Source organism: Salmo trutta, chromosome 25 (genome assembly GCF_901001165.1).
Source record: "Salmo trutta chromosome 25, fSalTru1.1, whole genome shotgun sequence".
Classification (NCBI taxonomy): domain Eukaryota; kingdom Metazoa; phylum Chordata; class Actinopteri; order Salmoniformes; family Salmonidae; genus Salmo; species Salmo trutta.
Window position 1 is genome coordinate 20676096 of NC_042981.1, and position 72089 is coordinate 20748184.

The window sequence follows — 72089 nt, forward strand, 5'->3', positions numbered from 1 at the left end:
CACTAACATGACCCCATCTGTGGAAAGATGTATGTCAGTTGCTTTGCTCTAGGATGCCCACAGGCTTCCCAAAACTCATCTGAAGGTCCGCCAGTACCAGCTGCAAAAATGTATGGAAGTACAGTGTATTCGGGAAAGTATTCAGACCCCTTGACTTTATCCATATTTTGTTACGTTAGTCTTATTCTAAAATGGATTACATGCATGTTCCTCACAATTTACATACAGTACCCCATAATGACAAAGCTAAAACAGGCTTTAAGAAATTTTTGCAAATGTATTAAAAATAAAAAAACAAACCTTATTTACATAAGTATTCAGACCCTTTGCTATGAGACGTGAAACTGAGCTCAGTTGCATCCTGTTTCCATTGATCATCCTTGATGTTTCTATAACTTGATTGGAGTTCACCTGTGATAAATTAAACTGATTGGACATGATTTGGAAAGGCTCACACCTGTCTATTCAAGGTCCCACAGTTGACAGTGCATGTCAGAGCAAAAACCAAGCCATAAGGTCGACGGAATGGTCCGTAGAGCTCCGAGACAGGATTTTGTCGAGGCACAGATCTGGGGAAGGGTATCAAAAAATGTCTGGAGCATTGAAGGCCCCCAAAAACACAGTGGCCTCCATTCTTAATTGGAAGAAGTTTGGAACCACCAAGACTCTTCCTAAAGCTGGCTGCCCGCCCAAACCGAGCAATCGGGGGAGAAGGGCCTTGGTCAGGGAGTTTTTCCTAGCCACCGTGCTTCTTTCACATGCATTGCTTGCTGTTTGGGGTTTTAGGCTGGGTTTCTGTACAGCACTTTGAGATATCAGCTGATGTACGAAGGGCTATATAAATAAATTTGATTTGAACTGAAGGGTTACTCTGACAGAGCTCTAGAGTTCAACTGTGGAGTTGGGAGAACCTTACAGAAGGACAAACATCTCTGCAGCACTCCACCAGTCATGTCTTTATGGTAGAGTAGCCAGACGGAAGCCACTCCTCAGTAAAAGGCACATGACAGGCCCTTTTGGAGTTTGCCAAAATTACATTAAGACTCTCAGACCATGAGGAAAAAAAAGATGAGCCGGTCTGATGAAAACAAGATTGAACACTTTGGCCTGAAGGCCAAGTGTCACGTCTGGAGGATACCTGGCACATCCTTAAAGTGAAGCATGTTGGGCAGCATCATGCTGTGGGGAAGTTGTTCAGCGGCAGGGACTGGGAGACTAGTCAGGATTGAGGGGAAAAATGAACGGAGTAAAGTACAGAGATCTGGGATGAAATCCTGCTCAAGTCCTCAGACTAGGGCTAAGGTTCACCTTCCAACAGGACAAAGACCCTAAGCCAACAGCTAAGACAATGCAGGAGTGGCTTCGGGACAAGTCTCTGAATGTCCTTGAGTGGCTCAGCCAGAGCCCGGACATGAACCCGATCTAACATCTCTGGAGAGACCTGAAAATGGCTGTGCATCGACGCTTCCCATCCATCCTGACAGGGCTTGAGAGGATCTGCGGAGAAGAATGGGAGAAACTCCCCAAATACAGGTGTGCCAAGCTTGTAGCGTTATACAAGATTTGAGGCTGTAATCGCTGCCAAAAGTGCTTCAAAGTTCTGAGTAAAGGGTCTGAATACTTATGTAAATGTTATATACTTAAAATTTTGCTTTTAATACATTGGCAAAAAATTCTTAACTTGTTTTTGCTTTGTCATTATGGTGTGTATGTTGAGGATTTTATATATTTTTTTATCGGTTTTAGAATAAGGCTGTAACGTAATAAAATGTGTAAAAAGTCAAGGGATCTAAATACTTTCTGTGTGTGTGGCTTTGTAGAAGCAGAACGCTCACCACACATCAGTTAGTATGGTGGAGAGGTGAGGAGTGATGTATGCAAATTAGTAATGAGTAGGATTATTAGGTGGCTATTATGGAAATACGACCAGGTTGGAAATTTTGCCAGAACACCGAGGTTAACAGCCCTACTCGTGCCATGAGATTTTTAATGACCACAGAGAGTTAAGATACACGTTTAACATCCCATCCGAAAGATGAATGTGCAATGTCCCCTTCACTACCCTGGGGCATTGGGATCTTCTTAGGCCAGAGGGGATAGTGCCTCCTACTGGTCCTCCAACACCACTTCCAGCAGCATCTGGTCCCCCATCCAGGGACCGACCCTGCCTACCTTCAGAGGCAGGCCAGCACTGGGATACAGGGTGGTATGCTGCTGGCTAAGCGTACTGTAAGAACTGGTAGATATTTCTTGTACAAGTTCTGATTCTCTAGTTTGTTGTTCCACAGGCATTCCTTTACGCTCCGGGATGGTGGTGAGGAGGTGGACAGAACCCAGTCACAGCTGGTCAGAGTGGTGAGAGATGGGACAGGCAACAACAATGATGACGGCTATGTCCTGTCCAGGGTTACACTTGGGGGGGGGGGGGGCTCAGAAGTCAGTTAGATTGGAGGTAGGGAGATACGGAATGAGTAGAAGGGTTCAAGGGGGGGAAGGGAGGGATGCAATGGATGGAATCCTTTTGTGAGTACTTTGTCTAGAGACCAGTGGTGAGAGATGGGTTATTCTGAACCCAGTATAGCTGTGATGTCATTTGCTGATGATGATATTTGATTGACAGGTGAAGCTAGAGGATGCCCTGGCCGCCAGGGAGAACCCAATGATCAATGACATCAGAAAAGATGAGAGTGGTGGGAAACCCAACTGTTCCACTTTTTTTTCAGGTGTTAAGTAATTACAACGAGCAGAGAGGAGAAATGGTTGTTTTACAGTGTGTGTTCGGTTTTCATCTCCTCCTTGGTTAGATTTCAGTCCCAGACCTGAGGACAGTATCATTGGTGTCCCGGATCAGCCTCCTGCTGAGCAGGATGTCACCTGGTTGAAACCCTGGAGGAGCCACAGGGAGGCACCTGATCAAGGTGCTACCTTCACCAATCTCTGTTTCACTCTCTCGAAGTTTCTCTCCCTCCGTATTTCTTACATGTGTCTGGTTGCATCCCAATCTCTCCTACCTCCCAACATGTTCACTTCCCTTCACCGACTTGAAAGGAAATTACTGGCATAAGAAATATTGATATAAACTCCCTTGCCTCCACCAATCCAATGCTATTAGATTTGTGGGAAGTAGAACAACTGAACATTTTTAGAATAAGCTAGATATTATTGGGACATAGCACAAGTGTAGTGGGTGAGTTTAACAGGTGTCTATTGATGCCCTGCAGGTGATTCTCCAAGTGCCTTGCAGATTGCCAACAGAACCCCCATGGCCATGACGATTATATCTTCTTCGCCTCCAACAACCATCGACATTGGTAGGCTATCTCAAATCACCCATGTGCATTTCCTCAAACTAATGGAGCTCAATCTCTCTTTGGCCAAGCTTCAGGTTAAGTGAAACTTCTCAATTATTTACTACTTCTCTCACCTTGTAGGTGACCTGAGTGATGTCCTGAACTTCACACCTGAGCTCCACTTTATCCCAGCCCCCATTGTCATGGTGGAAGTTGACACCCCCCTTGAATCTTTATCCCCACCTGTCTATTCAGAGGACACCCTAGATGCCACAATCGTGAGCAGTTTTGAACCTGTTGATGTCCCCATTGTGGAGGTCCCCATCATGAGCAGCCTTAAACCTGTTGCTGTCCCCATCCTTGAACCTCTGGTTGTCCCCATCGTGAGCATTCTTGAACCTGTGGAAGCCCCCAACGTGAATGTCCACATCGTGAGTGGTTTTGAACCTGTGGAAGCCCCCATCGTGGATCTCCCCATCATGGATGTCACCATTGTGAACAGCCTTGAACCTCTGCAAGCCCCAATCGTGGATGCACCCATCGTGAGCAGCCTTGAACCTGTGGACATCCCTGTCATCAATGACCTTGACACTCCAGATACCCCCATCATAAATATTCTTGACACCCTGGAGCTGGATGCTCCCATCATAGATGTCCCCATTGTGGACAGCCTTGCACCTGTGGAATTCCCCATCATGAATGACATTGACCTCCTGGAGGACCCTGCGGAGTTCAGCTCCAGCTTTAACCCTCAGCTTGAAGTAGAGGTTCATGTGGAGGGTGAGGACCAGAACCAGGGGCTTTCTCTGTGTGTCCGACCTCAGCGTACCTATGAGATCATTGGGGAGCCCAATCCTGATGAACCCTCTGTGGAAGTGGACCTGGCAACCCCAGGCTCTCAAACCATAGCTGAACTGGTCCATAACTCCACCACACATTCTGACGATGACATAACCACAGTCACCGAGCCAGTGGACCTGGCAAGCCCAGGCTATGAGACTATAGCTGAACTGGTCCAGGATTCGAGTGCAACCACACTGCCTGACGATGACCCTATCACAACCACAGTCACAGAGCCAGGGGATCAGATAACCCCTGGGTATGAAACCATAGCTGAACTGGTCCATAAATTGAGCGCAACCACACTGCCTGACGATGAGCCAATCAGAACCACAGTCACAGAGCCAGGAGAAGGGCTTGACCTTACAAGCCCTCTCTCAGTGGTAGAGGAGGGTTTCTGTGACGGGGTGGAATCCAATGTACGCTAGAGTGAGAAAGAAGCTTAGTAAAAGTACCACCCCACCTGTGCTTCCATCGGAGGACGAGGAACCGGAGGGGTTTTCACCTCCATTACCAGAGAGAAGTGGAGAGATGGAGGGATGATCATCGTAGAATATCTCATAAGACTTCAAATGTGTGTTACGTCATCAATTATATTTATATAGACTCAATTGTGTCATTTCTGGTGGAACATGTCTCAGATGATGAAGATAAGGGTTGTACCCAGTACACATCTTATACGATCTCATATGAGACGGGTATCACACTGTCCTATCCTTCTTATACACTATTTCCAGTCCTTTCATTAGCTTTGCATTAAACTCCGTACAATGCTATGCTACATATTCCATAAGGAAGGACCCTAAGCCCAGAGTAGAACTGGGTCACTTAACATGTTCCAGAGTAGGCTTTATGTTTGTATTTACTAACACATTACAGGGTGAAGTGGCAATTACACAGTAATAAATCATTGAGTTACAGGTTTCTTTGAGATTCATTCAACTTGGTCCACTTAAGATTCTCTCCCTCTCTAGAATTACAAACATTATACTTTAATGACAATAGTGGTGCATTCTTAATAATGTATATCAACAAATTAAATGGACGACATTATGGGCGTGTCCGAATACCCATACTTAAATAGAAGGCTTTTTGTGTATGCAAAAATGTTTTATAGTATGTGTCATTTAGAAAATGTAGTATGCTTTAAGTGCAAGGATGTCATACTAATTTTGGCTTTAAATCAAGTAGAATTTGCACATAGAGAATGACAGAGGACTCCAGTGGCCAAAAACTTGTTTTATCATGGGCATTGAGGACTTTCACCATTTTGAAGTAGTTAACTGGATGGGACTTCCTATGGGTTGAGGAAGGCTAAAATTATTCCATCCAGGTCCAAGGATAGATCAGCCAATGAATTATACTTGTGCACAAACATTACATAACTGTAGGGGCAGTAAATCGCCAACCTTGGCTTTATACCTGTTCAGACAACACACTCCGGATGGCAGTATGCAACCTTTCAGTTTGTTTACCAACTGTACTAAAATGTACTACTTTAAAATGGAGATGGCCTCAATGGCGCTGCCCATGCTCTCACAGACGCAATAATGGGACAGATACATTGTTGTGTCCTCTAACTATCTCTATGAATTTGCTGCACACTATTGAGGAAGATAATTGTCTTTTCACACAAGTATTTGACAACAGCTGATAATCAGAATAGGGGACACGCTCTACAAAAATGTATAAATAGCAGGGAACAAACACGTTTGAGCATTAGATGACACCTTTTCAGTATGGCTGAGTGGTATGTTTATATTTATTGCTTACTGCATACATTTTTATTAAACAGTACCTTGTAAATAGTATGTTGTACTATTAGTACACAGTATATAGTTTTAGTAAATAGTGGGCAAGTTGGCATTTCCATTTATTTATTCAAAGCTTTACAGGTGAGGGGTAAAACCAATCACTTAGAATTTATGTACAATATAAAACAAATATAAATTCAGTGTTGTAAAATGTCTGTCATTAGAACATATAGGCTGAGCAGAATGAAATACAAGAGGACAGATGTAATACACCATTACAATACCACATTGCAAATCTGTAACTCATTCATTCCAACAATTTAATTTGAAATTAAACACATATATCAGAATTCCAATTCAAAATATTGTTTAAGTGCTTCTGTGTGCAGATGCAATTAACTTTTCTCACCACAGTGGGGAAGTACAACTCACTATCTCTTACTGGATTTCTCTCTGTCAGTGGAAAGTGAGATGCCAAAGAATGTGCCACATTCAGCCCCTCTAAATCCTGCTGGATACTGTCCCCACCCTTCCTCAGAAGGGTGGGGACACCGCAAGAACTGTGGTCAGGAAATTAAACTTAAATACACATCCCTAGCACATACCTTTTAAAAGTAGGCATTGAGAGAAAAACATGCCTTTCGCTCAACTATTATAGCATGCCCTTAAGCCTTGTTGAAATAAGTGAAGTCTTTGAGCTGTTTTACTCTAGACAACTGGGAAATCGGAATAAACAAGCTCCGACTGGGAAAATACATTTTGAACGGTCATCCAAATCAGACTTGTAAATCCGGCCTCTTTCTAGAGCTACGACTTGAAGATCAATGACGTCATCATAATTCGGCCTTGTTTGTTTCCGAGTTCCCAGTTGTTTTGAAAACACCATAAATCCAGAGAATGCCAGACTTTGAAATTCGCAACATTAAGATTACAAAACTACAAGGACATTGCTCAATGCCAAATGTTTTGTAAGACTGAATTGTTTCTGCAGCGATTTTGTGGGCTGACACGATGTTGAATCCCACATTGGAATAGACCACTGGATGATTCTGTCTATTACCCATTGACAGACATATCCATGGAGATAATTAATAGTTTATTAGATTGGTTGGTGTCTGTAGCCCTGCATGGTGCTGCAAATGCAGTATTTAATTTATTTATATATACAGTACCAGTCAAAAGTTTGCACACACCTACTCATTCAAGGGTTTTTCTTTATTTTTGGTATTTTCTAAATTGTAGAATAATAGTGAAAACATCAAAACTATGAAATAACACATGGAATCTTGTAGTAACCAAAAAAGTGTTAAAATATATTTTGATTTGTTTATATTTGAGATTCTTCAAAGTAGCCACCCTTTGCCTTGATGACAGTTTTGCACACTCTTGGCATTCTCTCAACCAGCTTCATGAGGTAGTCACCTGGAATGCATTTCAATTAACAGGTGTGCCTTGTTAAAAGTTAATTTGTGGAATTTCTTTCCTTCTTAATGCGTTTGAGCCAATCAGCTGTGTTAGCCCTATTTGATAAAAGACCAAGTACATGTTATGGTAAGAACAGCTCAAATAAGCAAAGAGAAATGACAGTCCATTATTACTTTAAGACATGAAGGTCAGTCAATCTGGGAAATGTCAACAACTTTCTTCAAGTGCAGTCACAAAAACCATCAAGCGCTTTGATGAAACAGGCTTTCATGAGGACCGCCACAGGAAAGGAAGACCCAGTTACCTATTCTGCAGAGGGTAGGTTCATTAGAGTTAACTGCACCTCAGATTTCAGCCCAAATAAAGTAACAGACACATCTCAACATCAACTGTTCAGAGGAAACTGAGTGAATCTGGCCTTCCTGGTCTAATTGCTGCAAAGAAACCACTACTAAAGGACACCAATAATAAGAAGAGACTTGCTTGGGCCAAGAAACATGAGCAATGCATATTAGAATGGTGGAAATCTGTCCTTTGGTCTGATGAGTCCAAATGTGAATTTTTTTGTTTCCAACTGCCGTGTCTTTGTGAGATGTGGAGTAGGTAAACGGATGATCTCCGCATGTGTGGTTCCCATCGTGAAGCATGGAGGAGGAGGTGTGATGGTGTGGATGTGCTTTGCTAGTGACACTGTATGTGATTTATTTAGAACTCAAGGCACACAACCATCATGGCTACCGCAGCATTCTGCAGCAATACGCCATCCCATCTGGTTTGCGCTTAGTGGGATTATCATTTGTTTATCAACAGGACAATGACCCAAAACCCCCCTCCAGGCTGTGTAAGGGCTATTTGACCAAGAAGGAGAGTGATAGAGTGCTGCACATTTTTACCACATGATTCCATATGTGTTATTTCATAGTTTTGATGTCTTCACTATTATTCTACAATGTATAAAATAGTACAATTAAAGAAAAACCTTTGAATGATTAGGTGTGTCCAAACCTTTGACTGGTACAGTGTGTGTATATATGTGTGTATATATATATATATATATATATATATATATATACACTGCTCAAAAAAATAAAGGGAACACTTAAACAACACAATGTAACTCCAAGTCAATCACACTTCTGTGAAATCAAACTGTCCACTTAGGAAGCAACACTGACTGACAATACATTTCACATGCTGTTGTGCAAATGGAATAGACAACAGGTTGAAATTATAGGCAATTAGCAAGACACCCCCAATAAAGGAGTGGTTCTGCAGGTGGTGACCACATACCACTTCTCAGTTCCTATGCTTCCTGGCTGATGTTTTGGTCACTTTTGAATGCTGGCGGTGCTTTCACTCTAGTGGTAGCATGAGACGGAGTCTACAACCCACACAAGTGGCTCAGGTAGTGCAGCTCATCCAGGATGGTACATCAATGCGAGCTGTGGCAAGAAGGTTTGCTGTGTCTGTCAGCGTAGTGTCCAGAACATGGAGGTGCTACCAGGAGACAGGCCAGTACATCAGGAGACGTGGAAGAGGCCGTAGGAGGGCAACAACCCAGCAGCAGGACCGCTACCTCCACCTTTGTGCAAGGAGGAGCAGGAGAAGCACTGCCAGAGCCCTGCAAAATGACCTCCAGCAGGCCACAAATGTGCATGTGTCTGCTCAAACGGTCAGAAACAGACTCCATGAGGGTGGTATGAGGGCCCGACGTCCACAGGTGGGGGTTGTGCTTACAGCCCAACACCGTGCAGGACGTTTGGCATTTGCCAGAGAACACCAAGATTGGCAAATTCGCCACTGGTGCCCTGTGCTCTTCACAGATGAAAGCAGGTTCACACTGAGCACATGACAGACGTGACAGAGTCTGGAGATGCCGTGGAGAACGTTCTGCTGCCTGCAACATTCTCCAGCATGACCGGTTTGGCGGTGGGTCAGTCATGGTGTGGGGTGGCATTTCTTTGGGGGGCCGCACAGCCCTCCATGTGCTCGCCAGAGGTAGCCTGACTGCTATTAGGTACCGAGATGAGATCCTCAGACCCCTTGTGAGACCATATGCTGGTGCGGTTGGCCCTGGGTTCCTCCTAATGCAAGACAATGCTAGATCTCATGTGGCTGGAGTGTGTCAGCAGTTCCTGCAAGAGGAAGGTATTGATGCTATGGACTGGCCCGCCCGTTCCCCAGACCTGAATCCAATTGAGCACATCTTGGACATCATGTCTCGCTCCATCCACCAACGCCACGTTGCACCACAGACTGTCCAGGAGTTGGCGGATGCTTTACTCCAGGTCTGGGAGGAGATCCTTCAGGAGACCATCCGCCACCTCATCAGGAGCATGCCCAGGCATTGTAGGGAGGTCATACAGGCACGTGGAGGCCACACACACTACTGAGCCTCATTTTGACTTGTTTTATGGACATTACATCAAAGTTAGATCAGCCTGTAGTGTGGTTTTCCACTTTAATTTTGAGTGTGACTCCAAATCCAGACCTCCATGGGTTGATAAATTGGATTTCCATTGATTATTTTTGTGTGATTTTGTTGTCAGCACATTCAACTATGTAAAGAAAAAGTATTTAATAAGATTATTTATTTCATTCAGATCTAGGATGTGTTGTTTAAGTGTTCCCTTTATTTTTTTGAGCAGTATATATATATATATATATATATATATATATATATATATATATACATCTGCGTCAATATGGCACTAATCAAGAGCTTAAAGTTCCTCTGTGCCCACATCACTAAAGAATGAATTAACATGGTTCACACACACCAACAGTCGTGGAGAAGGCACGACAATGCCTCTTCGATCTCAGGAGGCTGAAAATATTTGGCATGGGCCCTCAGATCCTCTAAAAGTTCCACAGCTACACCATTGAGAGCATCTTGATTGGCTGCATCACCACTTGGTATGGCAACTGTTTGGCATCTGACCGCAAGGCGCTAAAGAGAGCAATGCGTACGACCCAGTACATCACTGAGGCCGAGCTCCCTGCCATTCAGGACCTCTATACCAGGCGGTGTCAAAGGAAGGCCCTAAAAATTGTCAAAGACTCCAGACACCCATGTCATAGGCTGTTCTCCCTGCTACCGCACGGCAAGCGGTACAGATGCACCAAGTCTGTAACCAACAGTGCCCTGAACAGCTTCTACCTCCAAGCCATAGGACTGATAATTAGTTAACCAAATAGCTACCCGGACTATCTACATTCACCCTTTTTGCTCTTTTGACTCATCACATACGCTGCTGCTACTGTTTATTATTTATCCTTTTGCCTATAGTCACTTTACCCCTACCCAGTGTTGTAGTACTCAAGACCAGATATTGAGTCTCTTGGTCTAATCTCTGTGTCTGATACTTATTTATTCGGTCTTGACTTGGTCTCGGACAATGAGGACTTGTAATTTCTTCCTGAGACCAGACGAGACCAGCAGAGTAAAACCTTCAGAATTTCGGCCCCATTCAGTCAGCGCATAAAGCCGCTTTGCCAGGCCAAATATCCACACCCCTTTTATGACAATATCTTATCACCTATCGAAACCAGGGCTTCCTACTTTACTCGTAACATTACTGTCCTTAACTTTTGTTGAAAAATATCCTCAAACTTTGTCGCGCTCGTCAGAACTTCCTTAATTCGCTGGTAGGGAAGAGTGGGGGGAATGATTTAAAGTTGCGTCCTCACTATTAGTAAGGGGAGACCGGAGGAAGTTGTATTTTTATCTATTATAGATCTGTTTGGGTTAGTGATCATTTGTAGAGTGGCTCCCTATTTGCACTCAGCAGGCATTTTTTCACCATTCTGAATGTCTAAAGCAGCCTTTCTTAAAGTATGGGTTGCAGATGTTTTTTTTATTAGTAACTTAGTCAGGGTCTCAAATTACTGTTGAGAGTTAGAGAATATGCCATTTAGCAGAAGCCTTTATCCAAAATGACTCACAGTCATGGGTGCATACATTTTATCTATGGGTGGTCCTGGGAATTGAACCGCCTACCCTTACAAGCCCCATGCTCTACCAACTGAGCTACAAAGGACCACACATTTCATGTAGAATACACGAGGTGAAATTTTGAAATTTGGTTGTGCATCAGCAGCTTTTCTCTTTTTATGTTTGTCACTCAATTAGCCATCTCAGCTAACAATTTTTAGATTGGTAAGTTAGTCTAGCCAGCTAACTAAACTTGTAGCTTTCATGGACGAATACCGACCGGACAAGCAGGGCATGTGCCCATGGGCCCTGACCTACTGGGGGCCCACATTGATTTTGTTAGTCACTCTCACTCAGATATTATATTAACAAGGAATAAGTCATGGCCCAATGTGTAGAATTGCAGGAAATTAGCTTTAAAAATGCAATTTTCTGATCTCTGCCACATGGCAAAATGAGTAGAATTGCATGAAATGTTTTATAAATTGCTAAATGCTTTCTCCCTCTCATGGCAAAATGTTCAGACGTGCAGAACACGTGCTTTAACACTGCAGCATTTTCTCTCCCAATTGCCGAATGTGTAGAATTGCTGGAAATTAACTTTAAAACTTTTTTCTCTATGCAGTCAAGAGAAGGGCCACTAAAAATGTTTGCCCGTGAGGTGGGGTGCCCGCCCCAAACAAATCTCACTTAGGACCTCAAAGGGGGCATGTTTTCATAAGTTTGGGTCCCAGGAAAACACAGAATTTCTCATTTGGGTCCCAGGCTGAAAAAGTTTACGAATCCCTGTTCTAAAGAATCCATATGTTCTTCTGAAATAGGAACACAGAATTACTGGACATTTTTAACTTGTATTATGGTGCCGATTTTACACAATTACAATCATGGTCTTGAATTGGACTGTCATTTTTCTGGTCTCGGTCTTGACTCAGTCTCGAATAAAACACTGACCCTACCTATATGAACTGTACATATATACCTCAATTACCTCGTACCCCTGCACATCGACTCAGTACTGGTACCCCGTGTATGTAGCCAAGTTATCATCACTCACTGTGTATTTATTCCTTGTGTTAAATATATATATTTTTTTCTATTTTTCTCTCTGCATTGCTGTTTTTACGAAGCATGTGAAAAATAAAATTTGATTAGATCAATAGTGGACATGCATAAAAGAGTTTGCTATATTGTATAATGGTCTCTATTACTCTTTTTTTGTATCTGCTTTAGCACAGTAAACTTGATCCCGATTGTAGCTCCAAGATGGCGGCAATTGGAAAAAAACAAAAAAGTAGATTGTGCTGATTTAGTGGCACATTGAACCATATCACGTATCCTAGTTTAAAGTAACTATCCTGTGGAAATCTCACTTTTAAAAGTGAATATTCTCTTAACTCAAATAATGTTGTTGACTCATTCTATACTCTTATTTTTGGCCAAAGCATAAATTGGAAAAAAACCCACCTCAAACAGACCGTTTACATTTATTTTGTTGCTATTTCCTCATAGAGGAAGATGTCAGCTGGGCAATCAGCAGTCTACTCGCCTTAACATTTTTAATGAATGGTATACGCCCACACCATTCTGTTGTTGGAGTACGCCCACACCATTCCAACACAGAAAAACTGCTTTTTAACATACTTAATTGCCAGTTTTTTTAAGGAAAATCATTAAATTCCTATTGTAGTTAATTATAGGTCCTATTTCATATAAATCTGGAAACACTGGCCAGTTACTTAATCTGTGGGTAGTGCTAAAACAATGGCATCATATCTGAATTCCTCCATCATTATGCACATTCACCATTCATTCATTCAAAAAACAAATATTTGGTTAAAAAGTTATCCTGCTATTTTAGTCTCTCCTGTGAGGTCAACTAAACTCTCTCTCTATGGTCTCCATCAGGTCCACTTCTGATCCATCGTACAGAATGACAGGCATGGAGAGAGAGGGGCCATTGCCATCGTCCAGGACTCTGGGGAGGAACCGATAGATATCTCAATAATTGTAAGAACAATAAAATAACTGGCAGAGAGGGTTTCAGACATAGCCTAAAGAAATAGGTTGAATGAAACTGTGGACCAAATTCTGATGCGCAAATGGGCTCAATCAGTGCGCCATAAAGGCAATATCTATATAGCCACGGTCTATTTCCAAATTATTTACATTTACAATTAGATATGTTATTACGGTCTTTATTTACAGCATATTTCCATGTTGTAAAGAATATAAATAAATGAGCCTCAATAAAACAAGTTGTTTGCAGACGTGGAACTAATCTGATCTGCCCAAAGCACAATGGCTTGGTATTTTGATATGCTCAAGGTGAATTTGATCTTGCCCGATCTTCAGTTACTACAGAAATCGTGTGTGTGCGACACTGAGCTAAAAATGAATAATTTATGAAAGAGCAGGATAGGCTACTTACGAGTCTGTTTCTGCTCGAGGCACTGACTCCACACAAGCTGACCCCGTTGTCAACAAGTCCTGTTAAGAGTTTTGACAACAGAGTTGGCAGAAAACAATATAGACTTTGCAGATAACTTAAAACATGCAACATGTACCCATACCATTGGTTAAGTAATTTTAAAACAGGAAATCGTAGATCAACATGCTGTCAATTTGATTATCCTTGCCCATCACAACTGACCAGAATTAGATAAAATAATATTCTTACATTTTCCTGAGCGCCGCTTGAGAACTGAATTTGTGTATTTTTGCAAAACTGGTTGAAGACTGGGATGCCTTTCTTGTCCTTGACTCCAACAGAACCGTTATCTGGACAACATGCCCCACTCCCCTCCGACAATTCAGAACTCTGCCACTGAGGTGTTGAATTGAAAACGCTTTCATTGTGGACTCGACTGGAATGACATAACCCATATGTATTAGACCTGATGAAAGGTTTCGTTTGATACGTTTTCCTCTTGGAACGCAATGCCCGATTGTCATATTCCTGTAGAACTCGATTCAGTTCCACATCAATGTCATCATCCTCTACGGAAAATTCAGAATCGTGTCCTTCACTGTGGCAGTCGTGTTGCGCTCTATTTCGTGACTGACTTAAATTCGTAGATTTGGTTATTTTCAATGGTTTGAACAAGTGTCTTTCCTCTTTCAGAACGTGGACTGTGTTGTCATCTCTTCTGAATGAGTTTATCTCCTTGACACTGGAAGGAGCAACCTTCTTTCCTCGACTACTACCGCTACCCATGTTGTTGTCCCTTGGCACCAGGCTGTAAAAACTTACAAGGCACAGCAAAGGCACGCTCCCATTTCCAGTTCGCGTTGGCCCCCCACCAATAAATCTAAGAACTCAGGAGTTAAACATTAACTTGTCTCCACGCAGTAGCTCGTACAATAATTCAGTTCATTTATGCACGGAGTGAAAGCGGTCATTCTCTCTGTGGCACAATGGAATCATAAAAAAAAAACGAAATCTGAAAATGTGTGGCAGAATTGCCGCCTAGATTACAAAGTCATCTGAGTACCGAGAGGGCATTTGGTGAAACTTTCCAAATGTTATTGTGTTCCTCTGAGGTCCATGACGTCTCCATCCATTTAAGAACACTGTCTTATAGCGCACTGTTTACAATCCTACAATTGCCCCGCCGAGTGTCGTCACCATCAGAAGTTCTGTAGATAGCCTTCTAGCCCACTGTAAAGCTTTTACGGTGCCTGCCTGAGTCTCATGGGTGTCCGGATGAGAACCGCTGGACTGGACCGAGACGCTCAATAACAACCGCTCACAATCCTATGACGAGGAGACTGAAAACTCCTCCCTCTCCATCACGTTGTATAGAGGACAAGTATGATACCGCACAGTTAGAAAATTCCAGTTGGATAAAACCCCTCCTTTTAAATATTTGTTCCAACTTTTCTAAATAGCCAACACAGACCTACAGCGAAGTAGATAACCTCACCTCTAAATTGGCTTATAAACATGTATAACCAACAATTCTGAAGCAATTCTGAAGCAATTGATTGTTTTATTCCAAAACTTCAAAATAAAAATGTATATCTTGATCAAATGAGTTGCAGTAGAAAACGTGACATGAGAAAAGTCCATGTAACTGAACGGCATGAGCTAAGAGTAAGCTATAGCCAAACAGATGCTACCAACCACTGGTCCGGACTCTTTTCCTAACTCGGAACACAATAAAATGGGGATGATTAGTGACAAAAAGAATGGAGCAATTAGTTTGATATATCTTGGCCATGTCTTGACAGCAGCATTACCTGTCTGTGTTTGACTAATAGGTTTTATTGAGGCAAGTGAGGACAGTACACAAAGGATGTGAGGCTCTGTCACAGATCAGTAGTGTGTATAAGAGACTCAGAGACCCTATAGTGAGTGATTAGAGGTCCAGTGCTGAGCCACACAAGAGAGGGACATTCCATTCCAACATAACAGGCTTCCCGGAGATTCCTCAATAAGTCATTGTTTGGAGTTGTTTTCTCTCTCTCTCTCTCTCTCTCTCTCTCTCTCTCTCTCTCTCTCTCTGTCTGTCTCTCTCTCTCTGTCTCTCTCTCTTCTCTCTCTGTCTCTCTGTCTGTCTCTCTCTCTCTCTCTCTCTCTGTCTCTCTGTCTCTCTCTCTCTGTCTCTCTGTCTGTCTGTCTCTCTCTCTGTCTCTCTCTCTCTCTGTCTCTGTCTCTCTCTCTTCTCTCTCCTCAATAAGTCATTGTTTGGAGTTGTTTTCTCTCTCTCGCTCTCTCTCTCTCTCTCTCTCCAGACTATGCAACCTGCTCATGCTGGAGAGCTACCAAGTCAAAGACACCTGGCCTAGAGGCCTTTTGCTGGGTTCTCATCTGTTCGGAATCCAATAAAGAAAATGTTGGGCGTTTTCTTCACATGAGAAAGACCCCTGAGCAGACCCCTCTCTGTTATTTACTGTTACATTCACATGTCCCAGAAGGGTTGAGAACATCTGGATCTCAGCTCAACTTCCAGACAAGGGAGAGAGGGGAGTCACTTCTGCAGCTGTGGCGTCCAGAGAACAGACCAGCTACATAACTGTGGTTTTCCTCTACTCTACTCTGCTCTGGCCATGCTAGAAATAACTCCTACATGGAGACACCAGTAGAGTTTTTTAATTTATTTTATTTTATTTCACTTTATTTAACCAACAACTGCGACCTTGCCAAGATAAAGCAAAGCAGTGCAACAAAAACAACACAGAGTTACACATAGGATAAAGAAACGTACAGTCAATAATACAATAGAAAAATCTGTATACAGTGAGTGCAAATGGAGTAAGGAGGTAAGGCAATAAATAGACCAGTAGTGGCGAAGTAATTACAATTTAGCAATTTACACTGGAGTGATATATGTGCAGATGAGGATGTGCAAGTAGAAATACTGGTGTGCGAAAGAGCAGATAAACAAATATGGATGAGGTAGGTAGTTGGCTGGATGGCCTATTTACAGATGGGCTGTGTACAGCTGCTCTGACAGCTTACGCTTAAAGTTAGTGAGGGACATATAAGTCTCCAACTTCAGTGATTTTTGCAATTCGTTCCAGTCATTGACAGCAGAGAACTGGAAGGAAAGGCGGCCAAAGGAGGTGTTGGCTTTGGGGATGACCAGTGAAATATAACTGCTGGAGCGCATGCTACGGGTGGGTGTTGCTATGGTGACCAGTGAGCTGTGATAAGGCAGAGCTTTACCTAACAAAGACTTATAGATGACCTGGAGCCAGTGGGTTTGGCGACGAATATGTAGCGAGGACCAGCCAACGAGAGCATACAGGTCGCAGTGGTGGGTGGTATATGGGTGACAAAATGTATTTGGTGACAAAACGGATGGCACTGTGATAGACTGCATCCAATTTGCTGAGTAGAGTGTTGGAGGCTATTTTGTAAATGACATCGCCGAAGTCAAGGATTGGTAGGATAGTCAGTTTTACGAGGGTATGTTTGGCAGCATGAGTGAAGGAGGATTGTTGCGAAAAAGGAAGCCGATTCTAGATTTAACTTTGGATTGGAGATGCTTAATGTGAGTCTGGAAGGAGAGTTTACAGTCTAACCAGACACCTAGGTATTTGTAGTTGACCACATATTCTAAGTCAGAACCGTCCAGAGTAGTGATGCTAGTTGGGCGGGCCATAAACTCCTCAGGTACACAGACAAACCCCACAGTGAAACACATTACATACACTATATATACAAAAGTATGTGGACACCCATTCAAATTAGTGGATCCTGCTATTATAGCCACACACATTGCTGACAGGTGTATAAAATCGAGCACATAGCCATGCAAACTCCATAGACAAACATTAGCAGTAGAATGGCATTACTGAAGAGCTCAGTGACTTTAAACGTGGCACCGTCACAGGATTTTACCTTTCCAACAAGTCAGTTCGTCAAATTTCTGCCCTGCTATATTTTATATTTATATTTTATATTTTAGTAATTTAGCAGACGCTCTTATCCAGAGCGACTTACAGTAGTGAATGCATACATTTCATACATTTTTATTTTATTTTATTTTTGTAAAAAAATTCCATATTGGTCCCCCGTGGGAATCGAACCCACAACCCTGGCTTTGCAAACACCATGTTCTACCAACTGAGCCACACGGGACCTAGAGCTGCCCCAATCAACTGTAAGTGCTGTTATTGTGAATCAAATCAAATTGTATCGGTCACGTACACATATTTAGCAGATGTTATTGCGGGTGTCGCAAAATGCTTGTACTTGTGGAAACGTCTATAAGCAACAACAGTTCAGCCGCGAAGTGGTAGGCCACACAAGCTCACGGTATGGGGCCGCCGAGTGCTGAAGCACGTAAAAATCGTTTGTCCTAGGTTGCAACACTCACTACTGACTTCCAAACTGCCCCTAGAAGCAACCTCAGCACAATAACTGTCCGTCAGGAGCTTCATGAAATGGGCTTCCATGGCAAAGCAGCCGCACACAAGCCTAAGATCATCATGCGCAATGCCAATGGTCGGCTGGAGGAGTGTAAAGCAAGCTGCCATTGGACTCTGGAGCAGTGGAAATGTGTTCTATGGAGTGATGAATCATGCTTCACCATCTGGCAGTCCGACGGACGAATCTGGGTTTGGCGGAGGCCAGGAGAATGCTATCTGCCCCAATGCATAGTGCCAACTGTAAAGTTTGGTGGAGGAGGAATAATGGTCTGAGGCTAGGCCACTTAGTTCCAGTGAAGGGAAATCTTAACGTTACAGCATACAATGACATTCTAGACGATTCTGTGCTTCCAACTTTGTGGCAAGAGTTTGGGGAAAGCCCTTCCCTGTTTCAGCATTAAAATGCCCTTGTGCACAAAGCGAGGTCCATACAGAGATGGTTTGTCGAGATCGGTGTGGAAGAACTTGACTGGCCTGTACAGAGCCCTGACCTCAACCCCATCGAACACCTTTGGGATGAATTGGAATGCCGACTGCGAGTCTGGCCTAATCGCCCAATATCAGTGCCCGACCTCCCTATTGCTCTTGTGGCTGAATGGAAGCAAGACCCTGCAGCAATGTTCCAACATGTAGTGGAAATCCTTCCCAGAAGACTAGAGGCTTTTATAGCAGCAAAGGGGGGACCAACTCCATATTAATGCCCATGATTTTGGAATGAGATATTTGACGAGGAGGTCCCCACATACTTTTGGTCATGTAGTGTATCTTTCTCTATCCCATCTTGTCTGAACTGTGGTTTCCATATGTGGCTCTCTCTTGGTATGTTTATGTGTGAATGCTATCCCTTCATAGTTCATTACACAGGAAGGATAAACAAGAAACTTCAACAGCCTGCAGAATTGCCATGCTGTTGTTACTGGGCAATGGCCTGTTTGTGATCTGTTTAATGTGATCCGATCTACTAGCTATGTGATCTGTTGTTCAATGATGATCAATCACAGTATTCTGATTTGTAATTTTTATGTTTTACATGCTTTGTTGATGTATACTAGAGAACAGCCATGTCTGTTATCCCCACACAAAATCAGGACACTTCACTGTCTCACCATCAAATCAAATCAAATTGGATTGGTCACATACACATGGTTAGCAGATGTTATTGCAAGTGTAGCGAAATGTTTCTGTTTCTAGATCCAACAGTGCAGCACTATCTAACAGGTAATATCTAACAATTCTACAACAAATCCTAATATCTAGCAAATTCCACAACAAAACCTAATACACACAATCTAGTAAAAGAATGGGATGAGAATATATAAGTATGAAATATATGGATGAGCAGTGACAGAGCGGCTAAGATGCAATAGATAGTACAGAATATATAGTGAAGGATACGGTATAGACTATATAGAGTTGAAGTTGGTAGTTTACATACACCTTAGCCAAATACATTTAAACTCAGTTTTGAACAATTCCTGACATTTAATCCGTAGGAATTGCAATTTGGGTGACGGACAAATGGGTTTCCAATAGGTTTCCATAATAAGAGCCTGGGAGCTGAAAACCCCCCAATTCTGGTCGGAATTTCTTCGGATTGTCGCCTGACATATCAATTCTGTTCTAGTCTCAGACATTATTTCAACAGTTTTATAAACTTCAGAGTGTTTTCTATCCAATGCTACCAATTATATGCATATCCTAGCATCTGGGCCTGAGAAACAGGCAGTTTACTTTGGGCACGTCAGTCAGGCGGAAATTCAGGATACTGCCCACTAGCCCTAAGAAGTTTTAAGAATGTGAAATGTCAGAATAATAGTAGAGAGAATGATTTATTTCAGCTTTTATTTCTTTCATCACATTCCCAGTGGGTCAGAAGTTTACATACACTCAATTAGTATTTGGCAGCATTGCCTTTAAATGGTTTAACTTAGGTCAGACGTTTCGGGTAGCCTTCCACAAGCTTCCCACAATAAGTTGGGTGAATTTTGGCCCATTCCTCCTGACAGAGCTGGTGTAACTGAGTCAGGTTTGTAGGCCTCCTTGCTCACACACGCTTTTTCAGTTCTGCCAACAAATTTTCTATAGGATTGAGGTCAGGGCTTTGAGTTGGCTACTCCAATACCTTGACTTTGTTGTCCTTAAGCCATTTTGCCACAACTTTGGAAGTATGCTTGGGGTCATTGTCCATTTGGAAGACCCATTTGCGACCAAGCTTTAACTTCCTGACTGATGTCTTGAGATGTTGCTTCAATATATCCACATAATTGTCCTGCCTCATGAAGCCATCTATTTTGTGAAGTGCACCAGTCCCTCCTGCAGCAAAGCACCCCCACAACATGATGCTGCCACCCCCGTGCTTCACGGTTGGGATGGTGTTCTTCGGCTTGCGAGCGTCCCCCTTTTTCCTCCAAACATAACAATGGTCATTGTGGCCAAACAGTTCTATTTTTGTTTCATTAGACGAGAGGCCATTTCTCCAAAAAGTACAATCCTTGTCCCCATGTGCAGTTGCAAACCGTAGTCTGGCTTTGATATGGAGGTTTTGGAGCAGTGGCTTCTTCCTTGCTGAGCGGCCTTTCAGGTCATGTCGATATAGGACTCGTTTTACTGTGGATATAGATACTTTTGTACCTCCAGCATCTTCTCAAGGTCCATTGCTGTTGTTCTGGGATTGATCTGCACTTTTCACACCAAAGTACGTTCATCTCTAGGAGACAGAAGGCGTCTCCTTCCTGAGCGGTATGACGGCTGCGTGGTCCCATGGTGTTTATACTTGTGTACAATTGTTTGTACAGATGAACGTGGTACCTTCAGGCATTTGGAAATTGCTCCAAAGGATGAACCAGACTTGTGGAGGTGTACAATTTTTTTTCTGAGGTCTTGGCTGATTTCTTTTGATTTTCCCATGATGTCAAGCAACGAACCACTGAGTTTGAAGGTAGGCCTTGAAATACATCCACAGGTACACCTCCAGTTGACTCAAATGATGTCAATTACGACGCCAGGACAGCGGAGTCAATCACCACCTCTCCGGAGACACCTGAAACCCCACCTCTTTAAGGAATACCTGGGATAGGATTAAGTAATCCTTCTAACCCCCCCCTACCCTCCCCCCCAAAAAGATATAGATGTACTATTGTAAAGTGGTTGTTCCACTGGATATCATAAGGTGAATGCACTAATTTGTAAGTCGCTCTGGATAAGAGCGTCTGCTAAATGACGTAAATGTAAATGGAATTAGCCTATCAGAAGCTTCTAAAGCCATGACATCATTTTCTGGAATTTTCCAAGCTGTTTAAAGGCACAGACAGCTTAATGTATGTAAACTTCTGACCCACTGGAATTGTGATGCAGTGAATTATAAGTGAAATAATCTGTCTGTAAACAATTGTTGGAAAAATTACTTGTGTCATGCACAAAATAGATGTCCTAACCAACTTACCAAAAATATAATTTATTAACAATACATTTGTGGAAGGATTGAAAAATGAGTTTTAATGACACCAACCTAAGTATATGTAAACTTCCGACTTCAACTATATATATGAGATAACTAAAGTGAGATATGTAAACATTCCTAAAGAGATATTATCAAAGAGACTAGTGTTGCATTTATAAAATTGTCAAAGATATTAAATCTCTAAGTAAGAAGCCGCCTCTCTGTGCTAGTGGTGGCTGTTTAACTATCTGATGGCCTTGATGTAGAATCTGTTTTTTTAATCTTTCTCTCCCAGCTTTGAAGAACCTGTACTGACCTCGCCTTCTGGATGGAAACGGGGTGAACAGGTAGTGGCTCGGGTGGTTACTGTCCCTGATGATCTTTTTTGCCTTCCTGTGACATCGGGTGGTGTAGGTGTCCTGGAGGGCAGGTAGTTAGCCCCCGGTGATGCGTTGGGCGGACTGGACCACCCTCTGGAGAGCCCTGCGGTTGTGGGCAGTGCAGTTTCCGTACCAGGCGGTGATATAGCCGACAGGATGCTCTCATTTATGCACCTGTAAAAGTTAGTGATTAGGTTTTCGGCGTCAAGCCAAATGTCTTCAGCCTCCTGAGGTTGAAGAGGCGCTGTTGCGCCTTCTTCACAACACTGTCTGTGTGTGTGGACCATTTCAGTTTGTCTGTGATATGTACACCGGGGAACTTAAAACTTTCCACCTTTTCCACCGATGTGGATAGGGGGGTGCTCCCTCTGCTGTTTCCTGAAGTCCACGATCATCTCTTTTGTTTTGCTGACATTGAGTGAGAGGTTATTTTCCTGACACCACACTCTGAGGGCCCTCACTTCCTCCCTGTAGGCCGTCTCATCATTGTTGTTAATCAAGCCTACCACTGTAGTGTTGTCTGCAAACTTGATGATTGAGTTGGAGGCGTGCATGGCCACGCAGTCGTTGGTGAACAGGGAGTACAAGAGGGGGCTGAGAACGCACCCTTGTGGGGCCCCAGTGTTGAGGATCAGCGGAGTGGAGATGATGTTTCCTACCTTCAGAACCTGAGGAAGTCCAGGACACAGTTGCATAGGGCGGGTCGAGACCCAGGGTCTCAAGCTTAAAGATGAGTTTGGAGGGTACTATGGTGTTGAATGCTGCTGTAGTCAATGAACAGCATTCTTACATAGGTATTCCTCTTGTCCATATGGGATAGGGCAGTGTGCAGTATGATGGTGACTGCATCATCTGTGGACCTATTGAGGTGGTAAGAAAATTGGAGTGGGTCTAGGGTGACAGGTAGGGTGGAGGTTATATGATCCTTGACTAGTCTCTCAAAGCACTTCATGATGACAGAAGTGAGTGCTATGGGGCGATAGTCATTTAGTTCAGTTACCTTAGCTTTCTTGGGAACAGGAACAATGGTGGCCATCTTGAAGCATGTGGGAACAGCAGACTGGGATAAGGATTGATTGAATATGTCCGTAAACACACCAGCCAGCTGGTCTGCGCATGCTCTGATGACGCAGCTAGGGATGCCGTCTGGGCCGGCAGCCCTGCGAGGTTTAACATGTTTAAATGTTTTACTCACGTCAGCCACGGAGAAGTAGAGTCCACAGTCTTCGATAGCGGGCCGCGTCGGTGGCACTGTATTGTCCTCAAAGCGCACAAAGACGTTGTTTAATTCGTCTGGGAGCAAGACGTCAATGTCATCAACGGGCTGGTTTTGTTTTTGTAATTCGTCAAAGCCAAACCGTGTGACATTCTGTTGACTTTACTTTACTTTACAGATGGTCCTGGCTTGGACAGTATGTAGGTTACAGTTTGTTACAATGTAATCTTCTGAAGAAACAAAACAAGGCTGTGAAACATATTGTATCCCCTTGACATAGTGATATAAGGTTGCCAGGGTAACCCCCCTTTCAATGTTGAAGAGAGTGCAGCTTTGGTGAAAGAGAGAAACTGGCAGCCCATTCATCACTGAGCTTTCCTCCCAGCTACATTACTGCTGTGTGATTTAAGGGGGGATTGATGTAATTGTAACGTTGGTATTTACCACAGGAGGCTGCTGAGGGGAGTACTGCTCATAATAATGTCTGGAATGGAGTAAATTAAATGGTATCAAACACATGGAAACCATGTGTTTGTTGAGTTCGATACCCTTCCATGAATTCCGTCCGAGCCATTACTATGAGCCCATCCTCCCCAATGAATTAAGATGCCGCCAACCTCCTGTGGTGTGTACGTCATTGGGAAGTAAGGGGATCTACACGTCTCCTAAGAGGAAGTTAGCCTTGCATTCCTTGTGAGGGAAACTGCACACAAAAAGTGTATTTGATGTAGGGATAATGTTTATTTCAGACATACAGACCTTTTTAATTAAGATGTTACTTTTTGTGAAATGGATGTGTTGCTGAAACCCCTCACCATTCAAATAAACTCCTATGGAGACAAAAACAAGGCATTACTTCAAAATATATCAATTATTTCTTTCACATAACTCACTCAGACAGATATGCCTTTGATATTCACCACCACCAGATGGGGCTAGCATGCAGACAGACTATGGCCTCTCAAAGAACAAGGAGAGGGTAGTTCGTAATTGTTGTCCATGTTATGTCGCTTGATCTTGACCGCATTGTATGGACTTAACTTTCTTTTCAGCTGAGAACTATGGGAGGTGTTGCTGCAGTGACCCATTGAGTTCTTTCTGCCAAAGGCCAAGCAAATAGGCAACAATATAATATCTCTCAATGCCAAGTTTGTTATATGTAGATTTTGGGGAATCTCAGAGAAACAGAAGGTAATCAATCTTATTATTATGCCGTTTGCCTGTTTCTCAATGCTCAATGCACAATGTTTAAACTCTTTTTGGCTGCCAACTGAGGTACTGTATTTAGTTCACTTCAAAGAACATTTCTCAGACTGGCTCTCAGGCGAATGCTAACCTGTTTTTAAACTCAAACAGGCATTATTATATCTATAAGTCTCTTCTTTGTTCTTAGTGCTGTGTTTGTTTTCCCAGCTATTTGGGATTCCACCAATGGCAGACTGTGTCACGTTGATTTAAAAAAGTTCCAGCAAAACGTTGCCTCAGTCAAGTGTAGAACGAATACTAACATTTTAAAGCTGATATCAGAAGACAACCCCCCCAGGTTTATTTGGTCTTGTCTGCTTTTTCTGTCTCAATTAATAATGCAGGATCACAAATATTTCACAAAAACAAACTTTTGCGGTTGGAAAGACCAATTGTGGATTGTTAAATTAAGTGGGTTTAGAAACGTCTTACTCTTTCACTTTTTGGGAGGAATTCTGTCTGATAGTATACCAGGAACCCTAACACCATTTATTTTATTTTCAATCAGTTGGTAGATGGCAGAGCGGTCATAGAAACATTTGACTAAGATAACGCTGTGAGTACAGTACTGCACTGTCCCAGGCTTTACAGAAGGCTTTGTGAGCTCCAAAGCCGTTGTCACCCTTTTACTGCTTTGATGATTGCATAATCAGCACCACTGGCAGTCTGGACCATGGACAGCGCCTTACCTGATATTGACAAGATAGTCGAGTGACTGTACATGGTGCTGAAAGGCTTTGGGCCAGTCTTGAGGTGCTGAATGGACAGCTCTATGTATCACCTTGTCCACACCTTTACACAAGCTGGAGCTTCCTGGAATCCCACAGTGTAGCATTGAGAGATTTAAACCATTCAATTTAATCATATTCATTTGTGTAATTAGCTTTAATAGAACCGCAGTATACACTGCAGGTTACCAAGGAACCTGTGGAGAACCCCAAGTAATCCTAATCAGATGTAACATTTGTCTGATGCTGCTCAATAAGAAAGCAAAACCATCTCTGTGAAGTTTCTGGGAGTGTGGGGAGAGAGAGGAGAACACTGTCAGATACTGTACTTTACATCATTAACACATAGGGTCATGTGTGCCATACATTGCTCCACATTGTGTAATAGAGCAGTAATTGGAAAGCATCATTATCTGTTCCTGACATTAATAAAAATACTGTTTAATGGAAATACTACTCAACAGAATGTGGAATTTATGTAACTGGCTAGAGGACAGGGTATTCAATCACAAGCTGTTTCTCTGCTCTGAGAAACGAGAAAAAGTGTCTGTGGGTGCGGGTGTGTGTACGTGCATGTGTGCGTCAGTGCATGCAATTCAAGTTTGCCCAAAAGCAGATTTCTTCAAACAGGAGTTTCTTTACCTCACGCAGAGAGACTATTGATTACCTGTGTAACATGCATTACCATGAAATCATAAAGTGAAAATTAAATGAAACTACCCCTAAAATAAACGAAATTATGAAACTATGAAAACTATTAACATAATGGGCTACGTTAACACACTGTATTGAAGTGCCTATTGAGCAGGTGTTGCTGACGCATGCCAGATCTTACATTGCCTGGATAGGCATTTTAAGTATCAGCTAACCACATCATATGATACAGCAATCTGTCATTCGATGACACAGTAGATGACGTGGCACGCAACCATTGGGTGATGCATGCAACGTCTAAGCAGAGGAATGCAACCTTAGGCTGCAGGTATGGCTGTCACGATGTTCAAAAGGAGGGGACCAAAGCGCAGCGTGGTAAGTGTTCATCGTTGTATTTATTTTAAACCAGAACACTACAAACATAATAAGAAACAATGATAATGACCTTCACGTCTTGCAGACTTAACAAGCAGTACAAAAATAAGATCCCACAACTACAGGTGGGGAAAGGCTGCCAAAGTATGATTCCTAATCAGAGACAACGATAGACAGCTGCCTCTAATTAGGAACCATACTCAGCTCAACACAAAGAAATAGACTCCATAGAATGCCCACCCCACACCCTGACCTAACCACATAGAGAAACAAACCGTCTCTCTCAGGTCAGGGCGTGACAGTAGTACCCCCCCCCCCCCCCCCAAAGGTGCAGACTCCCGACCGCAAACCTGAACCTATAGGGGAGGGTCCGGGTGGGCATCTATACTTGGCGGTGGCTCTGGTTCAGGGCGTAGCCCCCACACCGCCCGCTGATCCCCCCGCTTCTGTGTCGCCGGAGGAACCAGACCATGGATCATCGCCGGAGACTCTGAACTGCCGACAGCCGCTGAAGACTCTGGGCTGCGGGCCGCCGCTGAAGACTCTGGGCTGCGGACCGGGCTGCGGACCGCCGCTGAAGACTCCGGACTGGGGAGCGTCGCTGGAGGCTCCGGACTGGGGAGCGTCGCTGGAGGCTCCGGACTGGGGAGCGTCGCTGGAGGCTCCGGACTGGGGAGCGTCGCTGGAGGCTCCGGACTGGGGAGCGTCGCTGGAGGCTCCGGACTGGGGAGCGCCGCTGGAGGCTCCGGACTGGGGAGCGTCGCTGGAGGCTCCGGACTGGAGAGAGTCGCTGTAGGCTCCGGACTGGAGAGCGTCGCTGGAGGCTCCGGACTGGAGAGCGTCTCTGTAGGTTCCGTAGGCTCCGTGCCATGGATCTTCACTACAGGCTCCGCGCCATGGATCATCACTGGAGGCTTCGTGCCATGGATCATCACTGGAGGCTCCGGGCCATGGATGATCACTGGAGGCTTGTATTTATTTTAAACCAGAACACTACAAACAAAATAAGAAACAATGATAACGACCGTCACGTCTTGCAGGCTTAACAAGCAGTACAAAAATAAGATCCCACAACTACAGGTGGGGGAAAGGCTGCCTAAGTATGATTCCTAATCAGAGACAACGATAGACAGCTGCCTCTGATTAGGAACCATACTCGGCTCAACACAAAGAAATAGACTCCATAGAATGCCCACCCCACACCCTGACCTAACCACATAGAGAAACAAACCGTCTCTCTCAGGTCAGGGCGTGACAGTAGTACCCCCCCCCCCCCCCCAAAGGTGCAGACTCCCGACCGCAAACCTGAACCTATAGGGGAGGGTCCGGGTGGGCATCTATACTTGGCGGTGGCTCTGGTTCAGGGCGTAGCCCCCACACCGCCCGCTGATCCCCCCGCTTCTGTGTCGCCGGAGGAACCAGACCATGGATCATCGCCGGAGACTCTGAACTGCCGACAGCCGCTGAAGACTCTGGGCTGCGGGCCGCCGCTGAAGACTCTGGGCTGCGGACCGGGCTGCGGACCGCCGCTGAAGACTCCGGACTGGGGAGCGTCGCTGGAGGCTCCGGACTGGGGAGCGTCGCTGGAGGCTCCGGACTGGGGAGCGTCGCTGGAGGCTCCGGACTGGGGAGCGTCGCTGGAGGCTCCGGACTGGGGAGCGTCGCTGGAGGCTCCGGACTGGGGAGCGCCGCTGGAGGCTCCGGACTGGGGAGCGTCGCTGGAGGCTCCGGACTGGAGAGAGTCGCTGTAGGCTCCGGACTGGAGAGCGTCGCTGGAGGCTCCGGACTGGAGAGCGTCTCTGTAGGTTCCGTAGGCTCCGTGCCATGGATCTTCACTACAGGCTCCGCGCCATGGATCATCACTGGAGGCTTCGTGCCATGGATCATCACTGGAGGCTCCGGGCCATGGATGATCACTGGAGGCTTGTATTTATTTTAAACCAGAACACTACAAACAAAATAAGAAACAATGATAACGACCGTCACGTCTTGCAGGCTTAACAAGCAGTACAAAAATAAGATCCCACAACTACAGGTGGGGGAAAGGCTGCCTAAGTATGATTCCTAATCAGAGACAACGATAGACAGCTGCCTCTGATTAGGAACCATACTCGGCTCAACACAAAGAAATAGACTCCATAGAATGCCCACCCCACACCCTGACCTAACCACATAGAGAAACAAACCGTCTCTCTCAGGTCAGGGCGTGACAATGGCTGTGTTTGGAGGCATGTCCAACCCACAGGTGCCATCTTAAATTAGGCTGCAGGCCCATTGTTTGCGGTGCCTACCATCACTTTTTGCTACAAAGAGGGATTTCAGGCCCCTTTAAAAATATACATATATATTTTACACTGCTTTGATGGGAAATAGATATTGAATAGTTCAGAGGTATCTGTTTCCATTGGACCGGTTGGATTTCTGTGGAATATTGACGCAGAGAGTTTCTATTGGATTAAATCTATTTACTTGGATTTGGATTTCGTTTCAAAGACAAAGACTCAGGTTCAAATCAAATCAAATCAAACTTTAAGTGTAGACTTTACCGTGAAATGGTTACTTACAAGCCCTTAACCAACAGTGCAGTTCAAGAAGAAGAAAATATTTACCAAGTAGGCTAAAATAAAAAGTAAAAATAAAAAATAAAACAATAAAAATAAAAATAACAAGGCTAGAAACAGGGGGCACCGGTACTGAGTCAGTGTGCAGGGGTACAGGCTAGTTGAGGTAATCTGTACTTGTAGGTGGGGGCGAAGTGACTATGCATACAGTGAGGGAAAAAAGTATTTGATCCCCTGCTGATTTTGTACGTTTGCCCACTGACAAAGAAATGATCAGTCTATAATTTTAATGGTAGGTTTATTTGAACAGTGAGAGACAGAATAACAACAAAAAATCTAGAAAAACGCATGTCAAAAATTTTATAAAATGATTTGCATTTTAATGAGGGAAATAAGTATTTGACCCCTCTGCAAAACATGACTTAGTACTTGGTGGCAAAACCCTTGTTGGCAATCACAGAGGTCAGACGTTTCTTGTAGTTGGCCACCAGGTTTGCACACATCTCAGGAGGGATTTTGTCCCACTCCTCTTTGCAGATCTTCTCCAAGTCATTAAGGTTTCGAGGCTGACGTTTGGCAACTCGAACCTTCAGCTCCCTCCACAGATTTTCTATGGGATTAAGGTCTGGAGACTGGCTAGGCCACCCCAGGACGTTAATGTGCTTCTTCTTGAGCCACTCCTTTCTTGCCTTGGCCGTGTGTTTTGGGTCATTGTCATGCTGGAATAGCCATCCACAACCAATTTTCAATGCCCTGGCTGAGGGAAGGAGGTTCTCACCCAAGATTTGACGGTACATGGCTCTGTCCATCGTCCCTTTGATGTGGTGAAGTTGTCCTGTCCCCTTAGCAGAAAAACACCCCCAAAGCATAATGTTTCCACCTCCATGTTTGACGGTGGGGATGGTGTTCTTGGAGTCATAGGAAGCATTCCTCCTCCTCCAAACACGGCGAGTTGAGTTGATGCCAAAGAGCTCCATTTTGGTCTCATCTGATCACAACACTTTCACCAATTGTCCTCTGAATCATTCAGATGTTCATTGGCAAACTTCAGACGGGTATGTATATGTGCTTTCTTGAGCAGGGGGACCTTGCGGGCGCTGCAGGATTTCAGTCCTTCACGGCATAGTGTGTTACCAATTGTTTTCTTGGTGACTATGGTCCCAGCTGCCTTGAGATCACACACAAGATCCTCCCGTGTAGTTCTGGGCCGATTCCTCACCGTTCTCATGATCATTGCAACTCCACGAGGTGAGATCTTGCATGGAGCCCCAGGCCGAGGGATATTGACAGTTCCTTTGTGTTTCTTCCATTTGCGAATAATCGCACCAACTGCTGTCACCTTCTCACCAAGCTGCTTGGCGATGGTCTTGTAGCCCATTCCAGCCTTGTGTAGGTCTACAATCTTGTCCCTGATATCCTTGGAGAGCTCTTTGGTCTTGGCCATGGTGGAGAGTTTGGAATCTGATTGATTGATTGCTTCTGTGGACAGGTGTCTTTTATACAGGTAACAAACTGAGATTAGGAGCACTCCCTTTAAGAGTGTGCTCCTAATCTCAGCTCGTTACCTGTATAAAAGACATCTGGGAGCCAGAAATCTTTCTGATTGAGAGGGGGTCAAATATTTATTTCCCTCATTAGAATGCAAATCAATTTATAACATTTTTGACATGCGTTTTTCTGGATTTTTTTTGTTGTTATCCTGTCTCTCACTGTTCAAATAAACCTACCATTAAAATGATAGACTGATCATTTCTTTGTCAGTGGGCAAACGTTCAAAATCAGCAGGGGATCAAATACTTTTTTTCCCTCACTGTAGGTAGCAAACAAACAGCAAGTAGCAGCAGTGTACGGGGGGGGGGGTGAACGGTGATGTAATGGGCCGTTCACACTACCCTCTGTAGCGCCTTACGGTCAGATGCCGAGCAGTTGCCATACCAGGCGGTGATGCAACTGGTCAGGATGCTCTCGATGGTGCAGCTGTAGAACCTTTTGAGGATCTGGGGACCCATGCCAAATATTTTCAGTCTCCTGAGGGAAAAAAATGTTTTGTCGTGCCCTCTTCACGACTGTCTTAGTATGTTTGGACCATGATAGTTTGTTGCTGATGTGGACACCAAGGAACTTGAAACTCTCGACCCGCTCCACTACAGCCCCATCGATGTTAATGGGGGCTTGTTTGGACCGCCTTTTCCTGTAGTCCACGATCAGCTCATTTGTCTTGCTCACATTGAGGGAGAGGTTGTTGTCCTGGCACCACACTGCCAGTTCTCTGACCTCCTCCCTATAGGCCGTCTCATCGTTGTTGGTGATCACTGTTGTGTCGTCAGCAAACTTAATGATGGTGTTGGAGTCGTGTTTGGGCATGCAGTCGTGGGTGAACAGGGAATACAGGAGGGGACTAAGTACACACCCCTGATGGGCCCTAGTGTTAAGGATCAGCGTGGCAGACATGTTGTTGCCTACTCTTACCACCTGGGGGCGGACTGTCAGGAAGTCCAGGATCCAGTTGCAGAGGGAGGTGTTTAGTCATAGAGTCCTTAGCTTCGTGGGCACTATGGTGTTGAACGCTGAAATGTAGTCGATGCATTCTCACATAGGTGTTCCTTTTGTCCAGGTGAGAAAGGGCGATGTGGAGTGCGATTGAGATTGCGTCATCTGTGGATCTGTTGGGGCGGTATGCGAATTGGAGTGGGTCTAGAGTGTCTGGGAGGATGCTGTTGATGTGAGCCATGACGAGCCTTTCAAAGCACTTCATGGCTACCGACATGAGTGCCACGGGGCAGTAATCATTTAGGCAGGTTACCTTCGCTTCCTAGGGCACAGGAACTATGGTGGTCTGCTTGAAACATGTAGGTATTACAGACTCGGTCAGGGAGATGTTGAAAATATCAGTGAAGACACTTGACAGTTGGTCCATGCAGGCTTTGAGTATACGCCCTGGTAATCCATCTGGCCCGGCGGCTTAGTGAATGTTGGCCTGTTTAAAGGTTTTGTTCACATCGGCTACTGAGAGCGTTATCACACAGTCATCCAGAACAGCTGGTGGTCTCGTGCATATTTCAGTGTTGCTTGCCTCGAAGCGAGCATAAAATGCATTTAACTCGTTTGGTAGGCTCGCATCACTGGGCAGCTCGCGTCTGGGTTTCCCTTTGTAGTCCGTAATAGTTTTCAAACCCTGCCACATCCGACGAGCATCAGAGCCGGTGTAGTAGGATTCAATCTTAATCCTCTATTGACGCTTGCTTGTTTGATGGTTTGTCTGAGGGCATAGCAGGACTTTTTTATAAGCGTCCGGATTAGTCTCCCGCTCCTTGAAAGCGGCATCTCTAGCCTTTAGCTCGATGCGGATATTGCCTGTAATCCATGGCTTCTGGTAGGACTTAGGTTTTCTTTTACATTGTGCATTTGTTCTTTGGACTGTTGGCCCCGACAGGATTACTCATTTGTTGATCACTGAATCATTATTTTGTTGCTTATGTTGAACCCCAATTATTTTCCGATCAATATACTATTAGTGATCTGGCCAAGTTCCCCAGTGTTTAATGTCAGGCAAGTTTGTGGTTAATGCAAGTTTGTTACACTGGATTCTCACCTGCTCTTGCTACACGGTATGAAAAGCAATATGTTACACTTGCTTAACCCACATTCTTCAATATCATTGAATGACTGTTATAGGTTATTGCATCGTGCAGCTTCTCTCTGTGTTGAGGTAATTACATAACCATCAACATGCTGTTCTGTTCTATGGTGTAGTTATATGGCTGATGCTCCAGGGACTAAATCAACTCCACTGTAACTACAGCAGTGATGTTGACTAAATGTTTTCCTTTATTAACATGCAGTTAAAGTCAACACCTAGACCTCAGTTTAATTTGCTTTCCCTGGTCAACATTTCTGTCACTGTTCCAGCATCCTAACGAGGGCTCGGCAGCGGCGCTCAGCTGTGTGTGTGTGTGTGTGTGTGTGTGTGTGCGCGCATTTCCCTGTTGCAAAGAAACCCTTCAATGATAATGTAGTTTACGAATTTTCACTCAGAAGGGCTTGTCTGAATGCTCATTTAACTTCATCAAGTAAGCATAACATAATTCAATCCGTTTCCTATTATACAGGCATGGTGGAAATGTGTACAAAGGTATCATCATCAGCATAGCGACTTGCTTCGTCTCTTTCCTATTAGCCATGTGCGGAACGTTATTCACCTATTTACCGTATAGCCTATAAGCATGGCACAATAATTCACATTCCTCATGCTTGGTGTTCAACCTATGCGCTCACTGCTGCAATTATCACCTTCCTCTCTCTCAACCAATGGGCGTAAATCTTGAGATGTATTTAGATGTCAATTTAACCATGTTCTCTCACTTGCTGTTTTTCAGCAACAGTTGTTGAATGACGGTCTCTGCTTTCCGTGTTGTTTAACAAGAGATTTGTGGAGTGGTTGAAAAACGAGTTTTAATGACTCCAACCTAAGTGTATGTAAACTTCCGACTTCAACTGTATGTGGTATAGGCTTCACAATTCAATGAAATGCTTACTGGAGGAAATCTTATTCACTAATTGGGCTATGCTTTTTATCATGTCATGTTGATGTAGCATGGCTCTAGCGCACGTTTGCGGTCTAGACTTCATGTTTGGTTTCAGGTGTGTAGACACAGGCCTACTCTTACCCCTTAAAGTGTTGTGCTTTTTCCTCTCCCCTCGCTTTCGCTCTTGCCTCTCTGTCAATTCCATTGGAATGTTGGAACGCCATACAGGACTTACATGGTCATGCCCCGCCGGCCGTGAGCACTCCTGTCCACTGGTCTACACAGGCCGATTGCTGTCGTGCTGTTCACAGCTGTATGGTTGCAAGGGAGTGGACTCGAATTAAGATGGACCCAAGAGAAGGACGTCGAACAACCTTGCCGACACTCCATCGCCAGTAATACTGGATTGGTATCGTGTAATAATCAGAGACAAAATGTTTCCTAAAGTCTGAAAGTATAGTCATTCATATTTGACATTGAGTTGGCTTGCATGCATAATCATAGCCTATTTTACATGTGGTGCTTTGCAATATTAGTCGTTTCTTCAGTGATCTTTTTAAAAATATATTTAATCCATGCTTTGTGATCTCTGTAGACCTTCTACTGTCTTTAACTCTCATCCCTCTAGGTGTTTTCATTTGTATTTCATCTAGTCATGAACAAAATGTCTTCTACAATAACTTGCTATGTTGAGTCTATCCTTGCAATTTTTTCCATTTTGAATAATGACTATATTCTCCAGCCTCCCAGCAGCAAACAAAGTTGCAGGGTGGCCATCGACAGTAATATATCAAATAAGAACTGTGGCTTTCAGCTTCAGTTATGTTACCTGTAATGCTAATTGACCGTTTTTTTGTCATCATTCTAATACATTTGTTCATTGTTACAGGTAACGTTTCAGTTTAAGAGCCGTGTTACACCTTGCCTGAACTGATTAGGGGAAATTCTTCTCTATGCAAACTTCAAACATCCGTCACAGAGTCACCACCTTCTGTTTGCAAATTAAGGCTACCCAGCAAAGGGTTTCACCAGATTGGTTCCCTTACTGCTAGCGTGCAAGATTCATCTGGAACCTGCGCATCCTTGAATAGCACTACATTTTTCATAACACTTTTACTCAAGTTCGTTTTCATGGGTGGTCCTACAGTTCCGTGGTAATATTGCAACAGTGCCTGATCTCAAGATCTCATTATGCATTGGACAGTTGGCCCTCTGAGGACAGGTTTTTACTACGGATGCTTCCCATCTGTTAATTTGGGGGGATATTCAGGCTCAGTAGTCTGCAATTCATTGGCCTTACATTACAGATAATTGGTAACTCGCTATAGTGGGCCTTAACTCTTAGGCGTAGCAACAGCATGTCACACACTAGACAAATCATATTATTTCAATGCCTCATTTTGTCTCATGCCATCATTGCCATTCATATTCAATTAGCACAACTCTTCTTCATTGCAACCCATTAGTTTTAATTTCTAAACTACCTGCGACTTCCTATTCTAAAGCATATGCACAGCCCTCCGACTGTGAGCATTGATGTTTTCGTGAGGCTGTCTTCTTACTGGTTTTCCATGTTTTACTTCTAATGGCGAGTTCACAACTCGTATCACTTTTATTCCTTCACGTGATTTAATTTTTTTTTATCTGGTCTTCCACCATAATCATGATAGCCCCACTCTTTTAAGCATTCTAAATACTGTTCCTGGGGTACTGTCATAATAGCTCACACTTACAATCAATCCTTTCTCATGATTTATTCTCATATACACTAGCATTCAAAAGTTTGGGGTCACTTAGATATGTCCTTGTTTTTGAAAGAAAAGCACATTTTTTGTCCATTAAAATAACATCAAATTGATCAGAAATATAGTGTAGACATTGTTAATCTTGTAAATGACTATTGAAGCTGGAAACAGCAGATTTTTAATGGAATATCTACATAGACGTACAGAGGCCCATTATCAGCAAACATCCCTTCTGTGTTCCAATGGCACGCTGTGTTAGCTAATCCAAGTTTATAATTTTAAAAGGCTAATTGTTCATTAGAAAACCCCTTCGCAATAATGTTAACACAGCTGAAAACTGTTGTTCCAATTAAAGAAGCAATACAACTGGCCTTCTTTAGACTAGTTGAGTATCTGGAGCATCAGCATTTGTGGGTTCGATTACAGGCTCAAAATGGCCAGAAACAAATAACTTTCTTCTGAAACTCGTCAGTCTATTCTTGTTCTGAGAAATTAAGGCTATTCCATGTGAGAAATTGCCAAGAAACTGAAGATCTCGTACAACGCTGTGCACTACTCCCTTCACAGAACAGCGCAAATTGGCTCTAACCAGAAAAGAAAGAGGAGTGGGAGGCCCCGGTGCACAACTGAGCAAGAGGACAAGTTCATTAGAGTGTCTAGTTTGAGAAACAGACGCCTCACAAGTCCTAAGCTGGCAGCTTCATTAAATAGTACCCGCAAAACACCAGTCTCAATGTCAACAGTGAAGAGGCGACTCCGGGATACTGGCCTTCAAGGCAGTGTTCCTCTGTCCAGTGTCTCTGTTCTTTTGTCCATCTTAATCTTTCATTATTATTGGTCAGTCTGAGATATGGCTTTTTCTTTGCAACTCTGCCTAGAAGGCCAGCATCCCGGAGTCGCCTCTTCACTGTTGACATTGAGACTGGTGTTTTGCAGGTACTATTTAATGAAGCTGCCAGTTGAGGACTTGTGATGTGTCTGTTTCTCAAACTAGACACTCTAATGTACTTGTCCTCTTGCTCAGTTGTGCACCAGGGCCTCCCACTCCTCTTTCTATGCTGGTTAGAGATAGTTTGTGCTGTACTCCGAACTTTGTTGAAGCACCTTTGGCAGCGATTACAGCCTCGAGCCTTCTTGGGTATGACGCCACAAGCCTGGCACACCTGTATTTGGGGAGTTTTTTCCCCATTCTTCTCTGCAGATCCTCTTAAGCTCTGTCAAGTTGGATGGGGAGCATCTCTGCACAGCTCTGGCTGGGCCACTCAAGGACATTTAGAGACTTGTGCTGAAGCCACTAATGTGTTGTTTTGGCTGTGTGCTTAGGGTCGTTGTCCTGTTGGAAGGTGAACCTTCACGCCCAGTATGAGGTCCTGAGCGCTCTAGAGCAGGTTTTCATCAAGGATCTCTCTGTACTTTGTTCAGCTATGTTCATTTGTATTCTTCGTAGTATGAAATAATTAAGCATTATACAATGGGTGGTTCATCTGAAATAGGCTGCAATTCTTCATATCATGATTCTTTAGACGTGTCTTCAAAAAGTAATGGATTTATTGTGATGGTGTAGTCTATATTAAATTGATTTATTAGACTTTTTAAATTGTAGGCTAGATGTTCCAATGCTAGGCTATGCGTGGAAGCCAGGAGATGCTAAACGTATTTATGTTAATTAACGGTCAATTACTGTGAGATCGGCAGTTATTTGCATGACAATTGCCAGCTGACAAAATTTCATGACCACCACAGCCGTAACCAAGTGTGCACTCGCAGTGATTAGAGAGCAATAGAGCACGGCTTGTGCTGTTTGTGATAATGAGGTGCTTACTGCCAGTTTAAATACAACCATCTAAAATTAGCAGCACATAAAGCTAATCCTGAGGCCATCAATCAACCAAGATGAGCCCAAAAGCCCCTAAACAGTTCACTGTAATTATACGACTCATTTGGATACTTTACAGCAAGGGCCTAATTTTGTGACTAACCATGAATATCCCAGTGATGGGTTGAGCTGTGAGTAAGATGTTATATGTATGTATTACAGTTCATAATGGCACGTAAACTTGAGCTTTTTTCTCAGAGGAAGAATTTAGAAAGAGACCTGTGTGTAACTGAGACTTTTCTGACAAATTACACAAGATAAGCAACCTTGAAATAAATCACCACAGTGTTTGTGAGATTTATGTGCACGTCTGCATCCGTACCTAATTTGCCTGGATCTGGCTGACAAGGCCGGAAAGTCGTTGACAAGAAAAACACCTAAACAGATTTCGTCAACATATTTAGTGAGAACGTGTGCACTTCTCCTGTTGTTCAGATGCGATCACAAAAGTTAATAACCTGTGCATGATAAGAATGTAGCAAATATATCCATAACATATGGCCTTATGGAATTTTAACATAGACTGTTATTTCAGCATTTTATTTTACATTACTTTTTGACATCCTTGTTCAGGTGGTATGTAGGGATCACATTTTGCAAAAAGCAAGTTGCAAGCATGCATTTTCAAGAGGTTTTGTTTATAATTGTATGTAATTGCTCATTAATTATGTTTTTTTCTATATTACTTCTGAAAACATGGAGGATGTAGACCAGGGCTCTCCAACCCTGTTCCTGGAGAGCTACCATCCTGTAGGTTTTCATTCCAACCCTAGTCTAGCACATCTGATTAGTTACAACTGGGGTTGGAGGGAAAATCTACAGGAACAGGGTTTGAGACCCCTGATGTAGACCACGTCTCTCTAAACAGTATAGCTCCTCATATCAAATCATCTGCAATCCTAATGGGACTACAGTACACACTCAAAGGCTAAACAAGAAATGCATGTATCTGCAATTCCGAATTCATTTAAATCCCTCATTGTTCAAATTATTCATTTTCAGATCTCTTTGATGTTTCCACAATCCTTTAAATTGCATGCTTATCCTTATCATGATTGAACATGAACATACAGGAATAGGTACCTGCCTCATACTGACGTTGTGGTATGAGAAATAATGTATGACAAAACTGTGAATGCTGAGCCAGCAATTAAACCCAACATAAACAATCCTCTGTCACCATTTACACACTGCTCATACAACTCTTTTTCCATGTGTCACGGGTGTCGTAGGGATTAGACCAAAATGCAGCGGGAATGTGTATACTCATCCTCTTTTATTCGGCAGAAAGAAGGAAAACCAAAACAAACGTATACAAAAATAACGACGATAACAGTCTTGTCAGGCACACAGCTAAACTAGAAACAACTACCCACAAAATTCCATAGAAAACACCCCTCTTAAATAGGACCAATTAGAAGCAACTAGGAGCAGCTGCTTCCAATTGAAGGTCAACCCAACAAACACCACATCGAAATAGACATACAAGAACGTAACCCAACAAACCCCGAAACACTCTAAACAAACACCCCTCTCAAAACAGAACATAGCCCAACAAACCCCGAAACACTCGAAACAAACACACCCCTGCCACGTCCTGACCAAACTACAATAACAAATAACCCCTTTACTGGTCAGGACGTGACACCATGCTATCACTGAACTTGAAAACCCCAAAATACTCTTTCTAGTCATTCATGGTATCATCCTCTCTGCTTTTGTGGAGTGATTTCGCTCTTCTTTTGTCTTACACCAGGTTCCGCACTCCTGTTGTTCTACTTGTCAACCGGAGCGCAGTGGAGCATTTGAATTATTCAGGCTCCCAGCAGTGCCTCTCTTCTACATGGGCCCAGTTCACAGCGACAGATGCAGGGGGTACTACTACTACTGCTTCACTTCAGCCTTGTTCAGACCTCTGGCTCTGATAGCAGAGGTTAACACTTCTTTGACAGCCTTTAAAGAACAATAAGATCATGCATATATCCCATATCCAATTTTTCAACTACAGGTTTGTCCCTCTACTCATAGTAATTTAGCATTCTAATGTTTATTGTTATTACGGTGCCGGAATAAACTGTCCCTTTATTCAGATTACAACCTCTTACTTTCAGTTATTTGAAAATGAAATAATCTCCAAAATATTGCTATTTTTAAAATAAGCCATATAATGCTGGCTGCAGTTTAATCCACCAGAAAAGATAGAACAAATATTACAACAAATATTATGGTTAAACTAAAATAAAATAATTGATAAAAACTATTCAGGGGACAAAAACATATATATATCACATTTGTGAATTATATCATAAATAGGACTGGTGGAGTTATGTCAGACATGCAGTTTACAAAAATATATGGAAATGTCTGTTCCATCCAAAATTACAACCAACTGATTGTAGCATTACCGCAAAAATGGAGGAGGCAAGAGGAAGGGGGAGGAGTTAAGGAACTTGCCTGTCGGCCCTGCAAAATTAAACTTCTTCGGGATAGGCGTCTGGTTAATGGGGCAGTTGTAAATCATGCAGCGCCATGTGTCACCATCGTAGACTTTAGAGAAACAACAAATGTCGGTACATATAAGTGTCTTATATCGGCTGAAAGCTTCAATTATTGTTAATATAACTGCACTGTCCAATTTACAGTAGCTATTACAGCGAAAAAATGCCATGCTATACTTACATTCTGAAATCTTGCTCTGATTTATCATCCCAAGGGTCCCAGAGATAACATGAAGTGTCGTTTTGTTAGATAAAATCCCTTTTCATATCCTAAAAAGGTCCATATAGCATGCACGATCGATTTTGTATTTCCACTCGTTAAATTTGCAAAGAAAGGAATCTGTGAAAATCTAAGCCTAAACGTTGTTTCAACCAGTCAAATTACGTTCGTATTTATTCCTCAGAGATCCTAGAACATAACCAGACTTCACTGAGCGACGTCTTCATGGCATGCCGATAACACGAGCGGTCTTCACTTAATTGACTGTAACTTTGTCAAATAAGCTCCAATCGGGGTCGAACAAAGCTAGCTAGATAGCCAATGAGCTGGGCTTCACGGGAGAATCCCGAGTCTGTCGCACAATTTTGCTTCTAACCTTGTGCGACAACAAGCCTTTTCCTTTTGGACAAAAAAATGCAAGAAATTGGAGAGTTATGAAGTTATGAAAACTGGTTGTTTTGCAAATGTTGAACTTACAATATGGCTACTAATACTGGAAAAGCTAAAGTGCAAGTATACAGATTTTACGATATTCTTGCAGAAAAATATAATGTAAATGTAAACGTGTCCTTCACAATTTTCCCAAATGTACCTGGGTGAATTCACACAAAATGTCATGTAGCTTGCTCATAATTCAAGTTATCAGTCTGAAACCTTGCACATACACTGATGCCCTCTTGTGGACACCATCGGAATTACAACCAGCGTGATGGCTAGATTTGCGACCTTTCTATTGCATTTCAAAGATGGTGGTAGAAAAAAATTAAAAGGTTGGTCTTCTACCAGATCTATTGTGTTATATTCTCTTACATTCTATTCACATTTCCACAAACTTCAAAGTGTTTCCTTTCAAATAGCTGGTGTAACTGAGTCAGGTTTGTAGGCCTCCTTGCTCGCACAGGCTTTTTCAGTTCTGCCAACAAATTTTCTATAGGATTGAGGTCAGGGCTTTGTGATGGCCACTCCAATTCCTTGACTTTGTTGTCCTTAAGCCATTTTGCCACAACTTTGGAAGTATGCTTGGGGTCACTGTCCATTTGGAAGACCCATTTGTGACCAAGCTTTAACTTCCTGACTGATGTCTTGAGATGTTGCTTCAATATATCCACATAATTTCCCTTTCTCATGATGCCATCTATACGATGCCACTATTTTGTGAAGTGCACCAGTCCCTCCTGCAGCAAAGCACCCCCACAACATGATGCTGCCACCCCGTGCTTCATGGATGGGATGGTGTTCTTCTGCTTTTTAATTTTTTACATTTATTTATTTGACCTTTATTTAACCAGATAGGCTAGTTGAGAACAAGTTCTTATTTGCAACTGCCACCTGGCCAAGATAAAGCATAGCAATTCGACACATACAACAACACAGAGTTACACATGGAATAAACAAAACATAGTCAATATTACAGTAAAACAAAAGAAAAAAAAAAGTATATATACAGTGAGTGCAAATGAGGTAAGTTAAGGCAATAAATAGGCCATGGTGGCGAAGTAATTACAATATAGCCATTAAACACTGGAATGGTAGATGTGTAGAAGATGAATGTGCAAGTAGAGATACAGGGGTGCAAAGGAGCAAGATAAATAAATAAATACAGTATGGGGATGAGGTAAGTAGATAGATGGGCTGTTTACAGATGGGCTATGTACAGGTGCAGTCATCTGTGAGCTGCTCTGACAGCTGGTGCTTAAAGCTAGTGAGGGAGATATGAGTCTCCAGCTATAGAGATTTTTGCAGTTCGTTCCAGTCATTGGCAGCAGAGAACTGGAAGGAAAGACGACCAAAGGAGGAATTGGCTTTGGGGGTGACCAGTGAGATATACCTGCTTGAGCGCGTGCTACGAGTGGGTGCTGCTATGGTGACCAGTGAGCTGAGATAAGGCGGGGCTTTACCTAGCAGAGACTTGTAGATAACCTGTAGCCAGTGGGTTTGGTGATGAGTATGAAGCGAGGGCCAACCAACGAGAGCATACAGGTCGCAGTGGTGGGTAGTGTATGGGGCTTTGGTGACAAAACGGATGGCACTGTAATAGACTGCATCCAATTTGTTGAGTAGAGTGTTGGAGGCTATTTTATACATGCCATCGCCGAAGTCGAGGATCAGTAGGATGGTCAGTTTTACGAGGGTATGTTTGACAGCATGAGTGAAGGATGCTTTGTTGCGATATAGGAAGCCGATTCTAGATTTCATTTTGGATTGGAGATGCTTAATGTGAGTCTGGAAGGAGAGTTTGCAGTCTAACCAGACACCTAGGTATTTGTAGTTGTCCACGTATTCTAATTCAGAGTCGTCCAGAGTAGTGATGCTGGACGGGCGAGCAGGTGTGGGCAGTGATCAATTGAATAGCATGCATTTAGTTTTACTTGCGTTTAAGAGCAGTTGGAGGCCACGGAAGGAGAGTTGTATGGCATTGAAGCCGTCTGGAGGTTAGTTAAGGGGGGCCAGATGTGTACAGAATGGTGTCGTCTGCGTAGAGGTGGATCAGAGAATCCCCAGCAGCAAGAGCGACATCATTGATGTATACAGAGAAGAGAGTCGGCCTGAGAATTGAACCCTGTGGCACCCCCATAGAGACTGCCAGAGGTCCGGACAACAGGCACTCCGATTTGACACACTGAACTATATCAGAGAAGTAGTTGGTAAACCAGGCAAGGCAATCATTTGCGAAACCAAGGCTGTCTAGTCTGCCAATAAGAATGTGGTGATTGACAGAGTCGAAAGCCTTGGCCAGGTTGATGAATACGTCTGCACAGTAATGTCTCTTATTGATGGCGGTTATGTCATCGTTTAGGACCTTGAGCGTGGCTGAGGTGCACCCATGACCAGCTCTGAAACCAGATTGCATAGCGGAGAAGGTACGGTGGGATTCGAAATGGTCGGTAATCTGTTTGTTAACTTGGCTTTCGAAGACCTTAGAAAGACAGGGTAGGATAGATACAGGCTTGCAAGCCTCCGCCTTTTTCCTCCAAACATAACAATGGTCATTATGGCCAAACAGTTATATTTTTGACCTTACAGATAATTATATGTGTGGGGTACAGAGATGAGGTAGTCATTCAAAAATAAACACTATTATTGCACCCAGTGTGAGTCTATGCAACTTATGTGACTTGTTTATCAAATGTTTACTCCTGAACTTATTTAGGCATGCCATAACAAAGGGATTTAATACTTATTGACTCAAGACACTTAAGATTTTCTTTTTTCATTCATTTGTAAACATTCTAAAAACATAATTCCACTTTGACATTATGGGGTATTGTGTGTAGGCCATTGACACACAATCTCAATTTTAATCAATTTTAAATTCAGGCTGTAGCACAACAAAATGTGGAAAAAGTCAAGGTGTATGAATACTTTCTGAAGGTATATATAGTTTTGTGAGTTGCATAGAGTCGGTGCAAGATGGCGTCAGTGCAGATAGTCCGGGTAACCATTAATTGACTGTTGGACTGAGAGCCGATGCTCCAGTACTATTTGCTGGACGGTAGCAGAGTGAAGTCTATGGCTTGGGTGGCTGGAGTTTTTGGCAATTTTTCAGGCCTGATATATAGGTTCTGGATGGCATGGAGCTCGACCCCAGTGATGTACTTGGCTGTCCACACCAACCTCTGTAGCACTTTGCGGTCGAGGGTGGTGCATTTGCCATACCAAGTGATGATGCAGCCAGTCAAGATGCTCTCGATGATGCATCTGTAGAACGTTTTGAGGATCTGAGTGCCTATGCCAATGTAGCGGACATGAGTCGGTCATGGTCACGTGATGAGGTAGCCCCGCCTGTGAACTTCAAAACCATTGTCTGCCCTCGGTCCAAGAGTCTAACGGTCTAAGATATTGGTTGCTCCTGTGGGAGACCTGGGTTCATATCCTGCGTGTTACACCAAATCTTTTCAGCCTCCTGAGGGTGAAGAGACGCTGTCATGCCCTCTTCACGACTGTGCAGGTGTGTGTGGACCATGTTAAGTCCTTAGTGATGTGGATTCCAAGGAACTTGAAGCTCTCGACCCGCTCCACTACAGCCGCATTGATGTGGATGGGGGCGGGATCTTCCCTCTTTCTCCTGTAGTCCACCATCAGGTCCTTGGTCTTACTGACATTGTGGAAGAGGTTGTTGTCATGGCAACACACTGTCAAGTCTCTGACCTCCTCCCTGTAGGCTGGCTCATTGCCGTCATTGATCAGGTCTACCACTGTTGTGTAGTCAGCAAACTTGATGATGGTGTTGGAGTTGTGCGTGGCCACAAAGTCGTGGGTGAACAGGGAGTACAGGAGGGGACTAAGCACACACCCCTGTGAGGCCCCAGTGTTGAGGGCCAGTGTGGCGGAGGTGTTGTTGCCTACTCTCACCATCTGGGGCCGTCCTGTCAGGAAGTCCGGGATCCAATTACAGAGTGAGGTGTTCAGTCCCAGTGTCCACAGCTTGGTGATATGCTTGCACTGTAAAACATTATGTGCCTGTACTACTTTTAAAAATTTGGCAACTATTTGCATCAGCTTTTTGAGTATTTCCAACATTAGTTGTTTTTTGTATGTATAATATACAGGTTAGTAAAATACATTTAAATTAGGTTCCTATAACTTTAAATAGTTATTACAAATATACTTAAAAAGCTGATGCAAATAGTTGCCTCAATTTCTTTTGGATAATTTTCTCAACATTATTTGTTTGATGCAACAACACCTAATTACATGGCAATGTGCATAGAAGTAACACACACCAGAGGAACTTCACTTTTATTGTTAACTTTTTTTTATGGTAAGTGCAATGTGTTTCTGCAAGAGAAAACAACTGGCAAAATACTTATGTTTAAATGGTAAAGTTAACAAAAGGGACATTTTATCACTTTTCAACCTCATTTGTCCTCTAGGAGCTCCCCAACATCAACATATGTGAAAACGTCATGTTTTATAGTAAAAAATATGAGTGTTTTTAATGAAACTGGAAACTGATGCTACAGTAATGTTCATCATGTGTTTTAAACAAATATGATCGGGCAAAGTTAGGCCCAATACCAACTCATCACCAAAACCAGACACTCTGCACTTGTGGAGAACTGAGAAGATTTGACATTTGTTATCAATCTGATAATAACTACACCTTGCCTTCCTTGCTGGTACTTACACCATATTGTGTATACCAATCAAATCCTCTCAGATCTTAACAAATTAGTAGGGTTTAGGGGACGATTTGCAATTGGCCCTTTGTAACCTTTAAGCAATAGATAAGGCCCATAAGCAAGATACATACCTGTGCAACACTGTGAATACTAGCCAGGACCTTGGCTCCTTCAATGCAGATCCCATGCTCTGGATCCGATGCAGATCCCTTACCACGAACATGTTCAGCACATGCTGAGCGAGGTCCTCTTGGGATATGTTGTCGTCAGCATCCTGAGAAGTTATTAAAAACAAAGTAAATGTACATACTATATACAAGGTCAATTCATTATTATTATTATTTGAAATAGAAAATAAAAAAAACATTTCTCTTGTATTCCTTGATAATTTTAAACCCTTTCGCCGAGGTATATGATCAGGCTACGGATCACCCAGTCTCTCTATGGTGCTGCGCTGTCATGCGGGAATAAAAATTGTTGTATTTACTACAGGTAACTAAATAAATGTCACCAAATGTAATTATTGACTGTTTTTCTCATCATAGAGTTTACATCCAGCTCTTGGCATCCGATTACTCTCAGTTTTGCACTGTAATTTCCCATCTTATACTTCAGGCTGCATTGCCAACCGTACATGCCTGAGAAGCACTTAGGCTCACTTAGGCATGGATGCTTTTGTACCAAGGCGTCTGCAACTTGGCATATCTGTAGACTTGAAGGCTATAAACTGGAATATACATTCAGACAGTCTCTCCAGGATGTCGGACTTCCCACCCGGACTGTTGAATAGTGTTCTATCCTGTCTGTATCCTTCATTTGCTGCCTCAAGAACAAGCTCTGTGTTGTACGCAAAGAGAGGAATTTCAAATTGAGATGGCCATGGATGTAAACGTTGGGATGAGGTGCACTCTGGAGAGGACAATATCACAGTGTCATGGGACCCAGAGGAGAAGGTGTCATCCGATAGCATGGTAAAGCTGGTGTCCAATAATTATTGTTTATTCAGACTAAAAACCTAACTGAATCACTGTCCATGTACTGTAGACTAAAATGCCTTTGAAGCTGAAATGTCTCTTGCACAATTGAGCTAAGTTCGGCAGGTATTCCAGAGGGCAATACAAGCTTCTGAATATCACGGTTCTCCAACATGACGCACAGTCTGGCAGATATTTCTGTTGTATAAAGAAAGAGATCCTGTAACAAGAATAAAAGGCATGTTAGTTATCATATTGGCAATTCTCAATAAAAAAAATGTGTACAATGCTAGACCTCTTATTTTTAAAACATGTCCAAGACTCCTTATAAACATTTAAATGATATGGAAATCTAAAACAGTTGTATGACCAATGCAGAGTGTTGGTCATACAACAAGACGTTGTATATTGGGTGGAGTAGACCTTCAGAGTAATATCAAAAGTTTCAATGCATGACTTATAAAATCAACATATTCCAATCATGTCAGTTAATATAAAAAGAACGTTACCTAATACAATAGGCATATGTGACACTTCAGGGTGACCATGTGCTTTTGCCCAACAGTGTATGCTGCTAATGGGTAGATGTCTGCCAATTCCTTTTGCTCAAGGATTTCAACTATGGATTCCAGTTGAAAACCCCTAAGGTGCTCATTGTACCACGCATTCTGACACTTGACAATAAAAGCAAGTTTGCCATGAACAATGATCATTAGAAGTATTTCTACAAGGTCTGGTAGTTCTCCAGTGGACGCATGGGCCAAGATCATTCTGACAGTAATTGGTACCATTGCAGGAAATTGTATTTGCCAACTGAACACGTCTCATCTGGACATTTTCTTCGCACTATTTCCTTTATGTCGTCCTTTAACACTTCTAAAGCCACTGTGGACCGCTTTGTGACAGAGAGGGCAGGTTTGACAACATCTGTGCCATACAGATAGTGCGCAAGCATTAGTTGATGCTTAGCTGCAAGTGACAGTAAAATACTTAGAAAGCTGTTGGTCTTCAAAGCGCATAGTCCACAAAGCTATAAGGGGTCCAAATGCCTTTATTAGTATTGGGTAGTGTTCAATGAAATAATGCTTCGGGATAAGTCTTTCCTTAGGGAAAACCTCCAAGAATCTATGCCTGTGCTCAGATATCTTTGTGTCAAGGTACCAAATAGTCTCCTCTGTGTGAAGTGGGGCCACAAGTTCAAAAATATCTTTGAGGTTCAATATTATCTGCCATGATGGTTCACCTACAGGTATTTTTGTTCCGATTATGAATGGAAGCAGACGGAATAAGCACCAGTTTTTATAAGCGTTTCCTCCAATGCTTTTTCGTGTGATTGTGGGCAGTCGTTTTTATCACTCCACTTATATGGGAACTGCTTGAATTAGATTGTTAAGTTCCAACAGAGTAAAATATTTATTATTGATTAAAACATTTAAGCACAATGCCAACTCCAGAGGCAAGACTCCCTCAAAAAACGAATGAAGCACATCTGGTGGATAGCCAAACAACATATATTATATTTCAGTTTTACAGTTAACTTCTATGGGCTAGGTGGGACATTAGTATCCCACTCTATTCAACAGCCAGTGGAATAGCGTGGCGCGAAATACAAATATCTCAAAAATGCTATAACTTCAATTCCTCAAACGTATGACTATTTTAAACCATTTGAAAGATAAGACTCTCGTTAATCTGTTTGGGATAGGGGGCAGTATTTTCACGGCCGGATAAAAAACGTACCAGATTTAATCTGGTTATTACTCCTGCCCAGAAACTAGAATATGCATATAATTAGTAGATTTGGATAGAAAACACCCTAAAGTTTCTAAAACTGTTTGAATGGTGTCTGTGAGTATAACAGAACTCATATGGCAGGCCAAAACCTGAGAAGATTATATATGGGAAGTGCCCTGTCTGACCATTTCTTGGCCTTCTGTAGCCTCTTTATTGAAAATACAGACAATATGGTTAGATAAAGGAGAGTCTTGTCTTTAAAATGGTGTAAAATACTCATATGTTTGAAAAATTGAAGTTTTTGCATTTTTGAGGTATTTGTAATTCGCGCCACTCTATACCATTGGATATTGGTGAGGCGTTCCGCTAGCGTCCAACCACATTGTCCGATTTCAAAAAGGCTTTACAGCGAAAGCAAAACATTAGATTATGTCAGGAGAGTACCCAGCCAAAAATAATCACACAGCCATTTTCAAAGCAAGCATGTATGTCACAAAAACCCAAACCACAGCTAAATGCAGCACTAACCTTTGATGATCTTCATCAGATGACACTCCTAGGACATTATGTTATACAATACATGCATGTCCTGTTCAATCAAGTTCATATTTATATAAAAAAAAACAGCTTTTTACATTAGCATGTGATGTTCAGAACTAGCATTCCCACCGAACACTTCCGGTGAATTTACTAAATTACTCATCATAAACGTTGACAAAATACATAACAATTATTTTAAGAATTATAGATACAGAACTCCTTTATGCAATTGCTATGTCAGATTTTAAAATAGCTTTTCGGCGAAAGCACATTTTGCAATATTCTGGGTACATAGCTCAGCCATCACAGGCTAGCTATTCAGACACCCGCCAACTTCGGTGCTCACTAAACTCAGAATACTATTAGAAAAATTGGATTACCTTTGCTGTTCTTCGTCAGAATGCACTCCCAGGACTTCTACTTCAACAACAAATGTTGTTTTTGTTCCAAATAATCCATAGTTATATCCAAATACCTCCGTTTTGTTCGTGCATTCAGGTCACTATCCAAAGGGTAACGCGCGAGCGCCTTTCGTGACAACTAATTTCAAAATGTTCCATTACCGTACTTAGAAGCATGTCAAACGCTGTTTAAAATAAATTTGTATGCTATTTTTCTCGTAAAATAGCGATAATATTCCAACCGGACAATGTTGTATTCATTCAAAGAGGGAAAGAAAAAAATGGCGAGGTCTCGTGAACGCGCAACTCCAGTCTCTCTGTCACCAGGCAGACCACTGACAAACTGTGCTGCTGTTATCTGCCCAGAGACAGGAGACGCCTCAATCCAGTTTCTGAAGGCTTTAGAGAGCCAATGGAAGCCTTAGAAAGTGTCACGTAACAGCACAGATACTGTAATTTCGATAGAGATGCAACAGAAGGACTACAAATTGTCAGACAGGTCACTTCCTGCTTGGAATCTTCTCAGGTTTTTGCCTGCCATATGAGTTCTGTTATACTCACAGACACCATTCAAACAGTTTTAGAAACTTTTGAGTGTTTTCTATCCAAATCCACTAATTATATGCATATTCTCGTTTCTGGGCAAGAGTAGTAACCAGTTTAAATTGGGTATGTTTTTTATCCGGACGTGAAAATACTGCCCACTATCCCAGACAGGTTAACACACACTGCTTTTTCACACCATAACAATGTGTTAAAGTGGGATTTTCCCAAAATGTTTGAACATGTTCAGAATGTTACTGTTTTGTTCTGGGTTGGAATGCTCCAATTCTTACTTCATTTACATGGAGCTCAGAAAGCTCCCCCAAACAGAACCTGTAGATATGTGATACACTAAAACTTTCCACAAATCCACCAGTGGCGTGTGCTCCAAGATTATCTGCTGCCATGCTAAAAACAGTGCCCTTAATGATCTTTCCCAGCACAGGAATAAAAAGTCCTTCCTCCACTAATTCTGCAAGGTCCTTTAAAAGTGGCTTTAGCACCTTCCCATATCCATATTTCTTCACATAAACAGCCTTGCGGAGATGGCGAAGTAAATAGATGTCAGTGTAGACCTAAACTGTGAGGCCACATTCGCCAACACCCAATAGGCTGCAGTGATTTTGTGCTTTTTGCGGGATGTTCCAAGAAGATTGCACACTTCAAAGTCATCAACACAGAGAAGCAAAGAAAGGGTTAGTTAATCACCTGATAAACACTTGTTTTCTTTTAAATGTGTGCCATCATAAAATTACTTTTACAGAGAGACACCCGTATGCCTACTTTGAGAACCTTTTAAAGCTTTCTCCTGAATATCCTTTTTGCTTATGACTTTTAACAGTGACTGCAGAACAGGAACATACTGGAAGCTTCTTCCTCCCTTTGCATCAATTATATATTCTACAGGCTCAACTACAGACAATTTTTTTCCAAAAATGTCCTTTCTCTTGTTCGCAGTGTCAAGGGCTCCATCCGTCCCCAAAAGCTGAGTTTATGGGGTTTGTCTCACAGACATCTAACCAAATCTGAGATGTTGGAATCATCAACAACACAGCAATGTGTCCTTAAACAGGAATTAACAATGTCTCTTATGACTGGATCTGACACTGAGTATGATATGAACTGCAGCTCCTCTACCACCTCATTGATACACTTACTAGACACATTGTAAATACTCTCCAATTTCAGGTAAAGGTGGCCTATTGTCACGTCCTGACCAGCAGAGGGAGGTATTGTATTAGTTTTGGTCAGGACGTGGCAGGGTTTTTGTGTGTTAAGTGTTGTGTTGGTGATTGGACTCCCAATTGAAGGCAGGTGTGTTGAGTTGCCTTTGATTGGGAGTCCTATATAGTTGTGTGTGTTTTTCTTTGGGGTTGTGGGTAGTTGTTCTTGCATTGCGTTTTGGGGGCCTGCAAGACTGTTGCTGTCGTGTATTGTTTTTGTCTTGTGGATGCTTTACTCCTTTTTTGAATAAAAATATGAGTATCCACATTCCCGCTGCGCCTTGGTCTTCTCTCCACTACAACACATGTGACAGAACTACCCACCACAAAAGGACCAAGCAGCGGAAGAGGAGGGAGCCACAAGAGAACAGCGTGGATGGATGGACTTGGCAGAAGGAGCGAAGATTCTGTGAGGACAAGTTAAGGGAACTAAGTGAACCCGAGAGGCAGCCCCAATAATTTTTTTGGGGGGGGCACAAGGGCTGTTTGGCAGGGCGAGATTGGAGCCCCAGGCCAGCTCCCCGTACCCTTGTAGGGCAGAGACAGACTGGACAGGTCCCGTGCTTTGGGGTTGGGGCTGTGGTGAGGCCTGGGATTTTCAGGCCGGTAGGCACAGTACCAGCTCCCCGCATGTGCCAGGGCGAAGAGAGCATCGAGCCGGAAGGGGTGATGCCAACCCTGCGCTCAAGACCGCCAGTGCGCCTCTACGGTCCGGTGTTTCCCGCTATACGCACTAGCATGGAGGTGCGTGTCTCCAGGCTGGCACGTCCAGTACCAGCCCCACGCATCAGGCGTATAGTGCGTCAGCCCAGCCCCGCCAGTCATGAGTCGCCAGAGCTGCCCGCCAGTCATGAGTCGCCAGAGCTGCCCGCCAGTCATGAGTCGCCAGACCTGCCCGCCAGTCATGAGTTGCCAGAGCTGTACGCCAGTCATGAGTCGCCAGAGCTGCCCGCCAGTCATGAGTCGCCAGAGCTGCCCGCCAGTCATGAGCTGCCAGAGTGCCCGACTGCCCGGAGCTGCCAGAGTGGCCCAACTGCCCGGGTCTGCCAAGGTGGCCCGACTGCCCGGGTCTGCCAAGGTGGCCCGACTGCCCGGATCTGCCAGAGTGGTCCGCCTGCCCGGATCTGCCAGGGTGCCCCGCCTGTCCTCCGGTCCAGCCCGAGTGGCCCGCCTGTCCTCCGGCTCAGCCTGAGTGGCCCGCCTGTCCTCCGGCCCAGCCCGAATGGCCCGCCTGTCCTCCGGCCCAGCCCGAGTGGCCCGCCTGTCCTCCGGCCCAGCCCGAGTGGCCCGCCTGCCCGGATCTGCCAGAGTGGCCCGCCTGCCCGGATCTGCCAGGGTGCCCCGCCTGTCCTCAGGCCCAGCCCGAGTGGCCCTCCTGTCCTCCGGCCCAGCCCGAGTGGCCCTCCTGTCCTCCGGCCCAGCCCGAGTGGCCCGCCTGTCCTGCGGCCCAGCCCGAGTGGCCAGCCTGTCCTCCGGCCCAGCCCGAGTGGTCCGCCTGTCCTCCGGCCCAGCCCGAGTGGCCCGCCTGTCCTCCGGCCCAGCCCGAGTGGCCCGCCTGTCCTCCGGCCCAGCCCGAGTTACCCCCCTGTCCTCCGGCCCAGCCAGAGTGGCCCGCCTGTCCTCCGATCCAGCCCGAGTGGCCCGCATGTCCTCCGGCCCAGCCAGAGTGGTCCGTCTGCCAGGGTCAGCCCGAGTGGCCCGTCTGCCCGGCGCAGCTATCGGCGCCACCGAAGCGGGCGACGCCGAAGGTGGAGCGAGGTCCACGTCCTGCACCTGAGCCACCTCCAGGATAGGTGGGTTGGGGAGGGAGGGTGTAGCACAGTGCCGTCGTTGACGGCAGCCACCCTCCCTTCCCTCCCTTATTGTTTAGTGGTTAACGTTTATTGGTTTTGTTGGGGTATTGGGGATTTTTTTGTGTTTTCTTTTTTTAGGTGCATTCCGGGGTCTGCACCTTGAGGGGGGGTACTGTCACGTCCTGACCAGCAGAGGGAGGTATTGTATTAGTTTTGGTCAGGACGTGGCAGGGTTTTTGTGTGTTAAGTATTGTGTTGGTGATTGGACTCCCAATTGAAGGCAGGTGTGTTGAGTTGCCTTTGATTGGGAGTCCTATATAGTAGTGTGTGTTTTTCTTTGGGGTTGTGGGTAGTTGTTCTTGCATTGCGTTTTGGGTGCCTGCAAGACTGTCGTGTATTGTTTTTGTCCGGTGCATGCTTTACTCCTTTTTTGAATTAAAACATGAGTATCCACATTCCCGCTGCGCCTTGGTCTTCTCTCCAGTACGACAACTGTTACACCTATCTTCTGCACAATTACATTTTGCAATTCTTCTGATTCTTCTAAGGTATCCTCCTCTTCAAGGACTAAATTGTTTTCTTAGATATTTGACAGGTCAACATATTTTTGCAAAATTCTAATTCTAAGGTCCTCTATGAGGATTGTGTTTTTGGATCCTATGAAATCAAATCAAATCACATTTTATTTGTTACATATACATAGTGAGCAGATGGTAATGTGAGTGTGGCGAAATGCTTGTGCTTCTAGTTCCAACAGTGCAGTAATATCTAACAAGTAATCTAACAATTCCCCAACAACTACCTAATACACACAAATCTAAAGTGGTGAATGAGAATATGTACATGTAAGTATATGGCTGAGCGGCATAGGCAAGGTACAATGGATGGTATAAAATACAGTATATACATGTGATATGAGTAATGTAAGATTACAGTGGCATTATTTAGAATGCATTGTATAAAGTGACTAGTGATCCACTTATTAGAGTGGCCAGTGATTGGGTCTCAATGTAGAGAGCAGCCTCTCTGAGTTAGTGATTGCTGTTTAGCAGTCTGATGGCCTTGAGATAGAAGCTGTTATTCAGTCTCCCGGTCCCAACTTGTACTGACCTCGCCTTCTGGATGGTAGCGGTGTGAACAGGCAGGGGATCGGGTGGTTGATGTCCTTGATGATCTTTTTGGCCTTCCTGTGACATCAGGTCTTGTAGGTGTCATGGAGGGCAGGTAGCTTGCCCCCGGTGATGCGTTGTGCAGACCACACCACCCTCTGGAGAGTCTTGTGGTTGAGGGCGGTGCAGTTGCCGTACCAGGCTGTGATATAGCCCGACAGGACGCTCTCGATTGTCCATCTGTAAAAGTTTGTCAGGGTTTTGGGTGACAAGCTAAATTCCTTCAGCCTCCTGAGGTTGAAGCGGCGCTGTTGCGCCTTCTTCACCACACTGTCTGTGTGAGTGGAACATTTCAGTTTGTCTGTGATGTGTACACCGAGGAAATTAAAACTTTCAACCTTCTCCACTGCTGTCCCTTCGATGTGAATAGGGGGCTGCTCCCTACGCTGTTTCCTGAAGTCCACGAGTGAGAGGTTATTTTCCTAACACCACACTCCAAGTGCCCTCACCTCCTCCCTGTAGGCTGTCTCGTCATTGTTGATAATCAAGCCCACTACTGTTGTATCGTCTGCAAACTTGATGACTGAGTTGGAGGCGTGCATGGCCACGCAGACGCGGGTGAAAACGGAGTTCAGGAGGGGGCTGAGCACGCACTCTTGTGGGGCCCCAGTGTTGAGGGTCAGCGAAGTGGAGATGTCGTTCCCTACCTTCACCACCTGGGGGCGGCCCATCAGAAAGTCCAGGACCCAATTGCACAGGGCGGGGTTGAGACCCAGGGTCTCCAGCTTGATGATGAGCTTGGAGGGTACTATGGTGTTGAATGCTGAGCTGTAGTCAATGAACAGCATTCTTACATAGGTATTCCTTTTGTCCAAATGGGATAAGGCAGTGTGCAGTGTGATGGCGATTGCATCGTCTGTGGATCTATTGGGGCAGTATGCAAACTGGAGTGGGTCTAGAGTTTCTGGGATGATGGTGTTGATGTAAGCCATGACCATCCTTTCAAAGCACTTCATGGCTACCGATGTGAGTGCTACGGGGCGGTAGTCTTTTAGGCAGGTTAACTTCACTTTCTTGGGCACAGGGACTGTGTTGGTCTGCTTGAAACATATAAGTATTACAGACTCGATCAGGGAGCGGGTGAAAATGTCAGTGAAGACACAGCACATGCTCTGAGTAACGCCCTGGTAATCCGTCTGGCCCCGGGGCCTTGTGAATGTTGACCTGTTTAAAGGTCTTGCTCACATCGGCTACAGAGAGCTTGATCACACAGTAGTCCGGATCAACTGGTGCTCTCATGCATGCTTCAGTGCTGCTTGCCTCGAAGTGAGCATAAAAAAGACACTTAGCTCCTCTGGTAGGCTCGTAACTATATCTTAAAATTGTGAAAATGATGATAATATAAGGGCACAGGGCGAGACCCAGATGCAGACATGGGAGGCAGATGGTTCGAGTCTCTGATATTTATTATAATCCAAGAGGCAGGCAAGAGAATGGTCGTCAACAGTCAACAGATCATAAACAAGGTCAGAGTCCAGGAGGTACAGAGTGGCAGGCAGGCTCGAGGTCAGGGCAGGCAGTATGGTCAGGCAGGCGGGTTCAGAGTCAAGTCAGGCAAGGGTAAAAACCGGGAGGACTAGCAAAAAAACAGAGAAAAGGAATAAGCAGGAGCACGGAGTAACACACTGGTTGACTAGACAAAACAAGACGAACTGGCACAGACAGACAGAAAACACAGGTATAAATACCCAGGGGATAATGGGGAAGATTGGTGACACCTGGAGGGGCTGGAGACAAGCACAAGGATAGGTGAAACAGATCAGGGTGTGACAGATAATGGCCTGTTAGTTTTGCTTGAGAAATTTCCCTTTGCTAAGAAGCTATTTTTGTTTATTTTTTACCATTTTAATTGAAAACAATCACAGTACGTACTTAATTGTTACCCAGAAATGATTTGATATTGAGATAAAAAGTGCTGCATTGGACCTTTAACAGAGTTTTTGGAAAACGTGGTCACATCAAAAACTGAGGGAGATTTTACCGCCATTCTGTTACCAAACTTTACATCTGCACAATTCTCAGTGGATGATGTCATAGAATGATATGATTACTGTGAAACCAAAGGGTAATGTCTCCCTAGTTATCTTTTGCCTATAGATAGTTGTACACACGTGTTTGCTGTGTCGTGAGACCAACTGGCTGTGTCCGCTCGCTCGCTCGCTCGCTCACTCACTCACTCACTCACTCACTCACTCACTCACTCACTCACTCACTCACTCAACACCATCAGGGCTTTGACCCTGCAATGCTACACTGTAGAAATTGCCATTAAAGATCGTGGAAATCCTCCCTCCAAAAAGCTGTCAGACTGGACAAGTCAAGGCCAGAGCATAGAGCTCTCCTCTTGCCTCATTACTCTCATCTTTCATGTTTTGTGTAAGTCTAACTCTTATGCCCTATTGACCTATTCATGACCCCCAACTAGCAGGTAACAACGTCTGACATTAACATATTTGAAGTTTTGGGTCAAAATTCGAATCACGTCTCATGTGTGCAAATTATACCTTGACAAGTTTCTCTACAAATTGATTTAAGTGAAAAGGAGACATAGCACAACAAAGATATTTGGTGAACTTTTTTTCTCAACACCTGCGAATGCTTAATTAAGATAACAGATGAAAAGGAGAAATGTTACATTGGGTGTTTAAACTGTTTGAATGTGCCTTTGGCCAAACCTCAAAAGTATACATTTGCTTTGATGTCTTGAGGACTGTTCCTACTTACCTTTACCTCACCTTTCTACAGTGGCGTGTATTCATGGATGCCAAAGGAAGCCAGGCTTCCCCAAAAAGTTGACCAAGGAAAAAATTACCTGTATTTTGTCTCTGTGTTTCATAATTTTCCTTCAATTCACAATAGGCTAAATGTATATCACCAGAGAAAGCATTAGAGCGAAACAGCACCCCTCTATCTCTGTTTGTGTAGGCCACCTATCTGATGCTGTCTGGTCCAAAAGAGTATGGCATTGTTGCCGCCCATAGCATAGAATGCAAGAGAAGCCAGTGAGCATTTGACCTCCCTTGATAACAAAAAATATAAAGTAATAGCCAATCAGCGTTGAGCTAAACTGAGTGAGCTCAACTGTGAATGGTCCTGGTGCAACACAAAAAAGTGTCAAGGGAAGCCAGTTTGTGTTTGGCTTCACTCTAATCACATCCCATCGAGACCATACGTCATTGACAGAAACTCATTGTGCATCTCGTTGTGGCTAGCTAGCTAGCTAAAATTGTTCCTTTCCTAAATTAGCTATGGATGGAGATAGGGATTTGGACTTGTGGTTTTACTTAGTTCTCTGTACTGGCCAATGATTATAACAGCGATTCTGATCCAACCATAAATTCATATATTGTGCCCCTGGCCTGAGAGGATGGATTTCAATATGTAACTAGATGTAGAAGGCTAATGTTAACTAGCTAACGTTGCCCATGAAAGGAAGCATTTTAGCCAGGTAGCCTAGGACAACACAAAATTAAAGTTTGTACTGTATTACAGAGTGATAGACAGTTTCATCAACATGAAAGAAAGGAGGATGGCATTGGTGTTTCTCTACAAGTAGGGTGAGTCAGCATGTTTTTCTACTTGCACGACCGCATACACAAACGCACACACACACACAGAAATCAGAACCATTGACAGCCACATCATATTTAGCTTATTTTTGGTATCTTTTAGTTGTCACTATTAGACTAAGCAGAGGTGATTTGATGATGTTGAAGTTGAAATGGTGCTGGAATATTGGAGGCAGCTCCTGTTTCTTTGCGACTTGCTGTAACTCTCCGTGGTTCTAAATCAATAGTTGTTTAGTGGTCTGAAAATGTTGGAAACATTAACTTGCTTGACCATGCTGTAGGTCATGTAACTGTTTGTTACCTGCATTATGCTTTGTGGACTTCACCTAACAGAGGTTGCTCTCTGGTTTTGTGATGAAACAAAGGTGTGGTTGAATTTATTCTGTCATTGTGTCTTCTTATTGTCTCTATTGTCTTCTTATTGTATCACGGTCGCAAGGCATATGCACTAACAGGTTATAGAGCAAACAATATAATTATCACAACACACAGGTTGTAGTATGGCTTTTTTTTCTGGCTTAGCTTCCCCAGTGATTTTACCCACGCACTGCTACTGCCTTTCTATGTGTTTCTATTGCTTCTCACTGGGCAAAAACTTTTACCTAAATCCAATGTCATGGTGACATTTTTTGTTGATTTCACATTGAATTAGCATTAGTTCACAACTCAACCAAATGTAAATCAGAAAAAGACGTTGAACTGGCATCTGTGCCCATTGGGTTGTTTCTCAGAGCGAGTTTGTTAATATCTGGTGGATTCTGTTAGGTTGCATAACCCACTCTGAGGTCATGGAACAATGTAAACAAACTGTATTCACGTGTATTCTGAACTGAAGACACGTGTAACCACGTTAAGTCTTAGCCTATTGGTGATAGTCATTTACTTTGAGTAGTCTGGAATGTATCATGTATTTCATCTACACTGTAATTGTTGGAGTGTTCATTATTTTGTGAATAAGACATTCTATTCGTTGAATTGAGTAAATGCATTCCTCATTTTGCAGAGTAATACTTTGATTGATTATACACTTATAATTTAGTAGATTTATTGGTAGTTGAAACAGTGTATATACACTACAGTATACACATAGCATATGCTTGTGTACCACCTTGACATCTCTGATCTGTTTGCCTCAACAAATGAATGCTAGAACATTGGTCGCCAAGATAAGCTATTTGTATCTAGTCTCTTAATAATTGCATAATGGTGCAAGTTAGACACATGTTCATTATAGTCATACTGAGAGGCGATGTAAGGCTCGCTACCTTGACTAGATTTCTCCAGAGACATACAGGGCCTGTTGCATTTATTCACATAATATTGGAGTCAGATTGATGAATGGAGTATATTATTATATTCAACATATTTTCTATACAATGGTTGGATAATTTCCATCAAACTACAGACAATGATATCCCCTCCTCTGATAGTGTCTATCTCATCAAGGGTTGACTGCAACTTGTAGCACTCTATAAAGTCAAATTAACAATAAGGTGTCTTGGTAAATTACCTGTCCCTGGCCTACACAGCTGATGTAGTAGGGCTGGCCTTCGTTTGATTCCAGCTTTCCTCATAGTCAGGGTCAGGCAAGAGCCTGACCAAGCCCTCGTCACCAAAGGCCAACCCTACAAAGCCTGCGATCTACATCAGTTGAGCTGATATCAGTGGCATTATTACCATATTAATGAGATGAGGTCTACGGAAATTGCTGGTGCAAATTAAAGCCAAATAGTCATGGATCAGAGAAAGATGACCCTAAGGAAGGAAACGTTTGCTGTCTTGAATTTACTTGGATGCGATTACTTTGTGCCCTTGTGTTTATCAGGTTTTAGATTCCAGAGGATTGTTACATTATGTTTCCCAGCTTGACAAAGAGCTACTAATGAAATAGAATACTGTATGCATGTAGTAAACAATGTGCCTCTACTGCAGGCCAAATTAGGTGTTTTAAATTGGTGGGTGCATAAGTTGCCATATTGTTTTAATATTGTACAGTATCTATAAAATGTAAATGTCATACTGAAATACATCATGAAATATATAGTTACTAGCGGCACCCAAGCCTTACGGGTGGTAAATCATTGGAAATTAATAATCAAATTAATAATTTTACTCAATGCAATTCCCCCCTCCGCAGGAATATAAACTTTTCGGTCTCTGGATATGCCGTAACAGGATGACGTGCTTAAAATCCAGGCTGTGTCACATCTGGCCGTGATTGGGAGTCCCATAGGGCGCTGCACAATTGGCCCAGCGTCTGCCAGATTTGTCCGAAGTAGGCCGTCATTGTAAATAATAATTTGTTCTTAACTGACTTGCCTAGTTGAATAAAGGTTAAATATATATATATTTTAAACAAACTCTGCCATGTGCATGGACTCTACAAGCTGTCGAAATCATTCCACAGGGATGCTGGACCATGTTGACTCCAATGCTTCACACAATTTACGTTTACATTTTTAAAATTATAGTAATTTAGCAGACACTCCTATCCAGAGTGACTTACAGTTAGTGCATTCATCTTAACCCTGGTGCTTTTCTGAAAAAATGTACACTCATTGTGATATGGGTCAAATTGACCCTCACAGTTTAAACACAATCAAGACAATCAAAGAATCAAATAAAAACAGCCAAAACTGTATTTTGTCTTGTCAGACCTTTCAGAAAGAAGAAATACAAGAACATATATTTAAGAACTATTTGTTAAACATATTTCCTTTCTCACAAACAAGCATTTTCTGTTTGGAGCTCATTTTTGAGTATCTGTGTCAGAGATTTGCTGCTCTTGCACTGACTTGCTGACCAAACCGGACGCACGCAGGCGCACGAGCATGTTGATTTTGTACCCCCACACCAGACACGATCAATCTCTCATGCATATTGAAAAATCTGACAAAAACAAACGTGCAACTGTGACCCAAACTATCGTTGTTTTATTTGAAAAAATATGGCCCTTTATTATGATGTACATAGGATGCTGTATATAGAATTTAACATATTAAAACAAAATAACAATTTTATTTGTCCAGCTTTTGCTGCTATGCTTGCAGATGTCAAAATAAAATAAAATCACATTTTATTTGTCACATGCACCGAATACAACAGGTGTAGATCTTACAGTAAAATTGTCTCACCCTGATCTGTTTCACCTGCCTTGTGCTTGTCTCCACCCCCCACTAGGTGTCTCCCATCTCCCCTCATTATCCCTTGTGTATTTATACCTGTGTTCTCTGTTTGTCTGTTGCCAGTTCGTTTTGTTCGTCAAGCCTACCAGCATTTTCCTGATTGCTCCTTTCTTTTCTATAGTTCATGTTTTCTAGTTTTCCCAGTTTTTACAATTCTGCCTGCCCTGAGCCTGCCTGCCATTCTGTACCTTTTGGACTCTGATCTGGATTACTGACCTCTGCCTGCCCTTGACCTGTCATTTTGCCTGCCCGCTGTTCTAGTAATAAACTTTTGTTACTTCCACACTGTCTGCATCTGGGTCTTCCCTAAAATGTTAACTTATAAGCCCTTAATCAACAATCCAGTTTAAATAAAAATAAGTATTAAGAAAGTATTTACTAAATAAACTGAAGTAAAATATCTCAAAATAAAAAAGGCTAACCACTGTTTCATCTAAATTACACTAAAGTGCCTGGAAATACGATGACATTGCTAAATTAGTCTAATATTTAGTAGGAAACAACTTTGCCAGTATTATCATGTCGTCAATTTTACTTTAGGCAGATGGTAATGTCATCATTCGCAATCAAAGTTCGTCAAAAATAGCTAGCAATGCTGCAGTATAACTGAAGTTAAAGTACAGTATAACTGCAGCATGCTGCAAATACTGCATCCAAAATAAAAAATAATAATTTACTGCAGCCAGCCTAGGCTCCTTTCTCAAATGTTGTTGTAATATGCCTACATGGTATTTTTGTTGCAGGTTTAGTTTTTGGGTTATTCATTGTCAAGATTTTAAATACCGAAGCCAGACTGCAACATTTTAGTAGCCTAGCTAGGACTGTGGCATGTGTCTGTACATTTTCCCTTCGCTGCGAGCTGTAAATGGGACACACAAAAGCAACGCAATTGAAGTTGAATTCACCAATGTGAGTGCATCAGGCTGTAATTTCATAATAGATGACTCAACTGTTGACTAATTTATACTCGCTTGTGTGTCCTATTCAGACAGCGGGCCTTATGTTTGACACGTGCACTAGCCTATTATCCACATTATGACTGACTTGTGATCATGGGTAGTTTGATTGTATTGACATTCCCAGCTTTAGTTGCAGTCCGTTTTTGTTCAAAATATTGGTCATTGAAACTGAAACAGTGCATCCTGAATGGGTGGAAGCAGCAAACAATGTACCAGGCCAGCTGTGATTTACAACCTGATAGCAGTATGTTTTGGACTACCATGAAATGTATTGGGGAATTATATTAATATGAATCTATTCTGCCAACAATGCCTTACTCTACGTAATTTGATTTTGAGTAAAATATAACATTTTTTTTCCAAAACCTCTTATAAAGTTGGTTTTGAAGCATAAACTAGGAATTTCATATTATCATTGTCTGTTTGTTTCATATGTGCAAAGTAGTTAAAAAGCTGCCAGGTCCACTTTAAGGTCACAGCAGCCTTTAGTGGTATGCTGTTCAGGACATATCGTGGTCTTTTGCATGTTATGGAGAGATTTGATTGCATGTTAGATTGCATAATCCAAGTTTGGCCGTAACTTGGTATAATTTATTCAACTCACTTTGTCTGCCATTGACCATGTCGAGAGTGAGAGTGAGAGAGAGAGAGATTCTCTCGACAAGGACCTCATTAATCTTTTATATCTTGCATGTAGTTACCAATACTAAGAACACTTTGTTAGTTATCAAATATTTAACAATCTACCTAGAAAAGGGTAGATTGTTTTAGCTTGTTTTGAATAAACTAGTGTACAATACGTAGGTCTACCTTTTAATTATGAGCTGTTGATCCTAAGAAAATGCTGTAATCCTCCACTAAGCACAGTTTATAATAAATCATTTTCACAGCTATTTTAGATTTAGTTTTAGTCTTAAAATATATTTTAGTCTTAGTCACATTTTAGTGATTTCATTCTTCCTTAGTTTTAGTTATAAGTCGACTAAAACTCTGTCTTAGGTCAGTTAGGATCGCCACTTTATTTGAAGAATGTGAAAGGTCAGAATAATAGTAGAGAGAATGATTTATTTCAGCTTTTATTTCTTTCATCACATTTATTTATTTCATCACATTCAACAACGCGTCTCCTTCCTCAGCGGTATGATGGCTGTTTAAAGGCACAGTCAACTTAGTGTATGTAAACTTCTGAACCACTGGAATTGTGATACAGTGAATTGTAAGTGAAATAATCTGTCTGTAAACAATTGTTGGAAAAATGACTTGTGTCATGCACAAAGTAGATGTCCTAAACGACTTGCCAAAACTATAGTTTTTTAACAAGAAATGTGTGGAGTGGTTGAAATATGAGTTTTAATGACCCCAACCTAAGTGTATGTAAACTTCCGACTTCAACTGTATCTACCTGGTAAAAATGAAGCACACGTTTCACCTGTTAAAAGGGATCATTACAGGGAATTATGGCTGTCAGGTATCGGGGCAAAGCCTGCAGTACTACACAAGCATTAGCATAAGGAACGTTCACATAGATTTCCCACCTCTTTAGGGGAGAAACACTGGAGTCAAAGCACATACAGTACAACCTCCAGATTGAGAGGATATGTGGTTGGTCCGTGGATCACTTGTGAGCAGTTTCTCTTTTACAGTATACTGTAAACTTTAAGAGCCGCTACCACATTAAGACTATGCCAATTGGACCAGATGTACTGATGCGCTTGATGGCCTTTGTCCATGTGCACACGCACACATGCACACACGTTCACAGTTTCTTTCCCCATAAGACTTCCTCCTTAACAGGAGTTGATATACAGTAGGGCATTCCTGTTGTATGGTGCTTATGCAACTCTTATTATGAAGTTGGCATCCTGCTGGTCCAGCTGGGTTTCTCTGTACATTCAGAGCATGGACCAGATGAGGCCCACAGTGATTCCCTGGGCTGAGCTGGCTTTGGTCTGGCCTTGGAGTTTGGGTGTAACTTTCACTCTCCTTGTCCCACAGTAAGATGGACACACATGGTTTGGAATATGGAATATGGAATGTGGTGTAGCCCAGCTGAGGAAGTCCATGAGTCTAAGAACATCTACCTTCTTTCACCCATGCCAGAATCATCAAGAGTTGCTTATAAATTGCTTATAGCCCAGTAATTAAATCATGTTCATCTTAGTTACCATCAATCAATCACATTTTTTATAAAGCCATTTTTATATCAGCAGATGTCACAAAGTTCTCATACAGAAACCCAGCCTGTAACCTAAACAGCAAGCAATGCAGGTGTAGAATCACGGTTTCTAGAAAAAACTCCCTAGAAAGGCGGGAACCTAGGAAGAAACCTAGAGAGGAACCAGTCTCTGATGTGTGCCCAGTCCTCTTCTGGCTGTGCCAGGTGGAGATTATAAGAGTACATGGCCATTAAGGCCAGATCATTCTGAAAGATGTTAAAACATTCATAGATGACCAGCAGTGGTTGTAGAGGGTGCCACAGATCAGCACCTCAGGAGTAAATGTCAGTTGGCTTTTCATAGCAGAGCATTCCGAGTTCGAGACACCAGGTGCGGAAGAGCGGGAGGGAGAGAGGGAGGGAGATAGAGGGTCAAAAACAGCAGGTCCGGGACAAGGTGCAGTAGCACATCCGGTGAACAGGCCAGGGTCCCATAGCCGCAGGCAGAACAGTTGAAACTTGATCAGCAGCATGACCAGGTGGACTGGGAATGGGGACAGCCAGGAGTCATCAGGCCAGGTAGTCCTGAGGCATGGTCAGAGAGAGAGAAAGTGAGAGAGAAAGAGAGAGAGAGGGAAAGTGAGAGAGAGTATACTTACGCTTACACAGGACACCAGATAAGACAGACTGACCCTAGCATCCTTGCACATAAACTACTGCAGCATAGATACTACAGGCTGTATTCTAATCTAGTAGTGACAAAAGCATGGATTAGCTTTTCTTCATAATTTTTGGACAAAAAGTTTCTGATTTTTGCAACATTAGGAAGATGGAAAAACTTGCCCTTGAAGAATTATTGATATGTTCGTCAGAAGGGAGCTCAGGGTTCAGAGTAACGCCGAGGTCCATCACAGTTTATTTGAGACGACGGTACAATATCAAGATTAATTGTCAGATCAAAAAGCAGATGTCTTTGCTTTTTTGGGGACCTAGAACTAGCATCTATGTTTTGTCTGATGTTAAAAGTAAAATATTTGCCACCATCCATTTCCTTATGTCTGAAACACAGGCTTCCAGGGTAGGCAATTTTGGGGCTACCAACACCATCATTCCTGATAAATAAAAGATCTGGGCCTTTTGCAGCTGTGTCTGCCTGTGTGTGTTCCTGGAGCCAGAGAACAGTATTAAATATTAAAGCACCGCCTCTGCCATGGGGTACCGTTCGGTTCGCTATGCAACAAACAACAGCTTGTTTACATACAGTATGCTCATTCTGTAGTCTTAGACGAAAGTTATATTTCTTTGTCATTATTTTTGCTCCTGGAGGTCTGGAATAAGTAGACCCCTGATGATTCCGGTTGCTAATTGAAATTGTGTACTATTGCCTCTCTGCCTGAATCCCGAGGACCACTCGGAAACACACCACAGTGAACTGGCGTTTGTTTCATCATTCATAGTCTACATGGTCTGACATGAGACCAGTTACATTAATTAATTAAACATTAAAACAAAGACATAAGGAAAGGAAAAGTGATTGAAGTTAATTATGGCCAAACTGTGTCAGCATACATACGGTAGTTACACTGCAGGCATTGGGTCAGTGGTTGCCTGAGTCCTTTAGGCCACTAGGGGGAGTCGTGTGGTGCTTTGATTCCTCACTAACCGCCATCGGCTTTAATTAGACATAGAGTAATGACTTTGATGTATTAACCTCTAAAAATCTAAGCCGTTTACTTGAATTTGCCTTTACTTCTAAAGTCCATAGAACCACATTGAATAACACATTTATAAATGGCAAAAAAAGACAGACAAAAAATACATCAAAAGGAATAAGGTTTTGAAGTGTCTGTCCCATATCTAAGAGATATACACTATATTTATAAAAGTAGGTGGACACCCCTTCAAATTAGTGGATTCGGCTATTTCAGCCACACCCGTTCCTGACAGGTATATAAAAGTGAGCACACCGCCATGCAATCTCCATAGACAAACACTGGCAGTAGAATGGCCTTACTGAAGAGCTCAGTGACCTTCAAAGTGGCACCGTCATAGGATGCCACCTTTCCAACAAGTCATTTCGTCAAATGTATGCCCTGCTAGAGCTGCCTCGGTCAACTGTAAGTGCTGTTACCTGCCGGAATGCATAGTGCCAACTGTAAAGTTTGGTGGAAAAGGAATAATAGTCTGGGGCTGTTTTCATTGTTCAGGCTAGGCCCTTTAGTTCCAGTGAAGGGATATCTTAATGCTACAGCACACAATGATATTCTAGACGATTCTGTGCTTCCAACTTTGTGGCAACAGTTTGGGGAAGGCCCTTTCCTGTTTCAGCAGGACAATGCCCCCGTGCACAAAGCGAGGTCCATACAGAGATGGTTTGTCGAGATCGGTGTGGAAGAACTTGACTGGCCTGCACAGAGCCCCGACCTCAACTCCATCGAACACCTATGGGATGATTTGGAACGCTGACTGCGAGCCAGGCCTAATTGCCCAACATCAGTGCCCAACCTCAGTAATGCACTTGTGGCTGAATGGAAGCAAGTCCCCTCGCAGCAATGTTCCAACTGTTATAGCAGCAAAGCGGGGACCAATTCCATATCAATGCCCATGATTTTGGAAAAAGATGTTAGACAAGCAGTGTCCACATACTTTTGGTCATGTAGTGTAAGAAAGCTCAGGAAATGTATACATTTCTGGGGGAGACACATATTTAACCCCTTATTCTTGTTGGCACAAAACTACCTCCATACTTCCATTCATTTGTATGGGTTACCTTCAGACGAGTCCCGTGACACTTGTGCGGTGTCAAAGAACACCGTCATGTTCGTGAGAGTCTCCCCTTTCCACAGTGGTGTCATATTAGTTTCTAGCCCAAACGGTTTGGACACTACAGACAGAAGTTGGCACATTAGCGTTACTAACTTCAGACGAGTCCCGTGTTGCTTGTGAGGGTCGTAGAGCAAGACGGAGAACACCATTGTGTTCGTAAGAGTCTCATTTTACGAAAACGTTCACACGCTCCAGACATTTTCGTGAGAAGACCGATTTTCGGGATGTCTCATGGTCGGACAAAAACTGCTGTAGCTTGGCCACCTTCCACCGCAGATGTTAAAGGCCGATATAGTCAACATAGTCGTATGATGTGGATTGCGATGCAGTTAACGTAGCTGATTTTTAGGGGGATTTTTTTATTATGTTAGATTGACGCACAGGATTAAATATATCGTGAGTACCATTGTGATAGAAGACCTTGATAGTCAATAGTCTGGCACTAGACCACAATATCATGCCTCGCAGTCTGTTAGAGAAAGTGCTCATATTCGCCTAAAACACATTACACAGAATTTAGGACTAGAATAGAATAGGAAAATGGTGATCTTGATTCCAGTGTAGATCATGACTGAAACTGGTACCATCCTGGCATATCAAGAGTTAACGTTTTCCAACACTGAAAGCAAAAGTGGCTCGATAACTTAAGCGGGTGTGCTATTAAATGCTGACTCCATAATAAGACGCCTGTCTCTTTTCTCCCTAAACATCAAAGCTGTTTCCTTTTCACATGTTAGCCACAGGGATATGTTGCTAGCGAGTTCCACGCTGCCTTTTAGAAAGCAATTTTGAATAAAGTCAGCATTGTTCTGGAGCAGGGCACACCATCTGCCCACGCGTCAAAATAAATGAAAAAGGATATTTAACTACACCCTGCTGAGGATTTAATGACATTGGGAAAAATGGTGAACAATACAAAAAAAGGCCTAACTGGTCATTTGAAGGAGCAGGATGCATATGAGGACCCGCACACTCGTGACAACAACTTCTATTTTTATTTTGGAGAGAAAAAAAATAAAGGCTAATTAAAGTGATTTACTACCTTGCTTATCTTTTTTTACATTTAGGAAAAAACAGCTGACATATTGGCTGTAATACTTGCCAACAAGCAAATCATCTTCATCTTCTATTTCTGTCTTTCAGCATATTGGATGAAAGGGTAGGGGAGAGGACTGAAAACCACAGATTCAATGCAACTGAATGTAAAGAAGATGACATTTGGGATCATAGCCCTTCAGTATAATCTACTCTTCTGCAGCGAGTTTACATGGGGAAGTGAGGAGTTACAAAAACACAAAATAAAAATAAAAAATAAGAAAGGCATGAGAAAGTAAGAAGCAATATACAGGGTTGGTTCCAATACCATATTTATAATGTGCAGGGATACTGGAGTGATAGAGGTAGATATGTATAGAGGTACGGTGACTAGGCATCAGGATATATGATAAACATAGTAGCAGCAGCGTAATTGATGAGTGTGTGTGCATGTGTGTAGAGTGTGTATAAATGTGTGTCCATGTTATATGTGTGTTGGAGTTGTTCAGGAGACTGTTGGTGTCAGACTTGATGCACCGGTACTGCTTGCCTTAAGGAAGCAGAGACAACAGTCCATGGCTTGGGTGGAGTCTTTAACAATTTTCCGGGCCTTTCACACCACCTGTTATAGACGGCAGGGAGCTCGGCCCCAGTGATGTACTGGGCTGTCTGCACCATCCCCTGTAGCACCATTTTTCACTCTTTAAATTAAAATTGTTCATAGAGATACAACGAAATTGTGCGTTCTGAGTCCATGTCAATGCTTAAATCATATCAAAAGATAAAAAGATTTTTAGGTCTGGACGAAAGCACATTTTTATTTTCAAATGTAATTCCCCTTTAATTGCACATCTGGCCATTTAATTGCTCATCTAGCGTGAGGAATGTGTCATCCAATGTGCTGGTCTAGCAATGGTTCTGTACTGTTGCTGCTCATTTCATGGCAAATCTTATACTTACTCATGATAGACTTCTGCCAGGTAAGCCTACTTTGCAGTTAACATTTAATTAAGAAGGTTTTGGGGAAAGTATTTGTCAACCCACCAGACGGTTATCACATCAACTGGCTACACGGAGTGATGGACAAATGCAGGAGTGGTAGACAAACGTACACACCACACAATCAGACAGAGGAAATATTGTTGGTAATTAATTGGCAGATATAGTGTTACTGTAGATTGTTTGGCAGATATAGTGTTACTGTAGATTGTTTGGCAGATATAGTGTTACTGTAGATTGTTTGGCAGATATAGTGTTACTGTAGATTGTTTGGCAGATATAGTGTTACTGTAGATTGTTTGTTTAGCTACTCTTAAGTGGGCTGCGAGCTGCTTGTAGCTTGCGATTGACCTGTTGGAGACCCCTGCTCTATATACCGGTCACAATGGGTGGCTTGAGGAATCAGGAGAGGTGGATTCAGGCGCAGGAGACAGATAATTCCGGGAATAAACTTTTAATAAATATTCACACAGAAAAAATGAAAAGAACGGCGTGCAAGGTGTGCTAAAATAAAAAGCACCACCCTCTTACGAACGATCACCAGGGACGCAGCTCAAATACAATACTTCGTAACCCCAAGAGGGAAAAAAAAACACAGAACCTCATAACCAACATACAACCCTGACAACAAACAATCCCGCACAACCCACAAACCTAACTAGCTAGCCTAAATACCCCTCCTCACTAACAACTAATACAAAACAGGTGCGTAACTAACCTAGGCCTAACTAACAGAACGTGAAACATAGATCAGTGGCAGCTAGTAGGCCGGCGATGATGACCGCCGAGCGCCGCCCGGGTGAGGAGGGGCGCCACCTTCCGTAGGTGTCGTGACAATACCTCTGCATTCCTGTTTCCCAGACATTTTCTAAATACGGAAGATAGTATGATAATGAACCTCTCAGCTCCAGTGTTAAGTTTTCGCCAAGGAGATTTGAGGTGTCGGTATCCTGCAGTGGCCACCAGTCATTCAGGGCAAGTGGGGCAGAGCTCCACCTGTTTTGAGCATCACCTGTTTAGCTTTTTTGCATTTTATTTTGGCATTAATAAATGTCACATATCAGTTTGTAAACAATGTAAAAAAAATATACTGTATATCATTGAGTTAATAAAGCCGCATACAAACATGGTCTCTTTTTTTGCTTTCTTGAGTGAGGCAGCTCCAAAATGCAGGTGTTTCAGCCTAGATCAGTGCTTTCTGTGGTGGTGGGCCAGTCAGCGGAAAATACGGAGCGTAGGGGTTGGTAATGTTCTCTAGTTGCTCCATGATTGGCTCAGTGTTCTGTCACTCATGGGAACACTACATCGCCGCAAAATCTACGAGGTGAGCTCAAAAATTGAAGCCCCTTGGGTGCTGCCATAGAGTTACATTAGAAATGCCCATTCAAGAAGGCTCAAGTTCAATGGCAACAGATAAAATTACATCAAATCACATTACATCTACAGTAGGTTTGATGGGATTGATCATGACAACATCATAATTTCAAGATCTTACCTGGCAAGGTAGCAGTCATCATCATGAATCAAGTCGACAATCTACTGGCATATCCTTTTTAACTCTTGTCATATGAAAATAAATGATGAACAGAAATTATAGATAAAACATATCGGTGCTCATCGGCCATTGGACATAAACATTCAACAATGATTGGTTTGGAACGGAATCAGTGACTAACTGAAAGCATTGCAAAGCAATCACTAGCCTGCTATTCAGTGGAGTGGATGTGTGGTCCAGGTCTGGGTTTAAGGGTCTCTTTTCAAAGTGTAAAAGGATAAACATTCACCATTGGCCATGCTGCTTTCAAGACAACTGAGAACTTAGATAAAAACTACCTCAGACTGGGAAAATACGTTTGCAACGGTCATCCAACTCAGAATTCCAAGTCGGGAACTCGGGCCTCTTTCTAGAGCTCAGACCTTAAGACCACTAACGTCATGATTCAACCTTGTTTTTTCCGAGCTCCCAGTTGTCTTGAAAGCACCATATATCCAGAGAATATCAGACTTTGATGACAAAGTTTGCCCACGAAGGACAGCCGTGCCACCTTCCTGTTCAAGTGAGCACAGCACAGAAAGTTGAGTCCAAAAAATGTATTGTATGCTGCTGCATAAATTATGTAATATGCCAGGGAGATATGTATACTGTAGCTAAGAAATTAATACTTAGTGTATTGTGTAGTAAGCTGTTAGTTGCCAATGTGCCTCACCCAAATAATTTGGTCCCTTTTCCCCTCATAATTTAGCCTACTGTTCTAACTTGGTGGTGCACATGTGGCCTATAGCCTCTTTTAGAGAAATGTCATCATTGAATATTGTAAGAGCTTTCATTGTCTGCTTATATTCCCCCTTTGTTTATCCTACGGTTCTGACTTGGTGTACAGGGAGAATACTGTAAGAACAGTCCATGTTCGGATTTCTATCACTGTACATTTCAGAAGTGCTGAGCAAATAGTTATATTGACTATTTCCGCTCGCTCATTAATGTCTTCATCAAAATTACGGATTCCCTCTTATCCGCTCGTAGTCCCCTTATGCCATATTTTGTACATCTCAGTAGAAACCACATTTATTTAAGCAAGTCAGCCATATCAGCTATGTTTTCTTTAAAGGCAGTAAATGAGGCTGAATGAACTGTTTCGCTGCCAGACAAGGCTCCGCTGATTGCCAGGTGTAACAGTGGTAAGGTGTTTGGACTGCTGTTGGGACTCTGCTGTTGGGACAGCTTTATGTAGGCCCTAACAGTTTGTGGGCACCGTTTGTCACCGTCATAATCCAATTAATGTATTGTTTAGTGTTTTTTTGTGTAGTGGCTTTGCTGGCAGGCATCTAAAACATTTCTTTTTAGTTTGGCCCACAAATATTTACATGCTAAAATCACCACTGGTATCCAGTACTGTACAGTATGTCTTATCTGAGGACAATGGTGTCTGTCTGCAGTTGGAATGAGTGTGTGTTGAATTCTTGTTTCCAAACACTGTCTCACACCATGTACGCACTGTTCCAGAGCAGAGGAAAAAAGTGCTGTGGTGCCCAAACACTGTGATGCCCTTCGGTCAGCGATCCTGCTCCCCAAAAACTGCAGTCAGGGCCTCTCCAGCCAAGATTAATGATCATTGATCATCAGGAAAGCACACCTCTGTTCTGTTGTGTTGTGTTCTGCACCCTCTATTTTTCTCATGCTCGTCAAGACCTGTAAAAAAAGCTCATTAGACACATCCACAACCATTGCAATCCCCCTTCCTCTCCTCCCCTCCTTCTTCCCTCTCCATCCATATACTCTGGCCAAGGACAGTTTTGTTTGTCTGTGTGCATGCATGGAGGACAGCATAGAGCCAGCCCTTCATGAGCATGAAATTGAAGCCCTACCCATACCTGGGCCCAATTTATTTCTTCCAAATTTAAGGCCTTGCCCAAACCCGAAATCAGAAATAACTTTCTCCATTAGCTGCTCATCTCTGTCTGTCCCTTGTTCTGTCCCTGCTCTGAGTCTGCTCCATTGGTCCTCTGTGTGTATGAGTATCCATCTCAATGGCTTCACTTGGCTGCTCACAAAAATGAGAGAGAGACTTCGAGAGTTGTTAGCTAGCTACTTTTCGTCACTCAATTTACAGAATCTTAGTATTTTCTGTGAAATAATCTATCCTTTTGACTCGGAAAATGTTCTGGTCTTATACAGTACCAGTAAAAAGTTAGGACATACCTACTCATTCCAGGGTTATTCTTTATTTTTACTATTTTCTACATTGTAGAATAATAGTGAAGACATCAAAACTATGAAATAACACATACGGAACCATGAAGTAACCAAAAAGTGTTAAACAAATCTAAATATATTTTATATTTGAGATTCTTCAAGTAGCCACCCTTTGCCTTGATGACAGCTTTGGCATTCTCTCAACCAGCATTTCAATTAACAGGTGTGCCGTGTTAAAAGTCAATTTGTGGAATTACTTTCCTTAATGCGTTTGAGCCAATCAGTTGTGTTGTGACAAGGTAGGGGTGGTATACAGAATATAGAGCTATTTGGTAAAATACCAAGTCCATATTATGGCAAGAACAGCTCAAATAAGCAAAGAGAAACAACATTCCATCATTACTTTAACATACGAAGGTCAGTCAATCCGGGAAAATTTCAAGAACTTTGAAAGTTTCTTCAAGTGCAGTCACAAAAACCATCAAGCGCTATGATGAAACTGGCTCTCATGAGGACCGCCACAGGAAAGGAAGACCCAGAGTTACCTCTTCTGCAGAGAATAAGTTCATTAGAGTTACCAGCCTC

The 72089-nt window shown here is 43.0% G+C and overlaps 1 protein-coding gene across 1 annotated transcript; it reads right to left on the bottom strand.

Annotated features, from left to right (window-relative positions):
- Nucleotides 1-12453: 12453 nt before the first annotated feature.
- On the bottom strand, nt 12454-15231 carry LOC115162149 (uncharacterized). Its single transcript, XM_029713169.1, has 3 exons — nt 13921-15231; nt 13672-13730; nt 12454-13218 (listed from the first exon to the last, which is right to left on the bottom strand). Exons 1-3 carry the CDS (start codon nt 14455-14457, stop codon nt 13116-13118), a joined length of 699 nt encoding a protein of 232 aa, XP_029569029.1. The 5' UTR covers nt 14458-15231; the 3' UTR covers nt 12454-13115.
- Between the last annotated feature and the right edge of the window lie 56858 nt (nt 15232-72089).

Bases quoted from the DNA above. Each gene is read 5' to 3' on its own strand.
- LOC115162149 (XM_029713169.1), bottom strand. From the start codon at position 14,457: ATGGGTAGCGGTAGTAGTCGAGGAAAGAAGGTTGCTCCTTCCAGTGTC. The intron at 13,731-13,920 runs GTAAGAATATTA...AACTCTTAACAG, and splicing joins CAAGCGGCGCTCAGGAAAAT to GACTTGTTGACAACGGGGTC. The intron at 13,219-13,671 runs GTAAGTAGCCTA...GTTCCTCCCCAG, and splicing joins CCTCGAGCAGAAACAGACTC to AGTCCTGGACGATGGCAATG.